At 42.8% G+C, this 68516-nt stretch overlaps 2 protein-coding genes across 2 annotated transcripts; one reads left to right on the top strand and one right to left on the bottom strand.

The window, feature by feature from the left end:
- Positions 1-9161: 9161 nt before the first annotated feature.
- LOC110491287 (beta-crystallin A1) lies at positions 9162-12016 on the bottom strand. Its single transcript, XM_021564639.2, has 5 exons — positions 11971-12016; positions 10916-11107; positions 10531-10672; positions 10048-10190; positions 9162-9795 (listed from the first exon to the last, which is right to left on the bottom strand). Exons 2-5 carry the CDS (start codon positions 11080-11082, stop codon positions 9648-9650), a joined length of 600 nt encoding a protein of 199 aa, XP_021420314.2. The 5' UTR covers positions 11083-11107; positions 11971-12016; the 3' UTR covers positions 9162-9647.
- Positions 12017-16391: 4375 nt separating this feature from the next.
- LOC110491276 (protein unc-119 homolog A) lies at positions 16392-64951 on the top strand. The gene is made up of 5 exons (XM_021564629.2): positions 16392-16744; positions 54989-55102; positions 55236-55335; positions 55561-55733; positions 63543-64951. The coding sequence occupies exons 1-5, from the start codon at positions 16621-16623 to the stop codon at positions 63653-63655; spliced, it is 624 nt and encodes a 207-aa protein (XP_021420304.1). The 5' UTR covers positions 16392-16620; the 3' UTR covers positions 63656-64951.
- Positions 64952-68516: the final 3565 nt, after the last annotated feature.

Below are 68516 nucleotides of genomic sequence, written 5' to 3'. Positions count from 1 at the left end.
ATCCGCATACATAGACACACTGGCTTTACTCAAAGTGGCATGCCGTTAGTAAAGATTTTAAAAAGTAAGGGGCCTAAAGAGCTGCCCTGGGAATTCGTGACTCTACCTAGATTATGTTGGAGAGACTTCCATTAAAGAACACCCTCTGTGTTCTGTTAGACATGAAACTCTTCATCCACAACATAGCAGGGGGTGTAAAGCCATAACACATTTTCCAGCAGCAGACTATGATCGATAATGTCAAAAGCCTCACTGAAGTGTAACAAAAAAGCCCAAACAATCTTTTTATCAATTTCTCTTAGCCAATTGTTGAATGTCCTTCTCTATGAGCATGCTGAAAGTTTGTCAATTTGTTTACTGTAAAATAGCATTGTATCTGGTCAAACACAATTTTTCCAAAAGTTTACTATGGGTTGGCAACAGGCTGATTGGTCGGCTATTTGAGCCAGTAAAGGGGGCGTTACTATTCTTAGGTAGCGGAATTATTTTTGCTTCCCTCCAGACCTGAGGGCACACTTTCTAGTAGCCTTAAATTAGCGATATGGCAAATAGGAGTGGCAATATCATCCTCTATTATCCTCAATCATTTTCAATTCAAATGATCAGTCCACGGTGGCTTGTCTTTGTTGATAGACAACAAAAACAAATTCACCTCTTCCACACTCACTTTACGGAATTGCGCCTTCATCACCACACTGTCCGTGTGCAGTTTGTCGGTGATATGTACACAGAGGAACTTAAAACGTTCCACCTTCTCCACTGCTGTCCCATCGATGTGGATATGGGGGTGCACCCATTGCTGTTTCCTGAAGTCGGAATTGATTGATTGATTATGTCCGTAATCACACCAGCCAGCTGGTCTGCGCATGCTCTGAGGACATGGCTAGGGATGCCATCTTGGCTGGCAGCCTTGTGAGGGTTAACCCGTTATTTTTTTTACTCATGTTGGCCATGGAGAAGGAGAGCCCACAGTCTTTTGCAGCGGGTCACGTCAGTGGCACTGTATTGCCCTCAAAGTGCGCAAAGAAGTTGTTTAATTTGTCTGGGAGCGAGACTTCGGTGTCCGTGTGGCTGGTTTTCTTTTTGTAATCCGTGGTTGTTTGTAGACCCTGCCACATACGTCTCCTGCCACATACGTCTACACTTTGTCTCTATACTGACATTTTGCTTGTTTGATTGCCTTACAGAGGGAATAAATACACTGTTTGCATTGGGCCATGTATCCAGTCGCCTTGCCATGATTAAATGCGGTGGTAGGTGCTTTTAGTTTTCTGCTAATATTTCATCAATCCACAGTTTCTGGTTAGGGAAGGTTTTAATAGTCACAGTGGGTACAACAGCTCCTGTACACTTCCTTATCAACTCACTCACCGATACAGCGTATACGTCATATGTTATTCTCTGAGGCTACCCGGAACATATCCGAGTTCATGTGACCCAGTTCACGTGATCAAAGAAATCTTGAAGAGTGGAATCCGATTGGTCAAACCAGAGTGGAATCCGATTGGTCAAACCATACAAGGACTTCTTGTATGTTGTTACAATTACACCAGGAGTCATTAATCATGAAACATAAACCCCCGCCCTTCTTCTAACCGGAGAGATCCGAAGCCTCACCAGAAGACCGCTCTGGCACCATCTCCTCCGGCGGCGTTGTTTTGGGTCGGCCTCTGGAATCAGTTCAAATGCCCTGGGAGGTGCAGACAAAGGAAATTCCTGGTCATAGTGCTGGTTGTGCTGGTAAGTTGACGTCACTCTAATATTTAATCATTCTTCCCTGCTGTATGTAATAACACTTAAGATTTTCTGGGCTAACAATGTAAAAAACGAAATAGTACATAGTTTACTAGAAGCGAAGCTGCCATCTCTATCGGCACCATCTTGTTACTACATGTACATATTACCTTGACTAACTGGTGCCTCCCACACATTGACTCTGTACCGGTACCCCCTGTATATAGTCTCACTATTGTTATTTTATTGCTGCTCTTTAATAATTTTTTACCTATATTACTTGTTATTTTAAATTTGAACTTTTATTATTGTTTTTTCTTTCAGAAATTTTTTTTGTATTATTTGTAGTTAATTGTTACATAATAGATATATTTTTTAAACTGCATTGTTGATTAGGGTTTGTAAGTAAGGATTTCACTGTAAGGTTGTATTCGGCGCATGTAACAAATACAATTTGTTTTGATTTGAAGGTTCACCTTCCAACAGGACAACGACCCTAAGCACACAGTCAAGACAACTCAGGAGTGGCTTCGGGACAAGTCTCTGAATGTCCTTGAGTGGCCCAGCCAGAGCCCATACTTGAACCCGATCAAACATCTCTGGACAGAAACTCTCCAAATACAGGTGTATTTGTACAAAGGTCCAACCAAAAAATTTTGGGGGGTAAGTGCCTTGCTCAAGGGCACAGTGGCAGGCAATGGCAACCCCCCGGTTGCCAGCTCACTTCTGCCAGATCACTTCTGCCAGGTGTTTCTCGTCAGACCTGAGATTCAAACTGACAACCATCCGGTTTATGGCTCGCCTCTCTAATCGCTAGGCTACCTGCCATTTGGGCCATTTGTTAGAGTAAGAATACAAAATGTTGTCCACACGTTAGATAACATGTCTTGATCTTGGTTAGAACTATTGCACACTCACACGGTTTCAGAAAAGGGTTGATCGACTTTGATATATGCATAAAATCTGGTTTATTCTCAATACTAACATATGAAATTGTTTTAAAATGGTCATACCATGGATCATGTAGCTATCTGATTTAGAATTTTAGGACCCCTTTTGGTATTAAAAAATATATATATCTAAAAATGATTTGATAATATATTGAATTTTTCCTTTACTACTATAGCCCATAGAAACGCATTGAATAACACATTAATAAATGTGACCGACCGGCTCGATTCGGTCTTACATAGCAAAATTTGAAATGAGGTTTTTTACATTGGATAAAAGTAGAGACTCAGAGCTAGAGCTATATCATACACGACAGTTGAGGAACAATTGGAAAGTATTTATGCTTTGAAAGTTTATAAACATATAATCTCACTTTTGAGAAAATGTCCCTTGAATATTTTGGTACTTACTGGAGAGCTCTTCTTTGTCTACACCCATTCAGCATTGTTCACACCCTCTTAAGCTTTAGCCCCACTCGTCTATTTAAGGATTCACATGTGAGGTTTATACTGCGAGTGTGTTCGTAAATTTAATCTAGAGTGCCAGAATGTTCTCTGGGCCGTTCGTAAACTCATAGCATTGTCAGATTGTCCTTTTCTAAATTCGGAATGTTCAGAGCACACACTGGACTCTCTGGCCGAGGAGTAGGGTTGAACCGAGCGCTCTGACCTAACAACAGCAGTCAAGCCCCAAGCTAACTGGCTAGCTTGCTAGCTACTTCAAGACACAAATAAGAGAACATCTCACTCTGACAATTTTACTCGCCCTAGCAGAGCTGATTAGGCTGTTTTATGTTATCCAGAGCATTGGTGACTGAAACTGTGCTGCTGGCAACAATTTAATTACACTTTTTTGCCAACGTTTACTGACACCGGCCATATTCAATGGGTGTCGAGTGGTCATAAATTCGTCAGATATTCTGCGCTCTGGCACACTCAGATGAGAGTGATCTGAAATCAAAGTAGATAGCCAGAGCGAATTTACCAGCTACGTCCATTGACAGTTGTCGCAGTGACATCATAAACATTGTATTGAAATAGTTACTTGCATATTGGGGTATTTTGTTTAGACATGTAGCTAGCTAAACAATGAACCCTAATCCCAACTCATAAGGTTACTACCCTGCATAAATCTGTAGGTAGCTAACCAACCAGGTTCAATGTTAGCTAGCTAGCTAAATGTACAGTTTACCTTGAAATGAATACAACTTTCTGACGAAATTAGAAATGTGTAATATCTGAAAATGTAGCTAGCTAGACTATCTTACCCATACACATTGATGGAGGCTTCTCCCTCTCTGTCAAGGATGCCATGGTTGCCTATGGTTTTAAGATTGAATGCGGAGACAGGTGTTTTATACAACAACCTTCTGTGTGTTCTCTGACCAGCTCATGTTATGGACAGAAATGCGCTACATGGCAGACCAATCCAAACTCATCTCTCGGCATGTCCAGCCCACTCATTATCTCAGCCAATCATGGCTAGTGGGAAACCCCTCCTGTCTTGCCGTCTTTTTCTGTGGCTAAACCAACTAGGCTTGTAATCTGGGTTGGCGCCGTTGGGTTGTGCCGTGGCGGAGATCTTTGTGGGCTATACTCGGCCTTGTCTCAGGATGGTAAGTTGGTGGTTGAAGATACTGTATCCCTGGTGTGGGGCTGTGCTTTGGCAAAGTGGGTGGGGTAATATCCTTCCTGTTTGGCCCTGTCTGGGGTATCATCGGATGGGGCCACAGTGTCTCCTGACCCCTCCTGTCTCAGCCTCTAGTATTTATGCTGCAGTGGTTTATGTGTCGGGGGGCTAGGGTCAGTTTGTTTTATCTGGAGTACTTCTCCTGTCTTATCCGGTGTCCTGTGTGCATTTAAGTATGCTCTCTCTAATTATCTCTTTCTTTCTCTCTCTCGGAGGACCTGAGCACTAGGACCATGCCTCAGGACTACCTGGCATGATGACTCCTTGCTGTCCCCAGTCCACCTGGCGTGCTGCTGCTCCAGTTTCAACTGTTCTGCCTGTGATTATTACTATTTGACCATGCTGGTCATTTATGAACATTTGAACATCTTGGCCATGTTCTGTTATAATCTCCACCCGTCACAGCCAGAAGAGGACTGGCCACCCCTCATAGCCTGGGTCCTCTCTAGGTTTCTTCCTAGGTTTTGGCCTTTCTAGGGAGTTTTTCCTAGCCACCGTGCTTCTACACCTGCATTGCTTGCTGTATTGGGTTTTAGGCTGGGTTTCTGTACAGCACTTTGAGATATCAGCTGATGTAAGAAGGGCTATATAAATACATTTGATTTGATTTAATTTAACAATTGTATTCACATTTAAATATGGCATACAATGAGTTATTAAGGCACATGAAAGTTCACATGTTCCAGAAGGCATTTCTGCCCCCAAAAATATTTTAATAAAAAAATAAAAGTTAGGTTCAAATATGAACTAGTGACTCGCGACATATGCCTAGTTGCCTGAACCGAGTCACTAATGGGAAAAAAAGACAGTCAAAAAAGAATAATAAGGAATAAGGTCTTGAAGTGTCTCTCCTATATCTAGGAGATATACAGTGGCTTGCGAAAGTATTCACCCCCTTGACATTTTTCCTATTTTGTTGCAACCTGGAATTAAAATGGATTTTTGGGGAGTTTGTATCATTTGATTTACACAACATGCCAACCACAAGAAATAAGACAAATAAACAGAACTTGAGTGTGCATAACTATTCACCACACTAAAGTCAATACTTTGTAGAGCCACCTTTTGCAGCAATTACAGCTGCAAGTCTCTTGAGGTACGTCTCTATAAGCTTGGCACATCTAGCCACTGGATTTTTTCCATTCTTCAAGGCAAAACTGCTCCAGCTCCTTCAAGTTGGATGGGTTCCGCTGGTGTACAGCAATCTTTAAGTCATACCACAGATTCTCAGTTGGATTGAGGTCTGGGCTTTGACTAGGCCATTCCAAGACATTTAAATGTTTCCCCTTTAAAGCACTATATTGTTGCTTAACAGTGTGCTTAGGGTCATTGTCCTGCTGGAAGGTGAATCTCTGTCCCAGTCTCAAATCTCTGGAAGACTGAAACAGGTTTCCCTCAATAGGCTTAAATCTGAAACAGGTTTCCCTCAATGTTTGGGGAGTCTTCCCCATGCCTTTTGGTGAACACCAAACGTGTTTGCTTATTTTTTTCTTTAAGCAATGACTTTTTTTCTGGCCACTCTTCCATAAAGCCTAGCTATGTGGGGTGTACAGCTTAAAGTGGTACTATGGACAGGTAATCTTATCTCCGCTGTGGAGCTTTGCAGCTCATTCAGGGTTATCTTTGGTCTTTTTTTGCCTCTCTTACTAATGCCCTCCTTGCCTAGACCGTGAGTTTTGGTGGGCAGGCCTCTCTTGGCAGGTTTGTTGTGGTGCCATATTCTTCCCATTTTTTAGTAACACCAACAGGTGTTCTGGCACTATGGCCTTCCGGAAGACATTGTCTCCGACTGTGGCATGCAAATCCCCTCACGGGTATGGAAAGCCTTCATGGGGAAGCTGGGGGTCACGGTCAGCCTCACTTCTCGGTACCAGCCTCAGTCTAACGGGCAGGTGGAGAGGATGGTCCAGGATCTGCGGAGGTTCCTGCAGGGGGAGTGGGCCAGGACCGGCAGGGGGAGTGGGCCCGATTCCTTCCCTGGGCGGAGTACGCTCATAATTAATTCCATCACTCCTCCACCGAGCTGACTACCTTGTAGTGTGTTTTGGGTTTTCAGCCAGCCCTTGCTCCCTGGACCCTGAGCCAGACTGAATCTCCTGCGGTGGATGAGTGGTTCAGGCGTGCAGAAGAGGATTGGAACAATGCCCAGGTGAGGCTCCAGTACGCTGTCTGCTGCCAGTAGGAGCAGGTGGATCGCCACCGCAATGAGGCCCCTGTGTTCCACCTTGGTGATCTCGTCTGGCTCTCTTCCAGGATTGTCCAACTCTGCCTACCCTGTAAGAAGCCCCCAGTTTGTGGGGGCCCAGCCAGGTAACATAGATTACAGCTCCCCACCAACTACTGGATCTCACCCACTTTTCATGTTCATTTCCGTCCTCAGGCCGGTGGTTCCTGGTCCACTGGCTGAATCCGTCCCCCACGATGCCCCGTCTATGCTGTCAGATCCCTCCTGGACTCCCGATGTTGTGGGGCTGGTTCCTGTAACTGGTGGACTTGGAGGGTTACGGTCCAGAACAGCGGTGTTGGGTTCTGGTGGACTACATTCTACAGTATATCACAAAAGTGAGTACTCACTACTTTACATTGGAGCAAAGTGTCATTTCTTTAGTGTTGTCACATGAAAATATATACTAAAATATTTACAAAAATCTGAGGGGTGTACTCACTTTTGTGATTTACTGTATATCCGAAAATCATCTGAGATTTCCACCTTCGCCTTCCACCTTCCACCTTCGACCGTCCTCGCCCTCGGGGCCGTCGTCCTGGCCAGTGTCGTCTTGCGGCTAGAGCCACGGTTAGGGGCTAGGGGGATGGGGGGCTACTGTCCCGCTCCGGTGCTCAATGTCACTGGTTTACTAACCACCGGTCCTGGCAACCCATCATGAGGCACATCTGGACTTCATCACTACTCTGATTATTCCCCCTTTATCTAGCACTCCCTAGCATCACTCTTCAGGCAGTGTTGTTTGTGTGTTCATGTCCAGGTGCTCTCTTGTTATTATTAAACTCACTACCTCCTTCCTGACTCTGAGCGTCATCGTTACACATAGTGGTAATTAGAAACAAAATCTGTATCACCAACTCGAAAACCAATAGCTTTGTGAAACATAGCCTTCATCTCCAAAGCCAAAAAATGTCCAACAAAGTTGAATAAGTGGCTTTTGATTCAGATTCACCAACCCAATATCCACAGTGTAAAACAGTTTGCTCACTCTTTTGATCGAGGAGTTTTCCCCGATTTCTCTTAACCTTTGTACAATGTATGGTTCTTCCTTGAGATCACACACAATTGTTTCAGCTACCCCTTGGACAGTGGTGTAAAACCAAAAGCTTTCAGAACCCTGGCCAAGACGTGTTTCAGTCTTGTTGTAAAAAGTCATTGTGCGATGTCCTCAAAGTACTGTAGCGCTCAAAATAATAAGCTTCTAGTTGGCTAGGATGGCCACCTTACACCCTATGCCTGATTTATTTAGCTTGATCGCATTGATATGTTCCAGAATAAGAGCCAACATTGCCTTGATAATCTTTACAAAGGTGGTGGTGAGACAACTGTCCGCGTTGTTTTGTAGGTCTGTTAGATTCAAAGGTCCTATTTCTGAAGCAATCTGATCGAGCCAGTGGTAGTTCATTCACAGAAAATAATCCAGAGTTGCATGTTTTTGGTAAAGGTATGAGTCAGGATAGCCGATCTCTGCGTTGTCATCCAAGGCCTCACAACACCAGTCACTAGATCCACGGTCTTGGAGGTCACATTGTGGATCATCTTGAGACATACTCCTCAATTGCTGGAAGCAACTCATGTCGATTGGTTGTCTTCCCTCTTTTTAACCTGTTGTTCTGGTAGATAGGTGCAGGGGCGTAAGTGCTACCACCCACAGTCACACTCTAATTGATCTTCAACATCCGACGGGATTAACTCTGATCTGACAGCCTCAACCCTTCAATACATTTCTATTCTATTAGGAATATATTTTGACTGAGACACACAAAACACACTTGAGGTAAAATCTACCTTATGTCTTACAAAATTCCTTGCCTTCATTTCATTGAGTAAAATGTAAGCATAGGTTGTGAAGGCATGAAAACACCACCAATACGACCATCTGAACATTTCCACTCATGCACCAACATGTCTGGATGTATTTGAAGAATTTGTGTAAAATTAGGCATTGGTTTCTTGGGCAATGACACAATCTTTGCGTCTTCATTATCCGGATGGACCCTCTTGGTGGCCTTAGTAGACTAGACCCCTTGATAGATTTCTCGGGTGTTTTAATCTACATGGTGGGTACTTGACCAAGCCCCATAGCTGTTTGACTGGATATATAAAATAACCCTATGTTCTGTGACGTATATATAGCCAAAATGGATAAAAAAAACAAAAAGATCAGAGCGTGTTCGGATCAAAGTAATCATATCATGGCGACCCCACAGTTATAACATTTTATAACCAAATTGTATTACCTCCTTCCACGCCCCCCTCATAAATCCTTCGGCTCCACACCTTTCAATCAAGACACTATGCAGTACAATATTCCCAAGCCAAGCCTCATCTGTATCCCCCCTCTCCCCAATATTTGTGTGTGTGTGTGTGTGTGTGTGTGTGTGTGTGTGTGTGTGTGTGTGTGTGTGTGTGTGTGTGTGTGTGTGTGTGTGTGTGTGTGTGTGTGTGTGTGTGTGTGTGTGTGTGTGTGTGTGTGTGTGTCTGTGTGTGTGTGTGTGTGCGTGCGTGCGAGGGAGGGACAGGACGAACGCAGTGTGAGTTACATGCCAGTCATTGTCTTGTCTCTCGCTTTCTTTTGCTCAATCTCTTTATTCATCAATCTCATACAATGTTTACCATGACAACCACAGTGACAGGCAATAGTGATGATGATGGTGAAAAAGAAGCTGATGATGATGTGGATGAAGAAAAGCAAAAGGTCCTGAGGTGTTTTCATAGTTCTGCGACCAGCCTCTGGGAGGAGTCGCGGATGTATTCTTCCATGGTACTGTTTTTCTCAGCTGTGTTATTCCCTCTATCTTTCTTTCAATTTGTTTTTTTTCTGTTTTTTTCTTTTGTGCCATGAACATGTAACGTCGTCAGTAAGCACCTGAGGACCGGCCCAGAATCCTGCCTTGACTAGCCTGATTAGTGGAACTGGGAGGGGCAAGGGAGAGGAGGTGTAGGAGAGGGGAGAGAAGAGTGGGAAGAGGAGTAGGAAGTAGAACAAGAAGAAGAAGAAGAAGAAGGAGTGGAGGAGTAGAAGAGAAGGGATGAAGGTGGTTCCTGCTTAGTGCTGAATCCTCCTGATGGACTGGATCTGAGGGGTCTGGGCATGGGAGCCAAACTCACGGTAACACTTGTACTCTCCTCCGTGGCAGTCACACTCCATGATGTACTGGTGGCCACGGTAGCCGGGGAACTGGTAGCACACGAAGCTACAGGGAGAGACGAGAGCAGGCCAATCAGATACACTGTTACTGTGAGGTGAGTCTGTGCTAGAAATGTACTAGCAGTAGTAGCACGAGTTGTAGAAGCAGTCATTATTAGTAGTAGAGATTGGTCTGGGTCGGTAGTGTACAAGTAGTAGTAGAGTAGTAGTAGTCGGCGGCAATTGTGTACAGAAGTAGCAGTGGTAGTATATTTAGTATGAAGTGGCAGTGTCCCTGTCATGGCATTAGTATACTTACGCTCCGCTCTGGATGTGCATGGATCCAACCTCATTGTTGAACCAGCCCATGGCCTGCAGGGAGGGGTAGTCATCACACATCTCAAACTGGCGGCCAATCATGTTCTCCTTCTCATAGATGGTTATGCGGGACTCCTTGTGGCTCTGATAGAGATGGAGAGAAGGATATAGATAGAGAAAAGAGGGATGGTGAGAGCGATGAGCGATAGAGAGATGATGGGATGAAAAGAGAGAGAAGATTTTAACACAGTTACATTCTTATAGTATTTCATATATTGTTATTGATAATTGAATGTATCATAAGGTTATACAATGTTATGCAGTGTAAATATAATCTGGTAACATTGGCATGGTAATATGATGGGATGTTATGTTCATTATGTAGTAAAGTAGAAATATTGAAGTGTGATTTAATGTATTGTAGATACTGTTGATAATGTTGCCATGATAATGTGATGATCTGTGATAATGTGGAGTGACTCACAGCGGAGCAGATGGGTCTGAAGGAGATCATCCTCTCGATGCGGTAGGAGTTGCTGCCACTGTAGGCCTCGAAACGGGGGTAGTCTCCCTTCTCCAGGACAAACTGCTGGCCACTGAAACTGGAGTGCTCATAACCCACCCAACTAGAGGGAGGGAGAGAAAGGGAGATGGAAAGAGGGAGATAGTGATGGAGGGAGATGGAATGAGAGAGAGGGTGATGTAGGGAGACAAAGGAAGGTAGGGAGAGGGAGGTAAAGAGAAAAGAGTGAGATTGAAATCAAGGAAAGAAAGACAGTGATGGATGGAGAGAGAATTGAAGGAAGAGATGAATAAGGAGAGAGAGTGATTAGTTAGTGCCCACTGTAAAGGGTTTTGGGACTACTTACGCTCCACACTCAACCTTCAGGGATCGGATGTTCTCCATGCCACACTCCATGATGTTTTGGCAGCATGCGGTGAACTCCATACGTTTTCCCTGGAAGTACTCCTGGTCGTACACTGTGATCTTCCATGGGCCCATGGGCATGGTATTCATAGGTTTGGTCAGAGCCATTATGTCCTTCTGTCTCAGTGCTGACCTGGAGAGAGAGAGGAGGGAGGGAGACGAGGAGGTGAGTTAAAACAAATAAACATCATCATCCATACTTACATTCTTCTCTAAGCATGTCTCTGCACATAGACATTCATCACTGTATAAAAACATAGAAGCTCTCACGGAAATAGTCTGATATACATATAAATAATTCAGTTAATTATTGACAAAACATATTTTTAGGACGTCTACACCAAGAAATCCCACCCTGTCTTGAAGCTCGCATAGCCTCTGGTCCACTGACCTGTAGCTACAGAACAACACAGTTCATTGAATCATGAGGTAAAGCCTTAGACAGATGCCTGACCAGCCCTATTAAATAAACAGAGTGATCTATGCATAATGACCAGTCATTCATACCTCTCCACTGAAACTCCCTGTCATCAGAGCCTCAATGGTTGTCAGACTATTTTATACCACGATCCACCTAAACTGAAGCCTTTCAAATAGTAATATTGTAATCCTCCAAATAAAACAAAACAAAATGTATCTTGATACTAACAAGTCTTCAGTGAGAACTCCCAGTCACCACCTACCACTGGTTCCAGACACATCATTTGGGAACACTACCCTGTAGTCCCGTTCTAACTGCCCCGCGAAGCTCTATCACACAGACAAACAGAAGTCTATGGGCCGGCTTCCGGGACATAGATCAAGCCTGAAGCCTAGCGTCCAGTACTAAAAAACATGGTCAACGGAGAATCTCCGATAAAACAGCTTTATAGTTCATTCATTCATGTTTTTTTTTAAAAGCTATGTGTCAAAGCCCATCAGATCAGACCTATCCAAACAGATAGGACTAAATTAAGTATGTTAGATAAACATGGAGCTATGTGCTAGCAGACCTACCTAAAACGTAAGCTGTGTGTGTCACAGGGTTCCACTGAGCGGTCTGCCAGAGAGGTGTGTGTGTGGGTATATATACATCCCGGGGCCTGGGGCTAGGGGGTCAGCCACACCCGATTCACTGTCAGCACTTTGCTTTGGGATCCATTGTTACTGAGCCTGAACCTGCCTGAGATGGGGTTAACACACATACATATGCATACATGGCCGTATGCAGGCGCACACACAGAAATAATTAAGGCAGGTCTTTATACCTTAAGAGTGTACATATATGGATTAATTGTGTATTCAGTAAATGGACATGCACACACACACACACACATTTGCTCACAGAGACACACTTACAGACACATACAGTCACACCACTGTAGATACAGGTGGGGGAGGGGGGGCAACTCAATATTAGGAAGATGTTGCTAATGTTTGGTATACTCAGTGTATAAAAAAAATATGATTATGATATATGATATAGTTTGGGTCCTGGATGCTGATTGATTGAAACAGCATTTCAGCTGTGTATATATCAGACAATAAAACATGGGTATGAAACAAATAATACTTGTTTACTGTTCTATTGATGTTGGTAACCAATTTATAATAGCAAAAGTATTTGCGTCGGACAGCCCTTAGCCTTGGTATATTGGCCATTATAAACTGGGTGGTTCGAGGCCTGAATGCTCATTGGCTGACAGCCGTGGTATATCAGACCGTATACCACGGGTATGACAAAACATTTATTTTTACTGCTCTAATTACATTGGTAACCAGTTTATAATAGCAATAAAGCACCTTGGGGGTTTGTGGAATATGGCCAATATACCACAGATAAGGGCTGTATCCAGGCACTTCGCGTTGCGTCGTGCGTAAGAACAGTCCTTAGCCGTGGTATATGGGCCATATACCACACCCCCTCGGGCCTTATTGCTTAAGTAACTAACTCTTTATTATGATAACAGTGTAATATAACTTTACTTACTATGCATTTTTATCTCAGTGTAACAGTGTTGGTCAAAAATACACTTTATCGGTAATTTGTGAATGACATAACTGATCAGTATTTTGGTAATAGTAGAAGGACATTTGTTAGGATGAGGGGGCAGTGGTACAATGCCAGGGGGGTAATGAGGGAGCAATATAACCCTGGTCTCTGCCATGGAGGATAAAGGTTGGGTAGATCTATGCACTGGTAAAGTCTGGTACAGTTTACTGGTACTGGCTGGTTATTTCTGATCTAGTGAGAATGGACCATGATTTAATAACATATCAGATGTGGGGGTGGTATAAAAGAGAGAGAAAAAGAAGAGCTCTTGTTGCCATGGATACAGAGAGAAAAAGAAGAGCTCTTGTTACCATGGATACACAGAGAAAAAGAAGAGCTCTTGTTAACATGGATACAGAGAGAAAAAGAAGAGCTCTTGTTGCCATGGATACAGAGAGAAAAATAAGAGCTATTGTTGCCATGGACACAGAGAAAAAGAAGAGCTCTTGTTGCCTTGGATACAGAGAAAAAGAAGAGCTCTTGTTGCCATGGATACAGAGAGAAAAATAAGAGCTATTGTTGCCATGGATACAGAGAGAAAAAGAAGAGCTCTTCTTGCCATGGATACAGAGAGAAAAATAGCTTTGTTCTTCTCTGGAGAATGTTGACATTTTTGGATGAGATTCAGAAGAGTTGTTTGTCAATGTTACTCACTGTTCACATAGGCATTGTTCATTTGTTTGTGTTCTAAAGTAGTGCATAGTTAAGTATGTAGCAAATTATTTACAGTAGCATCAACATTTCAGTCGTATTCAAGATTCTTCCTAGATGTATTTTGTTTGTGTCTATATGCTTGTGTATGTACCCTCTCTGTCCTAAGTAAATGCACGGATGTGCTGAAAGCAGTGACAAATTGTGTCTTGGACTAGTTTCTAGAAAGCATGCATTTACCAATATGCTGGAGGCAGAGCAATTTTCCATCTCCTTTTTACAATCAATCTAAATGAACATGAATTGTGGAACTGTCATTATTTCCATGTACAGTACGGTGTACATCCACACTTAAGGCAAAGCAGGCACGCTCTGTCTGGTACAATGGGAGATCAGACAAGACAGAGCTATAGTAAAATGCCTATTCTAAATCTCTATGGCTCTATGCCTCTCTCCCCTGTATGTCATTGTGCTGCTAAAGCAAACAAGCAGAGATGGGACAAAACAGTATAGCGAGAGACTGGTGGGACTGTAGAATGCTTAACATCTAACAGAGGCTACAGCATCCATCCATCCACTCCTCTCACCAAACAATGAACTCGTTGGGAACAGCTTACTGAGGTCAGCAAATTGCCCAGACTTCTGTGTGTGTGTGTGTGTGTGTGTGTGTGTGTGTGTCTGTGTGTGTGTGTGTGTGTGTGTGTGTGTGTGTGTTTCACAGTGAATGTTGGTCTATGCATATGTTTTGGATGTTTCGGGGGTGCAGCGGCTTTGTTGCTAGTATGTGTATAAAGCATATCAATGTGTGTGTGTGCGCGTGTGTGTGTCTCTGTGTGAGTGTGTGTGTGCGTCCGTGTGACACCCTTAGCATGTATTCCTCTGTGTGTGTGTCGGTGAGTGTTTCTGCTGATGTTAGCAGCCCAGAAGTGACAAAGAGACAAGCACTGTCAGCAAGCCTATGGGAGGAGCTCTCTGTGACCATATATACTCTACCGTATACAGACATCAGCCATTCAACACACACGCAGGCGGCACAGACACACACACGCCTTAGACCTGTGCTAAGAAACACAACCACCTTATCAGATGAAAATGTACACAGGTTGCTGTTTGTTTAGGATGAACAGATTCTTCTCTTGCTGCAAACATTTTTGGGGGGTGAAAAAGCTCAACATAATCCACAAAGAAAAGACTGCTAATAATTCTCCACAATCATAGAGTCCGCCCTTTTCTTTTACAGTGTTCTCTTTCCGTTATTGCACCTTTTATGAAAATGTATTCTAGTAAACAAACTCAGCAATGTATTTTTTACAAATGGACTTCAGGAAAAATGTGAAAATGCTCATTTTCAGCCTTGATGACAAAGCAAACCATGACAAACCCATCCTGAAATGTCCACTGTGACTGGCTCTGCAGTAGAGGCAGCTGGCCTGTAGGATGCAGCATTTCCTCATGGATGAGTGAGAACTTGTGGAACAACTGTGACATTCCAGAATGTCTTGGATATTCACTGGAAATCTCATGGACTAGACTCTATGTAATTGGCCATACTGGCAAAGGCCTGTCCATTATCCATTAGGTACCATATGGTACATTTTAATAACCATACACCTACCTTCTCACCGATCTGAAAGAACAGGCCAGCCAGATGAATGCAAGCCTTTTGCAAACCTTTGGCATTTGCTTTATTGCAGAGGCAAGGAGAGAAGGCCACTTAATTAATACGCAACCTATGACCATATAGGAAATAACCTCAAATGATGTATAGACTGCTGTCTAGTCCAGTGACACTACACAGTCTGGTCAGTACAGGGTAGGGTACTAATAGGCTGTGGTATCCAATGAAATGCTAGTCTCGGAAAGTCAAACCCACTCTCCACAGGTTTTCAAGGGTACAGTATATTCAACCTAACTTCCATTTCCCCTGAAAATGGAAGTGGGAACTCCGTTTAGGCATCTTTTTACGCCTGCTAACTGCTACCTAGGCAAGCTGGAATATTGGTACATTGTGTGAGGTAACCAGTACGTCTAGAGAGACAAATGAAATACTACTAAGGCATTCAGTGTTGTGGTTCTGACCTATTACTCAATTGCACTTCCTAATGCGCCTGCTGCAAATAATGAAAGAATCTCGAGAAATGTAGGATATATAGGTTTATAGGCCTACCCCACATGATTAATGTATCTGTTTGGTCCTCTGACAAACCAATAGGCCTAATTGACTTCTCTTGATGGAAATCAGCAGGCAGTATCCTTTAAGCTGACATGGCAAAACATTTTTGGATTGACATCCAAATGGACCATACATAATTGAGAGATAGGGGTAGCGCCCAAAAGGGATCAAACAATATATCAGATCTCTAAATCCTTGCATTGTTTTTAAATGCAACGTGTTAGTGGAGAAGCTGCAGTTTGGGCATTTGGATCTCAACCAGTGCCACTTCCCTTTTTCCAATTACGACGAACAGGCACAACGCTCACTTTGCCTTGCAATCTTTACGAGGCAGCTGCAAGCCCGCAGACGACCCCACCAGAGACTGTTTCCGCCATACAGTGCGCTGTAGGTGGATTTGTTCGATGTTAGGAGGAGAGAGAGCAACTCTATAGCAGTATCATCTCCTGCAGACGGCAGACTTCAACTCAGAAATAAGAAGGGCTTTGAATTAAGCACCAAGGAGCTACAGACAGCAGCTGTGCAGGCTTTGGAGAGGGAGGGAGGGAGGGAGGGAGGGAGGATGACTGTTTTGTATCTTACAGGCATGGGCTAGGAGAAGTGGGAGGAGGGACAGAGAATTAGCTATTCTTGCACCAGCAGAAGCAACAGCCGGGACCGTTGAGCGCTAAGAAGTCCACCGGTAATAATCCTGGCAGTTGCTGTGTCAGAAGAGATACCGGAGGAAGCAGCAGTAACAACATCAACGTTCACTGCGAGCCCGAGCGCAAACCAGAACCCAACAGCAACAATGAAAGTCAAAAAAGGCTGCAACTCAATGGATGTGGGGGTACCGGCGACCACGGAAGAGGAACTGCTCGGGAACATGGCGATCACTCCCGAGGACGTATTGGGCTTGCAGAAGATCACCGAGAGTAAGTTCGATAGTCCATACGCCACACTAGGCTTACCGATTGACTGGCTGCTTTTGGTAGCCTAGTAATAAGACACACATAAAACCCCATTCATTCAGTGAATGAAGTGTGAAGCGGCCTAAGCAAAGTGTTGCAAAGAGGGTGTTTCTTTTATTAGACAGTTTCCTTCCCTTCCACGCTGTTCATGCATTCATTGCAACAATGTAAGCACGTTCCATCTTCTCTGGTTAATCAATAGATTGTCAACAGCTGATGTTTACTGGAAACTGCCCAGCTAGCACAGTGAATTTGGGCCGATTCGGGATGAGAGTCAGACTCGGCCGAAGTCATTAACCCGAGTCTGGGCCGCCTTCAGCAGTATTACTTATGTCTACGATGTGGGGATTGAGCTCGGGCCGATTCAGGTGTGAGTTATCTGTCCCAAATGTATTACTTGGGGCTCGGGCAGATTGGGGCTACTCTCTGGCAGATGATTACAGGGGCTGCTTTATATAATTAACATTTCATTATTTGTTTTTCCATATTTTCTCAATGTTTCTGTGAACAAAAAATACATGTAACATTTAAATGAAATTCTTTAAGAGGCCTGTGTAATATTTTAGTATTTTGATACTTTGTGCAAGGCAATTGATAAGCATTAAAAACTTTATTGAGTGGCGCAGTGGTCTAAGACACTGCATTGCAGTGCAAACTGCGTTGCTACAAATACTGGTTCGAGACTTGTGCCGGCTGTGACCGGGAGACCAATGAGACCACCCGCAATTGGCCCAGCATCGTCTGAGTTAGTGGAGTGTTTGGCTGGCCGGGATGTCCTTGTCCCGTCACGCTGTAGTGACTCCTGTGGAAAAGGTTAGGGTTTCTGAATACTTTTCGAATGCATCGTGGAGAGAGAGAGAGTGGTTTAGCAGCTATATCTATCCATCTCTGATGCCCTAACCCCACTAACCTCCAGGAAGTTAGGTAACAGGTGGCCTGTAGGGCCCTTGACTATTTTAAGTAATACCTTCTTACACAACAGGTGATGTCCCAAATGGCACCCTGTTCCTTATATATGTAGGGAATAGGGTGCCATTTGATGCCCATCCAAACACCCCTCCATCCCCTCACACGTAGCCTATAAACTGCTGGTTGTTGTTTAACTTAATCAAATCAAATTACATTTATTTATAACGTCAGCTGATATCTCAAAGTGCTATACAGAAACCCAGCCTAAAACCCCAAACAGCAAGCAATGCAGGTGTAGAAGCACGGTGTTTATGAAAAACTCCCTAGAAAGGCCAGAACCTAGGAAGAAACCTAGAGAGGAACCAGGCTATGAGGGGTGGCTAGTCCTTTTCTGGCTGTGCCGGGTGGAGATTATAACAGAACATGTCCAAGATGTTCAAATGTTCATAGAGGACCAGCAGGGTCAAATAATAATAATAATCACAGTGGTTGTCGAGGGTGCAACAGGTCAGCACCTCGGGAGTAAATGTCAGTTGGCCGGTCATTCAGAGACATCTTCTCTTCTCTCTGCTCCTGCTGTCTCTAGAGAGTTGAAAACAGCAGGTCTGCGACAGGTAGCACATCAGGGTTCCATAGCCGCAGGCAGAACAGTTGAAACTGGAGCAGCTTCTGTTCTGGATAGCATTCTGACCTCCAGCCAGCCACTTATAAATTAGGATTCTTCCTCTGCACAACAGGGATGAGAGTTCCTCATGGAACCTTTTTTATCCAGAACTTCAGAACATTTTTTTAACATCTTCTCTATTTTAACTTTATTTAACTCAGTTAAGAACAAATTCTTATATTCAATGACAGCCTAGGAACAGTGGGTTAACTGCCTGTTCAGGGGCAGAACGACCTTGTCAGCTCGGGATTTGAACATACAACCTTTAGGTTCCTAGTCCAACACTCTAACCACTAGGCTACCCTGCCGCCCCAATTTCTTTCTATGAAAGAAAATGGTTATTTGTTAGGTGAAAAGGTTCTACCTGGTCAGAGAACCCTTTCTTATACAGTGCTACTGCCATAGAAACAGAACAAGAGTAGTGTTGAACAATGTCCAGCTGGGAATACCCTAATGAGCCCAACTCCCAGGCCGGGACAAGCTCCAACTCGGGGGGTGTCGGGACGAGAGGGGAGTCATGCTTGGATGGCTGCAGCATCTTGAAAAATCTCTCCATGGTTACAGCAGCCTATCTCTCTGTGGCCTAACAGGAACACACACACACAGACAGTCCTCTCTGTGTCAGTCAGGAGGAAGAGTCTGTCTCTCTCTGTCCATTTGTCCGCCTGGCTGTCTGTCTGCCTGCCTCGTTGGCTTGCTAGCTGGCTCATTCGCTGTCTGCCTGTCTGCTGGCCTTGTGTCCTCTGTCCCCTGAAGAACAAAGGGATCTCACTCTTTCAGAGGCTGGCACCATTTCTTCCAGTCAGAGAGAAAGAGGGAGACCGACAGAGAGAGAGAAGGACGCCTTACAGTGAGTGTTTGTGTGTGAGTTTATTGAGTTCTGACAGAGCACACAATGGACAAGAAAGGAGTCTGACAGTCAGTGACTTTCATTTAGTTCTGTGACGACCCTCCCACTCTGTCTGCCGAATTCTTTCTCTTTGCTCTTGTTTTCCTTATTAGGATGTCGGTGGGCGGAGCTGGGAGGGTCGTCAGCGAAATGGGACACACCCGGGATAAATACACCTTTTCCCCATTCATTGAGGAGACTCTCTCCATGCAGACACACTGTCGGATTTTGGTTGTGGCATTTTTGTGGCCTTTTCGATTGTTTGCTTTGGCACCTTTCAACACCTCTCATTATCACATCTATGTATGCAACCACTCACTTACACTACTGATTACTGACTACACACCCCATTAATTGTATTTAGGTTACCTCAGTTAATAAATATATTTTGTTATTCCATATCTCCACAGTCTCCCTTTTTGTTACGGACTTCGAGCTGGTTCGTGACAGTTCACTGTTCTTGTCCTTTAAAGACATGCTGCGGGACTTTAGCAAATTGGGCTAAACTACGTTAGTATGTTTTAAACATCCCGCTTTAGGCTGGATATGTCAATGTGTAGTTCATACATGCATCATCTATGAGCAGAATTACTGTTTTACCTTAACAAGTCATGAAATTCCTAATTTGAAAGCGACTGTTTTTTGGTAACTGTGTGGCGCAATTTTCCCATTCAGGGAATCTACACACATTTTGGTGACGTACTGCAAGCTTGGCCCATGTGGGCCAGCCTGCTGGCGATTTGAGTTCCAGCCCCTTGCTATTATCTTCAACATGTCAACCAAATAAGGTTTACAAGCGGTGATTTACGAACTGATGTATTTTATAACATAACTGTTTGCTAGTCGATAACTGTTTGCTAGTATAGCCAGAGCGCTATATATATATATATATATATATATATATACACACACACACACACACACAAAATAAATGGCTCTGTAGTAGCTAATGCAAATATTCTACTGATAAAGCTACAGGATTAGCAGTACCCATTCATAACTTCAGTAATTTCTTTTAATTACTTGCAATTTACATAACATTTAAAAAAACAAAAGTATATTAGTAGCTTGCGTCCTATATTGATAATCAATTCATAAAATGTGTTGCTCATCATCAGACTAGCCGAGGGAAAGAACATGATCTACGGATAAAGGTGCTCCCCTGGGCCAGGCTCGAGTTGCACAGGCGCGACGTTCAGCAGAGGGGCTGGAATAGATGGTCCAAGTCTAGGGCCGAGGAGAGACAGGAGCAGATGGTGACGCAATAGGATAAGAATTTCGCTCAGCATAGCAAAATGTCAAAAGATAATGTTGCAACCACAAGGTTTCTTTATCGAATACCCGAGCCGACAAGGTAAAGATCTGTCATTCTGCCCAAGAGCAAGGCAATTAAACCCCACAAAAACTGCTCCCGGGAGCCGATGATGTTGATTAAGGCAGCCCCCTGCACCTCTCTGATTAAGAGGGGATGGGTTAGAAGACACATTTTGATTGAATGCATTCAGTTGTGCAACTGACTAGGTACAGTGCATTCGGAAAGTATTCAGTCCCCTTCACTATTTCCACATTTTGGTACAGTACAGCCTTATTCTAAAATGGATTTTAAAAAATCCTCAGGAATCTACACACAATACACCACAATGACAAAGAGAAAACAGGTTTTTAGAAAAAATGTGAAATGTATTACAAATAAAAAAAACACATCTTATTCACATAACTATTCAGACCCTTTGCTATGAGACTCGAAAAAGAGCTCAGGTCCATCCTGTTTCCATTGATCGTCCTTGAGATGTTTCTACAACTTGATTGGAGTCCACCTGTGGTAAATTCAATTGATTGGACATGATTTGGAAAGGCACACACCTGTCTATATAAAGTCCCACAGTTAACAGTGCATGTCAGAGTGAAAACCAAGCCATGAGGTTGAAGGAATTGTCCGTAGAGCTCCGAGACAGGATTGTGTCGAGGCACAGATCCAAAAAATGTCTAACATTGAAGTTTCCCAAGAACACAGTGGCCTCCATCATTCTTAAATGGAAGAAGTTTGGAACCACCCATAATCTTCCAAGATCTGGCTGCCCAGCTAAACTGAGCAATCAGGGGAGAAGGAACTTGGTTAGGGAGGTGACCAAGAACCCGATGGTCAGTCTGACAGAGCTCCAGAGTTCCTCTGTGGCGATGGGAGAACCTTCCAGAAGGACAACCATCTCTGCAGCACTCCACCGATCAGGCCTTTTTCAGTAGAGTGGCCAGACGAAAGCCTCTCCTCAGTAAAAGGCACATGACAGCCCGCTTGGAGTTTTCAAAAAGGCACCTAAAGGACTCTGACCATGAGAAACAAGATTCTTTGGTCTGATGAAACCAAGATTGAACTTTTTGACCTGAATGCCATGCGTCATGTCTGGAAGAAACCTTCCATCATCAGTGAAGCATGGTGGTGGCAGCATCATGCTGTGGGGATGTTTTTCAGCAGCAGGTACTGGGCTCCAGAGTGCTCAGGACGTCAGACTGGGGCGAAGGTTCACCTTCCAACAGGACAACGACCCTAAGCACACCAACGACCCTAAGCACACAGCCAAGACAACGCAGGAGTGGTTTAGGGACAAGTCTCTGAATGTCATTGAGTGACCCAGCCAGAGCCCAGACTTGAACCTGATCAAAAATCTCTGGAGAGATCTGGCTTCGATCTGGCTCTGATGCCACGGTGCCAGGACCGGCTGATAACCTAGTACACACTGAAAAGGAGATAGGTTAGTGGAGGAGTGGTGGAGGGAGTTTTGGGCCATCTCTGCCCAGGGGATGAAAGCCGACCACTCCCCTGCCGGTCCTGGCAATAGGACCTCAGAAACCTACCCACATCCTGGTTACCTCTATCCACCTGCCCGTTACTCTCGGGGTGAAAACCTGAAGTGAGGCTGATCGAGACCCCCAGGAGTTCCATAAACGCCCTCCAGACCCTCGACGTGAACTGGGGACCCCACTCAGAAACTATATCCTCAGGCACCCCGTAGTGCCGGAAGAGGTGGGTGAACAGGGCCTCCAAAGTCTGTGAAGCCATAGGGAGACCGGGCAAAGGAAGGAGACGGAGGAAGATCCGTCACGAAATCGACCGATAGGTGTAACCACGGCCGTTGTGGAACGGGTAGGGGTTGTAATTTCCCAATCGGTGGTGCTGGGGGACGGAACTGACGGACCCGGATCCGGACGTCCGTGGGAGGCCAAAAGGTTATCCAGCCGGATGGAGAGGTCCACCAGCTGGTCAAAGGTAAGGGTGGTTCCCCTGCAGGCTAGCTCCCTACGAATGTCCTCGAGTAGACTACACCTTTAGTGGTCGATCAGGGCCCGCTCATTCCATCCCACGCCGGTGGCCAGAGTTCAAAAGTCCAGAGCGAAGTCTTGTGCGCTCCACATGCCCTGTCTGAGATGATACAAGCGTTCCCCCGCTGCTCTCCCTTCAGTTGGAGGATTAAAAATCGCCCGGAAGCGGCGGGTGAAATTTTAATAGTTGTCCAACGTCGGTCCTTCCCTTCCCCAGATGGCGTTGGCCCATTCCAGTGCTTTACAAGTCAGACAGGAGATGAGGGCGTTCACACTATCGCGTCCCGAAGGAGTCGGGTAAACAGTTGCCAGGTAGAGCTCCAGCTGGAGTAGGAACCCCTGGCACCCAGCAGCCGTTCCATCATATACCCTCGGGAGCGTAAGCCGAATCCCACTGGATCCAGGTGAAGGAGGGGTGGACAGCGGTGTGGGTTGTTGTGGGAGCTGGGGTGATGATGATGGGGTTTCTGGAAAATCCCCTCTCTCCCATCGCTCCATGGTTTGCAGCACGCGATCCATGGCTGTGCCGAGACTTTGCAACATAGTCGCGTGCTGCTGGACACACTCCTCCACAGGTAGTGGAGGGCTGTGTGCACCTGCTGACTCCATTAGTGGTGCGTGTTTCTGTCAATAGTCTCGGTGGGTAAGGCAGCGTCAGGCGCAGGACACAGAGATGAGTAATAATCGTAACTTTACTCAATAAACAATCTTCCATCAAGGAGAACAAAATTCCAGAGCACATAAACGCCGCCCGAACAAGGAGAGGCACCAACTTCGGCGGAAGTCGTGACAGAATACTTATGTAAATGTATATTTTTTTGTATTTTATATACATTTCTAAACAATTATTTTTGCTTTGTCATTATGGGGTATTGTGTGTGTAGATTGATGAGGGGGAAAAAAAACAATTTAATCAATTTTAGAATAAGGCTGTAACGTAACAAAATGTTGAAAAAGTGAAGGGGTCTGGATACTTTCCGAATGCACTGTATCCCCTTTTCCTTTTCGCTGTGTGTTTTCTTAGCGAGGTACGCAATCATATAATATTGAATTTGTTATTTAGTCCACTGTTTTTTTAAATTAAGTTTAAAAAAAACGGAATAGTATTTGTATTTTTTACATAATGTGCTTCTTGCTCGAGGATGGCAACTCCAATACAGAAGTTGTTTGAGACTCAACCAACTCCTCTATTAGAGTTGCCATCCTCAAGCAAGATGGTAAGGGGGATTTCCGAGGCCACAGGAAGGAAAGCCACAGGAAGGTCAGGGTGTGGTGGATGCGTGGCTGGTGGGTCAGCCACGCATCCACCAGGGCATACATGTATCAACTTTCACAGTGAATGCTTTTGTTCAAATGGTTTGTGTGCGTATTAATTGAATATTACCAAATGCATAAGTAAAAAATATTGCACCTATTTAATGTAACCCTTGCGGGTTGGAAATAAATAAGTTAACTTTTGCATCCATAGCATTAAAACACATCTGAAGTGCAAGTGCACTGTTTAGCTCAAATCTGAAGGCTGGTGGGCATTTAGGACGTCTACTGCTGATCACTAAAATATCCTAATGATTATCACACTTCCTCAAGCCAAATATTATGGTGACACTATACCAAAGATGGTTTGGTATGGTTTTGAAACCAAGCTCGAGTTATCAGTATAGCCCTGATAACCAATCCACAGATGGTGTTGAGATCCAGAATGTTCTCCACTTGAACCCAACACCGCTCCTCTGGACCATACCCCTCCCAGTCCACCATGTACTGGAGCCATCCCCAAGACGTCGGAGGTCCAGCAGAGATCTGGCGGCATAGGCCGGACCCCCCTCGATGTCCAGGGGGGACAGCATCATTGGACCAGGAACCACCGGCCTGAGAAGGGAGACATGAAAAGGTGAGATACGATAGTGACTGGGAATCTGTAGCCTATATGTCACCTCGTTCACCCTTCGGATAAACTTGAATGGCCCCACAAACCGGGGGCTCAGCTTTTTGCTGGCCAGGCGGAGTGGGAGATTCCTGGTAGAGAGCCAGACAATCCCCAGGGTGATACATGGGGGGGGGGGGGACTGGTGGTATTCTTCCTGCTCCTTCTGACAGTGGATGGCACGCTGGAGTCTCACGTGAGCATCGCGCCACACTTTTTCTGCACACCTGAACCACTCATCAACCACAGGAGCTTCGGTCTGGCCCGGGGTCCACGGAGCCAGGGCCAGCTGAAAACCCAGAACACACTGGAAGGGGGTCAACCCAGTGGAGGAGTGAGGTAGCAAGTTCTGGGCGTACTCTGCCCATGGAAGGAATCGAGCCCACTCTCCCTGCCGGACCTGACAATAACTCCTCAGGAACCTCCCCCTCCTCCTGGTTCATCCTCTCCACCTGAGGCCTATACCTGGAAGTGAAGCTGACCGTGACCCCAAGCTTCTCCATAAATGCTCTCTATACGCGTGATGTGAATTGAGGCCCATGGTTGGAGACGATGTCCTCCGGATGACCATAATATTGCAAGACCTGTTTGAATAGTGCCTCATCAACCTGGAGAGCAGTAGGGAGACCAGAAAGAGGGATTAAACAGGATTTTGAAAGTCTATCCCCAACCACCAAAATGGTGGTGAAACAGTCAGAGAGGAGATCAGTAACAAAGTCAATGGATAGACGGGACCAGGGATGCTGAGGCACAGAAAGGAGTTTTCCTGCTGGAGAGTTCCGGGGGGATTTGGTTTGGACACATACGGAACAGGAGTTGACGTAGCGAGTGACGTCCTGTGCCAGGGTGGGCTACCAGTACTTCTCGGGGATAGACTGGGTAGTGCAAGAAATACCTGGATGTCCAGCGACGACAGCTGTGTGTGCCCAGGTCAGCAGCCGGTCCCTAATCCCTGTGGGAACGTAGGTGCGCTCGGGAGGACAATTAGTTGGTGCGGACTCCCTCTCCAAAGCCTGGCGAATGTCCACCTTGCTTGGCACAGATTCAGCCTCCTCGCTGTTCAGGTTCCGATGGTCGGTTAGGACAACGAATGGTTCCTTGGCACCCTCCAGCCAGTGTCTCTACTCCTCTACTACTCACCGCCAGGAGCTCTCGATCACCAATGTCGTAATTCCTCTCTGAAGGGGACAGTTTTGTAGAGTAATATGCACACGGATACAATTTCTGTGGATTACCCTGTTGTTGAGACAGAACTGCCCACCTCTGAAGCGTCCACCTCCACCACAAAGGATATCGTGTGATCTGGGTGTTTGAGTAATGGGGCGGAGGTGAAACGTCCCTTGAGGAGATGGAAGGCCTCGGCTGAGGAGAGCGGTGAGACGGGCGGCAACGGAGCGGAAGTTCCTGATGAAACAGCGGTAGAAGTTTGCAAACCCAAAAGACTGTTCTAACCCCTTTATGGTGGTTGGGACTGGCCATGACCTAACCACATCTACCTTCTTGTCATCCATCCTCACTCCCTGCAGGCTGATTTGGTAGCCTAAAAAGGAAACAGCCTTCTGATTAAATTGGCACTTCTCAGCTTTGACGAACAGGTGGTTAGCAAGGAGGCATTCCAGGACTGCTCGAAGGTGAGAGATGTGAACCTCCAGGGTAGCCGAGTATACCAGGATGTCATCAAGATACACAACCACCTGGCATCCGAGGATTTATATTTTATTTTTTTATTTCACCTTTATTTAACCAGGTAGCCTAGTTGAGAACAAGTTCTCATTTGCAACTGCGACCTGGCCAAGATAAAGCAAAGCAGTGTGACATAGACAACAACACAGAGTTACACATGGAATAAACAAACAAGCCAATAGCACAAACAAGTCAATGGCACAGTAGAGAAAGGAAAGTCTATATACAGCGTGTGCAAAAGGCATGAGGAGGTAGGCAATAAATAGGCCATAGGAGCGAATAATTTCAAATTAACAGATTAACACTGGAGTGATAAATGAGCAGCTGATGATGTGCAAGTAGAGATACTGGTGTGCAAAAGAGCAGAAAATTAAATAAAATAAAAACAGTATGGGGATGAGGTAGGTAGATTGGGTGGGCTATTTACAGATGGACTATGTACAGCTGCAGTGATCGGTTAGCTGCTCAGATAGGTGATGTTTAAAGTTGGTGAGGGAAATAAAAGTCTCCAACTTCAGCAATTTTTGCAATTCGTTCCAGTCACTGGCAGCAGATAACTTGAAGGCCAAATGAGGTGTTGGCTTTAGGGATGATCAGTGAGATATACAGTGCCTTGCGAAAGTATTCGGCCCCCTTGAACTTTGCGACCTTTTGCCACATTTCAGGCTTCAAACATAAAGATATAAAACTGTATTTTTTTGTGAAGAATCAACAACAAGTGGGACACAATCATGAAGTGGAACGACATTTATTGGATATTTCAAACTTTTTTAACAAATCAAAAACTGAAAAATTGGGCGTGCAAAATTATTCAGCCCCTTTACTTTCAGTGCAGCAAACTCTCTCCAGAAGTTCAGTGAGGATCTCTGAATGATCCAATGTTGACCTAAATGACTAATGATGATAAATACAATCCACCTGTGTGTAATCAAGTCTCTGTATAAATGCACCTGCACTGTGATAGTCTCAGAGGTCCGTTAAAAGCGCAGAGAGCATCATGAAGAACAAGGAACACACCAGGCAGGTCCGAGATACTGTTGTGAAGAAGTTTAAAGCCGGATTTGGATACAAAAAGATTTCCCAAGCTTTAAACATCCCAAGGAGCGCTGTGCAAGCGATAATATTGAAATGGAAGGAGTATCAGACCACTGCAAATCTACCAAGACCTGGCCGTCCCTCTAAACTTTCAGCTCATACAAGGAGAAGACTGATCAAAGATGCAGCCAAGAGGCCCATGATCACTCTGGATGAACTGCAGAGATCTACAGCTGAGGTGGGAGACTCTGTCCATAGGACAACAATCAGTCGTATATTGCACAAATCTGGCCTTTATGGAAGAGTGGCAAGAAGAAAGCCATTTCTTAAAGATATCCATAAAAAGTGTTGTTTAAAGTTTGCCAAAAGCCACCTGGGAGACACACCAAACATGTGGAAGAAGGTGCTCTGGTCAGATGAAACCAAAATTGAACTTTTTGGCAACAATGCAAAACGTTATGTTTGGCGTAAAAGCAACACAGCTGAACACACCATCCCCACTGTCAAACATGGTGGTGGCAGCATCATGGTTTGGGCCTGCTTTCCTTCAGCAGGGACAGGGAAGATGGTTAAAATTGATGGGAAGATGGATGGAGCCAAATACAGGACCATTCTGGAAGAAAACCTGATGGAGTCTGCAAAAGACCTGAGACTGGGACGGAGATTTGTCTTCCCACAAGACAATGATCCAAAACATAAAGCAAAATCTACAATGGAATGGTTCAAAAATAAACATATCCAGGTGTTAGAATGGCCAAGTCAAAGTCCAGACCTGAATCCAATCGAGAATCTGTGGAAAGAACTGAAAACTGCTGTTCACAAATGCTCTCCATCCAACCTCACTGAGCTCGAGCTGTTTTGCAAGGAGGAATGGGAAAAAATTTCAGTCTCTCGATGTGCAAAACTGATAGAGACATACCCCAAGCGACTTACAGCTGTAATCGCAGCAAAAGGTGGCGCTACAAAGTATTAACTTAAGGGGGCTGAATAATTTTGCACGCTCAATTTTTCAGTTTTTGATTTGTTAAAATTTTTTGAAATATCCAATAAATGTCGTTCCACTTCATGATTGTGTCCCACTTGTTGTTGATTCTTCACAAAAAAATACAGTTTTATATCTTTATGTTTGAAGCCTGAAATGTGGCAAAATGTCGCAAAGTTCAAGGGGGCCGAATACTTTCGCAAGGCACTGTACCTGCTGGAACGTGTGCTACGGGTGGGTGTTGTTATCGTGACCAGTGAACTGAGATAAGGTGGAGCTTTACCTAGCATAGACTTATAGATGACCTGGAGCCAGTGGGTCTGGCAACGAATATGTAGCGAGGGCCAGCCGACTAGAGTATACAGGTCGCAGTGGTGGATGGTATAAGGTGATTTGGTAACAAAACGGATGGCACTGTGATAGACTGCATCCAGTTTGCTGAGTAGAGTGTTGGAAGCTATTTTGTAGATGACATCGCCGAATTCGAGGATCGGTAGGATAGTCAGTTTTACTAGGGTAAGTTTAGCGGCATGAGTGAAGGAGGCTTTGTTGTGAAATAGAAAGCCGATTCTAGATTTGATTTTGGATTGGAGATGTTAAATATGAGTCTGCAAGGAGAGTTTACAGTCTAACCAGACACCTATGTATTTATAGTTGTCCACATATTCTAGGTCGGAACCGTCCAGGGTGGTGATGCTAGTCGGGCGGGCGGGTGCGGCCAGCGAACGGTTGAAAAGCATGCATTTTGTTTTACTAGCGTTTAAGAGCAGTTGGAGGCCACGGAAGGAGTGTTGTATGGCATTGAAGCTGGTTTGGAGGTTAGTTAGCACAGGGTCCAAGGAAGGGCCAGAAGTATACAGAATGGTGTCGTCTGCGTATCGGTGGATCAGGGAATCGCCCACAGCAAGAGCGACATCATTGATATATACAGAGTAAAGAGTCGGCCCGAGAATTGAACCCCGCGGTACCCCCATAGAGACCGCCAGAGGTCCGGACAACATGCCCTCCGATTTGACACACTGAACTCTGTCTGCAAAGTAGTTGGTGAACCAGGCGAGGCAGTCGTCAGAAAAACCAAAGCTATTGAGTCTGCCGATAAGAATACGGTGATTGACAGAGTCGAAAGCCTTGGCCAGGTCGATGAAGATGGCTGCACAGTACTGTCTTTTATCGATGGCGGTTATGATATCGTTTAGTACCTTGAGCGTGGCTGAGGTGCACCTGTGACCAGCTCGGAGGCCGGATTGCACAGCGGAGAAGGTACGGTGGGATTCGAAATGGTCAGTGATCTGTTTATTAACTTGGCTTTTGAAGACTTTAGATAGACAGGGCAGGATGGATATAGGTCTGTAACAGTTTGGGTCTAGGGTGTCCCTGAACACCTCGTTAACGAATGCCTGGAACACTGACAGAGCGTTGGCTAAGCCAAATGGCATCACCAAGTACATGTAGTGGCCAGACATTGTGCTAAACGCAATCTTCCATTCATCCCCCTCCAGGATGCTGATGCAATTGTATGCACTCTGTGGGTCTAGTTTAGTAAAGAACCGGGCACCACGGAGCTGTTCGATGGCTGCCGGGACTAATGGGAGAGGGTAACGGTACTTTGTGGTGATTTAATTGAATCCTCTAATCAATGCAGGGATGTAACCCTCCATCCTTCTTGGCCACTAAGTAGAAACCAGCCGACACAGGAGAAGTGGACGTGCAGTTGAAACATTGTTGGAGCGTCTCTTGGATGTAATCTTTCATGGCCTGGGTATCAGCCGCCAATAGAGGGTAGATGCGGAGTGTATCTTGCGACCTGGTGCACTGGTGATGAAGTGGATGTTCTCCTGATGAATGGACTCCACAGTGAGTGTGATGGTTCCGGATCCTAGTGGCCGATTATCGAGGCTTTGAACCGGGAAAGGAGAGTAGAGTGGGTATGTGATGATGTTATGAGAGGCAAGGGTCTAGTCAATAAAGTTCCCCGTGGCACTGTAATCCACCAATGCTGTAGTTGACTTTCCCTCATGTACTGTGTCTAGTGTGATGGACAAAAAAAAAGAGTTTAGCAGAAAGTGATGAAGATGAAATACTCACTCCTGCACCAGGAGGTGGAAGATCACTTGACCATCCCTCTGCTTGTGGATCCGGGATTAGGATGTGCCGGATACCGCTGGAGCTGGTGCCTTCCTTGACCACAGTACAGACAGAGCCCCAGCTGTCTCCATCTGCATCTCTCCATCGCGGGGAGACATGTGACCCCTACCTCCATGGGTTCAGGCTCTGATCCAGAGTTTTCACTGAGGGAGGGAAAGAAGCAATGCGTGTACCGACACTCCTGAAGTAGGTTATCCAGACGGATGGCCAACACAATGAATGCGTCTAGGAAGAGGTTGGCGTCGCGACAGGCCAGTCCTGTCTGGACCTCCTCATGCAGACCTCTTCTGAATAGCGTACGAAGCATCCGCTGGATGCTGCTCCTGTCTGGAAGGTGAGCGTGCCATAATTGAAGTAGGCGCTCACCTCTCTCTCTGCCCTCCGGGGAATGATCGAAGATGAAATTGAACAGAGTCTTGAACCCCTCATATAAATCTAGCACCTCCTTTCCTCTCTCCCAGATGGCCGTAGCCCATTCCAATGCTCGCCCGGTCAGCAGAGAAATAACTGTGGCAACATTAGACCTCTCGGTGGTGGGGGACTCATGTGGTGCGTAAAGTATAGGGAGCACTGAAGCAGGAAGCCATGGCATTTAGATGGGGTGCTATCATATTTAGCGGGGAGGGACAAATGGGCATCGCTGACCTGAGTGGGTTGCTGAATGGGCTGTTGTGCTGGCTCTCTGGGTCAACTGGTTGTAGAATATTCTCCGCTAGTTGACGACAACGACTCCCGGGTGTGTTCAAGATGTTGCACATTGTGAAGAACCTCTTCCATAGCCATCCCTTGTTGTGCCAACGGGTCATAGTGTTGACATAGAAAGTATCCCTGCTCATCGACCGTCTGGGAGATATTCTGTTTTCTTGCTACTTCCATTGTTTGAGTCAGTGTTCTGTAACGAAGAAGCTGAGAGTCGAGAAGCAGGTGAAAGGTTTAATAAAACAATAAACATGGAACGAGACAACATAACAGCACGCAAAAACACAGGAATAATACTGACTGGGGAAAGAACCTAGGGGTGTGCCAGATATAGGGGAGGTAATAAGTGAGGTAATGGAGTCCAGGTGTGCCTCATGATGACGTACAAGTGTGCGTAATGATTGATGTTAGGTGTGCGTAATGATGGATACCAGGACCGGTGGTTAGTATACTGGGGACGAGCAGAGAATACGTGACACTAAGAAAATTGAGGAGAGAGCAAACCCCAGTTTAATTAGGTCTGTAATCAACAGCCTAACTGTTAAATGTGCCTGGCTTTATAAATCCTCCACATACAGTACCAGTCAAAAGTTTGGACACACCTACTCATTCAAGGGTTTTTCTTTATTTGACTATTTTCTACATTGTAGAATAATAGTGAAGACATCAAAACTATGAAATAACACATATGGAATCATGTAGTAACCAAATCAAAATATATTTTAGATTCTTCAAAGTAGCCGACCTTTGCCTTGATGACAGCTTTGCACACTCTTGGCATTCTCTCAACCAGCTTCACCTGGAATGCTTTTCCAACAGTCTTGAATGACTTCCCACATACAGTTGAAGTCAGAAGATGACATACACCTTAGCCAAATACATATAAACACAGTTTTTCACAATTCCTGACATTTAATCCTCATAAAAATGCCCTGTCTTAGGTCAGGTAGGATCACCACTTTATATTTAGAATGTGAAATGTCAGAATTATAGTAGAGATAATTATTTATTTCAGCTTGTATTTCTTTCATCACATTCCCAGTGGGTCAGAAGTTTACATACACTCAATTAGTATTTGGCAGCATTACCTTTAAATTGTTTATCTTGGGTCAAACAATTTGTGTAGCCTTCCAGAAGCTTCCCACAATAAGTTGGGTGAATTTTGGGCCATTCCTCCTGACAGAGCTGGTGTAACTGAGTAAGGTTTGTAGGCCTCATTGCTCGCACACGCTTTTTCAGCTCTGCCCACACATTTTCTATGGGATTGAGGTCAGGGCTTTGTGATGGCCACTCCAATACCTTGATTTTGTTGTCCTTAAGCCATTTTGCCACAACTTTGAAAGTGTGCTTGGGGTCATTGTCCATTTGGAAGACACATTTGCGATCAAGCTTTAACTTCCTGACTGACGTCTTGAGATGTTGCTTCAATATAGCCACATACTTTTCCTGCCTCATGATGCCTTCTATTTTGTGAAGTGCACCAGTCCCTCCTGCAGCAAAGCACCCACCCACAACATGATGCTGCCACCCCGTGCTTCACGGTTGGGATGGTGTTCTTCTGCTTGCAAGCCTCCCCCTTTCCCTCCAAACATAACTATGGTCATTAAGGCCAAACAGTTCTATTTTTGATTCATCAGACCAGAGGACATTTCTCCAAAAACGATTAACTTTGTCCCAATGTGCAGTAGCGGTTTTGGAGCAGTGGCTTCTTCCTTGCTGAGCGGCCTTTCAGGATATGTCAATATAGGACTTGCTCTACGGTGGACATAGATACTTTTGTACCTGTTTCCTCCAGCATCTTCACAAGGTCCTTTGCTGTTGTTCTGGGATTGATTTGCACTTTTCGCACCAAAGTACGTTCATCTCTAGGAGACAGAACTCGTCTCCTTCCTGAGCGGTATGACGGCTGCATGGTCCCATGGTGTTTATACTTGCGTACTATTGTTTGTACAGATGAACATGGTACCTTCGGGCATTTGTAAGTTGCTCCCAAGGATGAACCAGACTTGTGGAGGTCGACAATTATTTTTCTGAGGTCTTGGCTGATTTCTTTGATTTTCCCATGATGTCAAGCAAAGAGGCACTGAGTTTGAACGTAGGCCTTGAAATACATCCACAGGTACACTTCCAATTGAATCAAATGATGTCAATTAGCCTATCAGAAGGTTCTAAAGTCTATGTATAATGTTCTGACATTTTCCAAGCTGTTTAAAGGCACAGTCAACTTAGTGTATGTAAACTTCTGACCCACTGGAATTGTGATACAGTGAATTATAAATGAAATAATCTGTCTGTAAAGAATTGTTGGAAAAATTACTTGTGTCATGCACAAAGTAGATGTCCTAACTGACTTGCGAGAACTATAGTTTGTTGACAAGAAATTTGTGGAGTGGTTGAAAAACGACCTAAGTGTATGTACATTTCCAACTTCAGCTGTATGCTGAGCACTTGTTGGCTGCTTTTCCTTCATATTGCGATCCAACTCATCCCAAACCATCTCAATTGGGTTGAGGTCGGATGAGGGTGGAGTCCTCGTTATCTGATGCAGTACTCCATCACTCTCCTTCTTGGTCAATAGCCCTAGCACAGCCTGAAGGTGTGTTGGGTCACTGTCCTGTTGAAAAACAGAATGCTGTGGTAACCATGTTGGTTAAGTGTGCCTTGAATTCTAAATACATCACAGACAGTATTACCAGCAAAGCACCCCCACACCATCACACCTCCTCCTCTATACTTCACTGTGGGAACTACACGTGGAGAGCATCCGCTCACCTGCTCTGCGTCTCACAAAGACACACCGGTTGGAACCAAAAATCTTACATTTGGACTCATCAGACCAAAAGACAGATTTTGGTCTCATGTCCATTGCTCGTGTTTCTTTGCCCAAGCAAGTCTCCTCTTTTTATTGGTGTCCTTTAGTAGTGGGTTCTTTACAGAAATTCGACCATGAAGGCCTGATTCCCTCAGTCTTCTCTGAACAGTTCATGTTGAAATGTGTCTGTTACTTGAACTCTGTGAAGCATTTATTTGGGCTGCAATCTGAGGCTGGTAACTTTAAACATCTTATTCTCTGCAGCAGAGGTAACTCTGGGACTTCCTTTCCTGTAGCGGTCCTCATAAAAGCCAGTTTCATCATAGTTCTTGATAGTTTTTGCCGACTGCACTTGAAGAAACGTTCAAAGTTCTTGAAATTTTCCGTATTGACTGACCATCACGTCTTAAAGTAATGATGGACTGTCGTTTCTCTTTGCTTATTTGAGCTGTTCTTGCCATAATATGGACTTTGTCTTTTACCAAATAGGGCTATTTTCTGTGTACCACCCCTACCTTGTCACAAGTGATCATGAACTAGAATGTATTGGCCTGAACGTTACACTGTCTCCCCAAATGTCTTTTACCCTTATTGGAATGTATAGGCCACCTTCAACCAAAAGTGTGTTTTTTGATCAGTTTAATAACAGGGAATAGGGAATGCGATTTTGGGAAAGAGGTCATCTTAATGGAAGATTTTAATATTAAATATTAAGACAGGTCTTGTAGGAAAACCCTCAAATGGATCACTAATACATTTGACCTTACACATAAAGGATCATCCTGGGTGACTTGTTGCTCTAAAACACAGATTGATTTGGTGTTCAGTAATAAACCAGAGAGAGTGACTAAATCATTCAATATGGTTACTGGGCTATCTGATCATTATCTGACACTTATAGCCAGAAAGCTGTCCAAGAGCAGGTTTAACCTCTCTACTGTTAGAAAGCCGGATCAACTAAGAATACCTAAGAGTGAATTAAACTATTTTGAAAACGCAATTAAGGGAATTAACTGGAATGATCTCTTGTCCTATACAGAGGTGGAAGCTGATAGTCAGGTTTTTCTATCCACAATCCAGACAATAAATGGTTTCCTAAAGAAAATCAAAACCCCGACCTGGCCAAAAGAGCACTCTTCCTTGGCTGAACGGAGAAATCTGGAAATTGATGAAAGAACGAGATTATGCTCTAAAAATAGCCCTAAAAGCTCTCATCCAGAGTATGAGAAATAAGGTGATGAAAGAAATCAGACAGGCCAAAGCAAACGTTTTTATTAACATAATTGGTGAAGCAAAGGGAAATTCTAAACTGATCTGGGAGAATCTAAAAAGTTAACAGGGAAAGACCATAGTAACACTGCAAAAATACTAGAAATCATGGTGAATAACAATCTAACACAGGATGCAGTCGAAATAGCAATAACCTTCAATTCCTACTTTATTGACTCTGTCAGGGTACTGACACAGAACCCCTCCACTGGTTTCTTGGGCTCAGTGCTAGTGAATGACGCTCAACCTGTCTTCATCATAAGGGAGGTTTATGAGTCAAAGGTGAACAAGGTGATTAACTCACTAAAGAACTCTAAAGCCAAAGATGTGTTTGGGCTGGACTCTACCTTTCTTAAAAACTACAAAGAGACACTTATTGGCCCCATTACTAAGGTCACCAACACATCTATTGGTCTCGGGGTGTTTCCAAGGGTGACCCTGCTGACGTGAGTAACTACAGGCCCATTAGTATACTACTACCTGTGGTGTCAAAGGTTGTTAAAGTGTGTAGCAGAACAACTGATTGCCCACCTCAACAACAGCCCCTTCACATTACACTCCATGCAGTTTGGCTTCAGAGCGAAACAATCACCTTTCTCTGTGAGACCTTCCCATGTCTAGAATACACTGCCATCAGACACACATAACTGCACCACAGATCACACTTTCACAAAATGCATGGCTAAAGGTCAATCAGATTTGTGAACATAATCCCTAGCTGTGTATTGCCGCTTTCCATGTTGTCTGTTGTCTGTAGCTTGTGAGGTGTGCTTTTATGAATTTTGTCTTGCTGCTTTTTGTTCTATTTTGCTCTGTCTGTATGTGACTTCTTGCTTGTTCTATGTTGCTCTGTCTGTATGCTACGTCTTGCTTGTCCTATGTTGTTCTGTCTGTATGCTATGTCTTGCTTGTCCTATGTTGCTCTGTCTGTATGCTTTGTCTTGCTTGTCCTATGTTGCTCTGCATGTGTTCACTGTTCAATGATTGTCTATAGTGTAATTGTTTTTAATAACCTGCCCAGGGACTTCGGTTGAAAATTAGCCGGCTGGCTAAAACCGGCACTTTTACTGAAACGTTGATTAATGTGCACTGTCCCTGTAAAAATAAAATAAACTCAAACTCAAACAACTGATTGGCTCAAATGCATTAAGAAGGAAAGAAATTCCACAAATTAACTTTAAACAAGGCAATTGAAATGCATTCCAGGTGACTACCTTATGAAGCTGGTTGAGAGAATGCCAAGTGTGCAAAGCTGTCAGCAAGTCAAAGGGTGGATACTTTGAAGAATCTCAAATATAATATATATTTATTATATTAACACTTTATTTAACCAGGCAAGTCAGTTAAGAACAAATTAGTATTTTCATTGACGGCCTTCCCTGGCCAAACCCTCCTCTAACCTGGACGACGCAGGACCAATTGTGCGCCGCCCTATGCAGCAACTCCCGATCACGGCCGGTTGTGATACAGCCTGGGATCGAACCAGGGTCTGTAGTGACTTGTCTAGCGCTAAGATGCAGTGCCTTAGACCGCTGCGCCCCTCACGAGTTACTCATTCGCCCTACCCTCTGTAGCGCCTTGCAGTCAGATGCCAAGCAGTTAACATACCAAGTCAAGATGCTCTCAATGGTGCAGCTGTAGAACTTTCTGTGATGTGGACAACCCGCTCCACAATAGTTCCGTCGATGTGAAGGGGGACTTGCTCGGCCCTCCGTTTCCTGTAGGCCACGATCAGCTCCATTGTCTTCTTGACATTGAGGCAGAAATTGTTGTCATGGCACCACACTGCCAGATCTCTGACCTCCTCCCTATAGGCTGTGTCAGCGCCCTCTGTGATCAGGCCTAGGTCATCAGCGAACTTAATGATAGTGTTGGAGTCTTGCGTAGCCACCAATCGTGGGTGAACAGAGAGTACAGGAGGGGGGGAATAAGCATGCACCACTGAGGGGCGCCGTGTTGCGGTCATCTTGGTGGATGTGTTGTCTACCCTCACCACCTGGGGCGGCCCATCAGAAAGTCAGGATCCAGTTGCAGAGGGAGGTATTCAATCCCAGTGTCCTTAGCTTAGTGATAAGCTTGGAGGGCACGATGGTGTTAAACGCTGAGCTGTAGTCGATGAACAGCATTCTCACAAAATAATTCTAATTTTACAGTAAACAAGCACAGCACTTACACAAATAACTGATGATTGGCTGAGAGAAATTGACACAAACAAGGAGGTGATTCCACCTCGGGAGGAATCGCCAGTGGCAGTAGGGGAGCATGCCAGGCGTGGTCAAGCCACTGTTACGTGTTCAGCCCGCACACAAGCTTACACAGCCGGAGCACCGTGCCGAGACAGACCATAGATCAAGAACATCTTTTCATTTATTTGGGCATGGTCTTGAACCCGAACCCGGCTTGTTAGCCTTCGTCGTTTTGGTTGCGTTAGCCATCTTAGCCAGTTAGCCAGGCTAAACAGGCCTAAGAATAAATAACAGATTCAGCAGGAAACTCACAAAACCAGAAGGATGAGCACACTCTCTTTAAGTGGGACAGTTAAGTTGCAGTAAAGGCTGATAGATTTCACCTTTACATGTTTATTTTGTGTGAAATTGTTCTGCTCAGCTCGAGTTGAATAGCGGAAGAATTTAAGGAATTTATCTGTGCCTCGGTTATCACCTGTGGAAGGCGGGGCTTCCGGTGAGGCACAGTGTTCATTGGCCTTGTCAGGTGTGTTTAAAATGTTATTCAGTAGAGGGCGCTAGCACAAACTCCCCAAAGCTGTGTTGTACCTAGTTGACCGACTGAAATGGAACTGAACAAACACTCCCAATAACAACCTTTGCTTTAGACTCAGGTGTCAAGTCTCTAAGATGCTGGCCAAATGAATACACTCTGCCTTTGTTCTGTGGGGGTTCTCTCTCTCTGTCCCCTGCTTCCATCTGTCTGCCTGCCAGCCTGCTTGTCCGTCCATCTGTCTGTGTAGTGTTGCGGTAGAATGAAGTGACCCATCCTCTGATTGGAGATGACTACATGGTCACACCATGACAACATCATGGATCACCTAGCCCTGGGGAGTTAGTGTTCAGAGGCAGGGCTGAACATATACTACATGCCACTGTTACGAACATGTCAAAATAGTAATTCCCTGTTGCGAACGTGCCTGTTACGAACGTGTCAAAATAGTAATTCCCTGTTACGAACGTGTCAAAATAGTAATTCCCTGTTACGAACGTGTCAAAATAGTAATTCCCTGTTATGAAGATTGTATTTTGGCAGCAGACCACCATACTGTACCTTCCTTCCCTCCCTCGTCACTCAGATCTTTCCAACCCTGCCTACCTACCTCACCTGCTCCCTCCCTCTACTAACCATACTGTGTCCCCTCTGGTCCTAAACCTTCTCCCCTACCCCCTCTCTTGCTCCCCCCCACTCTCCAGTGAGTGATAAAATGGATATGCTTCCTTGCGAGTCACTAAACCGGATTAGTCCCGTTGAGCTGTGTTGAAGCGCAGTGGCTTCCTGCTCGTCCCTGATTGGCTGTTCAAACAGACCTGAGTGGTCACTCTGGCTGCACACGTATTCTTTTATAATCCTGTTTTATTCTCCTCTCCTTTGATGGCTAGAGAGTGACACGTAACATGGTCATCATGATCCTCATGGTAATCTATTGAGTGTTAAGGAAAAGACAGGCTATTCTCCATTCAAACTAAGCTTAATGTGATGTTAGTTTTGAGAAATACAACTTTGTTATATGTCAAGCTCAAAACTGTAACCTACATTTGAAAAGAGAACACTACAATCTTCACTCCCCACAACTCCAGTTCAAACCCCCACTGTTTCCTTTGAGGCATGCTAGATGTATTTAGCCTTCAGACAGTGTATGTCTGTTTTATTATACCCATATACAACTAAAAGCCAAACTCTGTAGTTACAGTGACACAGACTCTGCTCTGCCATTCATTTCACAACTCTGTTTTATGTAATCCCTACTGTATGTATTTACAGCCACATCCTGATTCGCATCCTGATTGGCTCAGTGGAGAAAGAACACTGTCCGGGACAACTGTGAGGATGTCAGGGTGATGATGTCAGTTGTCATGATGATGTCATCATCATCATCATCATACTTTACATCTCTAGGTGGGGGGGTTTGGATAGAGAGGTGAGGTGGCCAGTGTGAGCAAGTGATTCGAGGGCAGGGAACAGACACTTAGGTTTCCATGGTAACGCTGCTGCCAGTTTCCAGTGATTAGAAGGCCACCCATCACTGTGAGAGTCAGTTGGCTTCCTTTGGTACAGAACCTGTCTTCTCTGCTATGTTCTGCTCTCTTGCTTTTTTTCGGTTCCCATCCGCTCCTCCCTTGTGCTCTGTTTTCTCTCTCTCACTCTCTTTCTCAATGTTTTCTATTCTCTAAACACACACACACCCTACTAATCCCCAGGAGGCTAATCTGAGATCGAGGATTAGTGTCTAAATAAAGGCACCGTCGTCCCTCAGCTTTCTGTCCCCATATTCCACCGTCACATGACATCACCCACATGACCCAGGCATCCCACTGCTTGCCTCTGAAGCTAAACATGGTTGGTCCTGATCCAGATATTGGTAAAAGGGATGTTGGAGGGCCAGTAGGAGGCACGTTAAAACAGGTGTCCTGACTCTCTGTGTTCATGGTAAGAGTAGGGGTGTTAACCCTGGTGTCCTGGCTAAATTCCCAATCTGATCCCCCCCCAATCTGACCCAGCTCCTCAGTAAAAGGCACAAGACAGCCCGCTTGGAGTTTGCCAAAAGGCAACTAAAGGGCTCTCAGACCTTGAGAAACAAGATTCTCTGGTCTGATGAAACCAAGATTGAACTCTTTGGCCTGAATGCCAAGTGTCACATCTGGAGGAAACCTGGCACCATCCCTACAGTGAAGCATGGTGGTGGCAGCATCATCATCATGCTGTGGGGATGTTTTTCAGTGGCAAGGACTGGGTGACTAGTCAGGATCAAGGGAAAGATGAACGGGGCAAAGTACATAGACATCCTTGATGAAAACATGTTCCTGAGCGCTCAGGACCTCCGATTGGAACGAAGGTTCACCTTCCAACAGGACAATGACCCAAAGCACACATTCAAGACAACGCAGGAGTGGCTTCGGGACAAGTCTCTGAATGTCCTTGAGCGGCCCAGCCGGAGGCCGGACTTGAACCTGATCAAAAATCTCTGGAGAGACCTGAAAATAGCTGTGCAGCGACGCTCCCCATCCAACCTGACAGAGTTTGAGAGGATCTGCAGAGAAGAATAGGAGAAACTCCCCAAATGGGGAGGCGGGGTAGCCTAGTGGTTAGTACTAGTAACCGGAAGGTTGCAAGTTCAAACCCCCGAGCTGACAAGGTACAAATCTGTTTTTGAATTTGTTTTTAACTGACTTGCCTAGTGAAATAAAGGTAAAATAAAATAAAAAAATACAGGTGTGCCAAACTTGTAGCGTCATACCCAAGAACACTCAAGGCTGTAATCGCTGTCAAAGGTGCTTCAACAAAGTACTGAGTACTAAATCTGAGTCCTTATGTAAATGTGATATCTGTTTTTAATTTTTAATACATTTTCAAATATTTCTAAAAACCTGTTTTTGCTTTGTCATTATGGGGTATTGTTGATGAGAAATTAACAATTTAATCATTTTTAGAATAATCCTGTAACATAACAAAATGTGGTAAAAGTCTCATGTTTTTTTTCAAGTAGGATAGCAACCTACACAAGAAATAACTGAACCATTCATACTGAAAAAATATATATTTATAAATGCAACATGTGTTGGTCCATGTTTCATGAGCTGAATAAAAGATCCCAGAAATTTTCAAAAAGGTGAGAATTTCTCCTTTGCCAAGATAATCCATCCATCTGACAGGTGTGGCATGTCAAGAAGCTGATTTAACAGCATGATCATTAGACAGGTGCACCTTGTGCCGGGGACAATAAACGGCCACTCTAAAATGTGCCACAGATGTCTCAAGTTAAGGGAGCATGCAATTGGCATGCTGACTGCAGGAATGTCCACCAGAGCTGTTGCCAGAGAATGTAATGTTAATTTCTCTACCATAAGCCAAAAGAATGAATCGCATGACCGATTGGTTTACAAAACAAGAATTGCAATTGTAACCTAAACCCCACCACCCCCAATGTTGTTTTAGAGAATTTGGAAGTATGTCAAACAGCCTCACAACCATGTGTACCCGCGCAAGCCCAGGACCTCCACATCCGGCTTCTTTACCTGCGGGATGGTCTAAGACGAGCCACCCAGAAAGCTGATGAAACTGTGGGTTTGCACTACTGAAGAACTTCTGAAAAAACTGTCAGAAACAGTCTCTGGGAAGTTCATCAGCGTGCTCGTCGTCCTCACCTGGGTCTTGACCTCACTGCAGTTTGGCGACGTAACCAACTTCTTCAGTGGGCTAATGCTCACATTCCATGGCCACTGGCACAGTGGAGAATTTTTGTTCAGTGTAGATGTCCCCTTGATACATACAGTCTACAACTCAATGGTGAGGGCATGAATGGCAACAACACGGCAACAATACCAGGACACAGTGCTTTTCGTTCCCACTTGACAAGCACTACTGTCTGGCAATGGAATGGGAAGGTCCTAGCCAATATCAGGGTGACCTTCACAGTAAGCACACGCATACAACACATGAAGCAATAGTAGACCTATCAGCAATACTTAAATATATATATTGTTTGTTTTTTTACCCCATTTTCATGGCATCCAATTGGTAGTTACAGTCTTGTCTCATCGCTGCAACTCCCTAACAGACTCGGGAGAGGCGAAGGTCAAGAGCCGTTTGTCCTCCAAAACACAACACAACCAAGCTGCTTCTTGAAACAATGCCCACTTAACCTGGAAGCCAGCCGCACCAATGTCTCAGAGGAAACACCGCACACCTGGCAACCGTGTCAGCCCGCCACAGGAGTCGCTAGTGCGTGACAGGACAATGACATACCTGCCGGCCAAAACCTCCCCTATCCCAGATGACACTGGGCCAATTGTGCACCACCCCATTGGTCTCCAAGTCGCAGCCGGCTGTGACAGAGCCTGGAATTGAACCCAGGTTCTCTAGTGGCACAGTTAGTACTGTAATTCAGTGTCTTAGACCACAGCACCACTCAGGAGGCCAAGCAATATTTTTAACAAAAAATAAACTATCGTTAGTTTTATAACTGAAAATGTACAATTATTTGTGTAAGACTAGCATTGAAATACAACTCTGGCTTAAAAACAGAAGTCTAAACTCTCGCGGTACAGTAGTTGCATGGTAAGAAACGGAAAGAAAAAAAAAACAGCTCAATCAAAACCATCTAACCAAAAGCAGAGCACTTTCGACATACTCCACTCCTTTCTACACGCCCAGTACTTTCCTTTCGACACACACTCGCCCATACTTTGACCCCTTGACTTTTTCCACATTATGCTACATTAATCTTATTAAAAAATGAGAAACAATACCCCATAATGACAAAGTAAATAAAGTTTTTTTTTTACATTTTCAGAAATACGTTATTTACATATGTATTCAAACCATTTGCTATGACACACAAAATTGGACTCAGGTACATCCTGTTTCCATTGATCATCCTTGAGATGTTTCTACAACTTTATTGGAGTCCATCTGTGGTAAATCCAATTGATTGGACATGATTTGGAAAGGTACACACCTGTATATATAAGGTCCCACAGTTGACAGGTTAATTTGAGATTCTTCAAAGTAGCCACCCTTTGCCTTGATGACAGCTTTGCACACTCTTGGCATTCTCACAACCAGCATCATGAGGTTGTCACCTGGAATGTATTTCAACTAACAGGTGTGCCTTGTTAAATTGTGGATGTGTTTGAGCCAATCAGTTGTGTTGTGACAAGGTACGGGTGGTATACAGAAGATAGGCCTATTTGGTAAAAGACCAAGTCCATATGTGACCAAATGCCTTGATTCAGTCTTATGTAGCAAAAATCGAAATTGTGTTTTTTACATTGGATAACAGGCACAGAGCAACAAGTTGGCATATCATCCACAGCATTTGAGGAACAATGGGAAAGTAATTCTGCTTTGGAAGTTGATAAACTTGTAACCTCACTTTTTTTGGTATCTACAGGAGAGCTCTTTGTCTACACCCATTCAGCATCGTTCACACCCTCTTAAGCTTTAGCCCCCACCCGAACTCTAACCATTTTACTCGCCCTAGCAGAGATGGTTAGGCTGTTTTCATGTTATCCAGAGCATTGGTGACTGTAACTGTGCTGCTTACAACAATTTATTACACTTTTTTGCCAACGTTTACTGACACCGGCCATGGATGTTGAGCGTTCGTAAATTCATCAGATATTCTGAGCTTTGGCACACTCAGAAATCGGAGTAGATGGCCAGACTGAATTTACAAACCAACCCGAAATGGTTACTTGCACAGTGGAGTCTTTTGTTAAGACATTTAGCTAGCTAACTAGGTAAACAATGAAACGTAATCTCAACTCATGACGTTACTACCCTGCTTGAATCTGCAGGTAGCTAACCTACCAGGTTCAATGTCAGCTAGCTAACATTAGGTTATAACTAGCAATGCAAATGGCTCTGAGATACAAATAATAAGATCACACACGTAACGTTAGCTAGTGAGCCAGCCAGCTAATGTTCGCTAGCTAACAGTACACTAACTTGAAATTAAACCACTTTCAAAAATAGAAATGTGTAATGTCTGAAAATGGAGCTAGCTAATCTTACCTGTATTCATCATGGATGGACACGTCTCCTGTCACAGATGCTATGGTTGCACTTAGTTTGAAGATGTAATCTGGAGACAGGTGTTTTTGCTATCATACTCTAATTCCACTGATTTCAAAACTTGATCCTCCAGAAAGTGGAGAGCAACACCTATGCAGTTTTACGACACAATACATTAACACAAAAATAAGTGTTAGACAGGATTACCTACACATACTGACCAGCTCAAATAGTCAGAACCGTGCAATATAGTAGACAAATCCAAACTCCTCTCTCAGCATGTCCAGCCCACTCATTATCTCAGACAATCATGGCTAGTAGAAAGGTTCCTTTCTTTTTCTGTGGCTAAACCAACTAGGCTCATAATTTAACAATTTTATTTGTATTTACAGATTACATAAGTTTAAGGCACATGAAAGATAACATGTTCGAGAAGGAATTTCTGCCAATTAACGCATTTTGATCAAAAAAAGTTTACATTGAAACGGCTCTCCTGACAAACGCCTAGTTTCTTGAAATGGGCCACATATTATGGCATGACCAGCTCAAATAAGCAAAGAGAAATGACAGACCATCATTACTTTAAGACATGAAGGTCCGTCAATCCGGAAAATGTCAAGAACTTTGAAAGTTTCTTCAAGTGCATTCACAAAAATCACCAAGTGCTATGATGAAACTGGCCCTCATGAAGACCACCACAGGAAAGGAAGTTCATTAGAGTTCCCAGCCTCAGAAATCAGCATTTATCTGCACCTCAGATTGCACATTAAAGAGTTCAAGAAACAGACACATCTCAACATCTACTGTTCAGAGGAGACTGTGTGAATCAGGCCTTCATCATAGAATTGCTATAAAGAAACCACTACTAAAGGACACCAATGAAAAGAAGACTTGCTTGGGCCAAAAGACATGAGCAATGGACATTAGACCGGTGGAAATCTGGTTTTTGGTCTGAGTTTGAGATTTTTGGTTCCAACCGCCGTGTCTTTGTAAGACGCAGAATAGGTGAATGATGATCTCCGCATGTGTGGCTCCCACCGTGAAGCTTGGAGGAGGAGGGGTGATGTTGCTTTGCTGGTGACACTATCTGTGATATATTTAGAATTCAAGGCAACATAACCAGCATGAATACCACAACATTCGCTCTTGTCTTGGTAAGCAACTTCACTGTATATTTGGCCATTGTATAATACAAACAGTATGCATGTATTGGAATATATCTATTCTGGTTTCCTTTTTACTCTGTCATGTAGGTTAGTATTGTGGCGTATCTAAAATGTTGTTATTCTATCCTCAGTTTCCTCCTATCACAGCCATTAAACTCTGTTACTGTTTTAAAGTCACCATTGGCCTCAAGGTGAAATCTGAGTGGTTTCCTTCCTCTTTGCACCCTAACAGAGAAAGAAAGCATGTCAAAAGACACACACACACACACACACACAAAACCACTCACCAAATAAAACATCTAGCACAGACAAACATGCAAGCAAAAACAGGAAACTGACAAAAGGACAAACCGCTACAATAAGTCCAAAACTTACAAAGACCGTGACGCCATCGTGACGCCATCGTGCCCAAACACACTACCCCAAACAATTTCCCCCAAACAATTTCCCCCAAACAATTTCCCCCAAACAATTTCCCCCAAACAATTTCCCCCAAACAATTTCCCCCAAACAATTTCCCACAAAGCAGGTGGGAGATAGGACTTCCTAAATATGATCCCCAATTAGAGGCAATGATTACCAGCTGCCTCTAATTGGGAACCATACAAAACCACCAACATAGAAATACACATTCTAGAATGCCGCCTAGTCACACCCTAACCTAAACCACTATAGAGAATCCAAGGGCTCTCTATGGTCAGGGTGAGACACTTGTAAAATTCCAGATGATGATGTCATGGCTTTAGAATCTACTGATAGGCTAATTGACCTCATTTCAGTCAATTGCGAGAGGTAGCCTGGTAGTTAGAGCATTGAACTAGGAAGCGAAAGGTTGCAAGATCAAATCCCCGAGCTGACAAGGTAAAAACCTGTTTTTCTGCCACTGAACAAGGCAGTTAACCCACTGTTCCTAGGCCGTCAATGAAAATAAGAATTTGTTCTCAACTGACTTGCCTAGTTAAATAAATAAATAAAAATAGAGGTGTGGATGTATTTCAAGGCCTACCTTCAAACTCAGTGCCTCTTTACTTGACATCATGGGAAAATCTAAAGAAATCAGCCAAGACCTCAGAAAAACATTGTAGAACTCCACAAGCCTGGTTCATCCTTGGGAGCAACATCCAAACGCCTGAAGGTACCACGTTCATCTGTACAAGCAATATTATGCAAGTATAAACACCATGGGACCACGCAGCTGTCATACCACTCAGGAAGGAGATGCTTTCTGTCTCCCAGAGATAAATGTACTTTAGTGTGAAAAATGCAAATCAGAACAATAGCAATGGACCTTGTGAAGATGGTAGAGGAAACGGTTACACAAGTATCTATATCCATAGGAAAATTATTCCTATATCGACATATCCTGAAAGGCAGCTCAGCAAGGAAGAAGCCACTGCTCTAAAACCGCCATAAAAAAGCCAGACTACGGTTTGCAACTGCACATGGGGACAAAGATTGTACTTTTTGGAGAAATGTCCTCTGGTCTGATGAGACAAAAATAGAACTGTTTGGCCATGGTGACCATCGTTATGTTTGGAGGGAAAAGGGGGAGGCTTGCAAGCCGAAGAACACCATCCCAACCGTGAAGCACGGGGGTGGCAGCATCACGTTGTGGGTGGGTGCTTTGCTGCAGGAGGGGCTGGTGCATTTCACAAAATAGATGGCTTCATGAGGCAGGATAATGATGTGGCTATATTGAAGCAACATCTCAAGACATCAGTCAGGAAGTTAAAGCTTAGTCGCAAAAGGGTCTTCCATATGGACAATGACAAGCCTACTTCCAAATGTGTGGCAAAATAGCTTAAGGACAACAAAATCAAGGTATTGGATTGGCCATCACAAAGCCCTAACCTCAATCCTATAGAAAATGTGTTGGGAGAACTGAAAAAGTGTGTGCTAGCAAGGAGGCCTACAAACCTGACTCAGTTACACCAGCTCTGTCAACTTATTGTGGGAAGCTTGTGGAAGGCTACATGAAACATTTGACCCAAGTTAAACAATTTAAAGGCAACACTATGAAATACTAATTGAGTGTATGTAAACTTCTGACCCACTGGGAATATGATGAAAGAAATAAAAGCTGAAATAAATAATTCTCTACCATTATTCTGACATTTCACATTCTAAATATAAAGTGGTTATCCCAACTGACCTTAGACAGGGCATTTTTACGAGGATTAAATGTCAGGAATTGTGAAAAACTGAGTTTAAATGTATTTGGCAAAGGTGTATGTAATCTTCTGACTTCAACTGTATAGCCACCCTGCCCTGCCTTTCTAAAATCTTCGAATTCCAAGTTAACAAACAGATCACCGACCATTTTGAATCCCACCGTACCTTCTCCACTATGCAGTCTGGTTTCCGAGCTGGTCATGGGTGCACCTCATTCATGCTCAACGTCCTAAATGATATCATAACCGCCATCGATGAAAGACACTACTGTGCAGCCGTATTCATCGACCTGGTCAAGGCTCTCGACTCAATCACCACATTCTTATCGGCAGACTCAATAGCCTTGGCTTCTCAAATGACTGCCTTACCTGGTTTACCAACTACTTCTCAGATAGAGTTAATTGTGTCAAATCGGAGGGCATGTTGTCTGGACCTCTGGCAGTCTCTATGGGGGTGCCACAGGGTTCAAACTTCGGGCCGACTCTCTTCTTTGTATACATCAATGATGTCGCTCTTGCTGCAGGGGATTCTCTGATCCACCTCTACGCAGACGACACCATTCTGTATACTTCTGGCTCTTCTTTGGACACTGTGCAAACTAACCTCCAGACGAGAGTCAATGCCATACAACACTCCTTCCGTGGCCTCCAACTGCTTTTAATTGCCAGTAAAAAGAACCAAATGCATGCTCTACAACCGATCGCTGCCCCCACCCTCCCGCCTGACTAGCATCACTACTTTGGACAGTTCTGACCTAGAATATGTGGACAACTACAAATACCTAGGTGTCTGGTTTGATTATAAACTCTCCTTCCAGACTCACATTAAACATCTCCAATCCAAAATTAATCTAGAATTGACTTCCTATTTCACAACAAGCCTCATTCAAATCCTCCTTGCTGCCAAACATACCCTCGTAAAACTGACTATCCTATCGATCCTTGACTTCGGCGATGTCATTTACAAAATAGCCCCCAATACTCTACTCAGCAAACTGGATGTAGTCTATCACAGTGCCATCCATTTTGTCACCAAAGCCCCATATACTACCCACCACTGCAACTATATGCTCTCGTTGGCTGGCCCTCACTACATATTCGTCGCCAAACCCACTGGCTCCAGGTCATGTATAAGTCTTTGCTAGTTAACCTGTTAGAGCTCTAGGGGCGCTATTTCATTTTTGGATAAAAAACGTTCCCGTTTTAAGCGCGATATTTTGTCACGAAAAGATGCTCGACTATGCATATTCTTGACAGTTTTGGAAAGAAAACACTCTGAAGTTTCAGAATCTGCAAAGATTTTGTCTGTAAGTGCCCCAGAACTCATTCTACAGGCGAAACCAAGATGATGCATCACCCAGGAATTAGCAGAATTTCTGAAGCTCTGTTTTCCATTCTCTCCTTATATGGCTGTGATTGCGCAACGAATGAGCCTACACTTTCTGTCGTTCGCCCAAGGTCTTAGCAGCATTGTGACGTATTTGTAGGCATATCATTGGAAGATTGACCATAAGAGACTACATTTTCCAAGTGTCCGCCTGGTGTCCTGCGTCGAATTCGGTGCGCAATTGCCAGCTGCTTCTACTTTACCATTTGATTCAGGGGAGAAAGCATGTGTCCAAGAACGATGTATCAATGAAGAGATATGTGAAAAACACCTTGATGATTGATTCTAAACAACGTTTGCCATGTTTTCAGTCGATAATATGGAGTTAATTTGGAAAAAAGTTCGCGTTTTGAGGACTGAATTTTCGGATTTTTTTTGGTAGCCAAATGTGATGTATAAAACGGAGCTATTTCTAATACACAAGGAATCTTTTTGGAAAAACTGAGCATCTGCTATCTAACTGAGAGTATCCTCATTGAAAACATCAGAAGTTCTTCAAAGGTAAATGATTTTATTTGAAGGCTTTTATGTTTTTGTTAATGTTGCGTGCTGGATGCTAACGCTAATGCTAACGCTAAATGCTAACGCGAAATGCTAACGCTAGCTAGCTACTTTTACACAAATTATTGTTTTCCTATGGTTGAGAAGCATATTTTGAAAATCTGAGATGACAGTGTTGTTTACAAAAGGCTAAGCTTGAGAGATGGCATATTTATTTCATTTCATTTGCGATTTTCATAAATAGTTAACGTTGTGTTATGCTAATGAGCTTGCTGATAGATTTACACAATCCTGGATACAGGGGTTTTTTCATAGCTAAACGTGACGCAGAAAACGGAGCGATTTGTCCTAAACAAATAATCTTTCAGGAAAAACTGAACATTTGCTATCTGAGAGTCTCCTCATTGAAAACATCTGAAGTTCTTCAAAGGTAAATGATTTTATTTGAATGCTTTTCTGTTTTTTTGTGTAAATGTTGCCAGCTGAATGCTAATGCTAAATGCTACGTTAGCCATCAATACTGTTACACAAATGCTTGTTTTGCAATGGTTGAGAAGCATATTTTGAAAATCTGAGATGACAGTGTTGTTAACAAAAGGCTAAGCTTGAGAGCTAGCATATTTATTTCATTTAATTTGCGATTTTCATGAATAGTTAACGTTGCGTTATGGTAATGAGCTTGAGTCTGTATTCACGATCCCGGATCCGGGATGGGGAGATCAGAAAGGTTAAAGCCGTGCCTTATCTCATCTCACGGGTCACCATAGTAACACCCACCCGTAGCACGTGCTCCAGCAGGTATATTTAACTGGTCATCCCCAATGCCAACACTTCTTTTGGTTGCCTTTCCTTCCAGTTATCTGCTGCCAATGACTGGAACGAATTGCAAAAATCACTGAAGCTGGAGTCTTATTTCTCCCTCTCTAACTTTAAGCATCAGCTGTCAGAGCAGCTTACCGATCACAATACCTGTTCACAGCCAGTCTGTAAATAGCCCACCCAACTACCTCATCCCCATAGTATTACTTACCCTCTAGCTCTTTTGCACTCCAGTATCTCTACTTGCACATCATCATCTGCACATCTATCACTCCAGTGTGAATGCTAAATTGCAATTATTTTGCCTCTATTGCCTGTTTATTGCCTACCTCCCTACTCTTCTACATTTAACCACACTGAACATTGATTTTTATTTTTTCTTCCCTTTGTATTGTGTTATTGATTGTACATTTGTTTATGTATAACTCTGTGTTGTTGTTTTTGCCGCACTGCTTTGCTTTATCTGGGCCAGGTCGCAGTTGTAAATGAGAACTTGTTATCAACTGGCCTACCTGGTTAACTAAAGGTGAAAAGAATATATATATTTACCAGTTTATCAACTTTCAAAGCTAAATTACTTTCCCATTGTTCCTCAACTGTATTGTGTGATACAATTTTGTAGCTCTGAGTCTCTACTTTTATCCAATGTAAAAACACAATTTCAAATGTCGCTAGATAAGACTGATTTATCACTTGAGTTCAACTAAATGGATTATAACATTCGGTATAACACATTTTCATGTGTACAAGATCTAAAGTACTGGGTTACGATACTGAGAACTTTGTTGTTTGTAAAAGGACGCATTTGGGTGTTTTTGGAGCCCTGGAACTCCAGAATGAGGCTAAGGCAGTCAATTGCTGGTGGGGTAAGTTTCTCAAAAACAGATTGTAAGAAAACTGTCTAACCTTCTATAACATGCCATTTACATCAAAAATACTGATTAATACAAATCGTGGAATTCTCATTTAAGTACCTTACTGATTGATTGTTTTTAATTAAAATTGTGAAAAAGAAAAATAGCTTTTTAGCCAAAAACTATTTCACAAGCAAGAATTTTGCTAGAACATTCTGTGAGTGGTGGGGAGGGGAAAACTGAAAACTAGCTGTTTTTGGCAGAAAGGCTTCTTATTGGTCTATTAACTAATTTACTGCCTGGTGTGACCAAAACTAAAACAGCTCTTACGCTAAAAGGGCATTATCATCCCTTTCACAGTATTATTCCAACCTCATAGTGTGGAAATGTACAGTGCCTTGCGAAAGTATTCGGCCCCCTTGAACTTTGCGACCTTTTGCCACATTTCAGGCTTCAAACATAAAGATATAAAACTGTATTTTTTTGTGAAGAATCAACAACAAGTGGGACACAATCATGAAGTGGAACAACATTTTTTGGATATTTCAAACTTTTTTAACAAATCAAAAACTGAAAAATTGGGCGTGCAAAATTATTCTGCCCCTTTACTTTCAGTGCAGCATACTCTCTCCAGAAGTTCAGTGAGGATCTCTGAATGATCCAATGTTGACCTAAATGACTAATGATGATAAATACAATCCACCTGTGTGTAATCAAGTCTCCGTATAAATGCACCTGCACTGTGATAGTCTCAGAGGTCCGTTAAAAGCGCAGAGAGCATCATGAAGAACAAGGAACACACCAGGCAGGTCCGAGATACTGTTGTGAAGAAGTTTAAAGCCGGATTTGGATACAAAAAGATTTCCCAAGTTTTAAACATCCCAAGGAGCACTGTGCAACCGGTAATATTGAAATGGAAGGAGTATCAGACCACTGCAAATCTACCAAGACCTGGCCGTCCCTACAAACTTTCAGCTCATACAAGGAGAAGACTGATCAGAGATGCAGCCAAGAGGCCCATGATCACTCTGGATGAACTGCAGAGATCTACAGCTGAGGTGGGAGACTCTGTCCATAGGACAACAATCAGTCGTATATTGCACAAATCTGGCCTTTATGGAAGAGTGGCAAGAAGAAAGCCATTTCTTAAAGATATCCATAAAAAGTGTTGTTTAAAGTTTGCCACAAGCCACCTGGGAGACACACCAAACATGTGGAAGAAGGTGCTCTGGTCAGATGAAACCAAAATTGAACTTTTTGGCAACAATGCAAAATGTTATGTTTGGCGTAAAAGCAACACAGCTGAACACACCATCCCCACTGTCAAACATGGTGGTGGCAGCATCATGGTTTGGGCCTGCTTTTCTTCAGCAGGGACAGGGAAGATGGTTAAAATTGATGGGAAGATGGATGGAGCCAAATACAGGACCATTCTGGAAGAAAACCTGATGGAGTCTGCAAAAGACCTGAGACTGGGACGGAGATTTGTCTTCCAACAAGACAATGATCCAAAACATAAAGCAAAATCTACAATGGAATGGTTCAAAAATAAACATATCCAGGTGTTAGAATGGCCAAGTCAAAGTCCAGACCTGAATCCAATCGAGAATCTGTGGAAAGAACTGAAAACTGCTGTTCACAAATGCTCTCCATCCAACCTCGCTGAGCTCGAGCTGTTTTGCAAGGAGGAATGGGAAAAAATTTCAGTCTCTCGATGTGCAAAACTGATAGAGACATACCCCAAGCGACTTACAGCTGTAATCACAGCAAAAAGTGGCGCTACAAAGTATTAACTTAAGGGGGCTGAATAATTTTGCACGCCCAATTTTTCAGTTTTTGATTTGTTAAAAAAGTTTGAAATATCCAATAAATGTCGTTCCACTTCATGATTGTGTCCCACTTGTTGTTGATTCTTCACAAAAAAATACAGTTTTATATCTTTATGTTTGAAGCCTGAAATGTTGCAAAAGGTCGCAAAGTTCAAGGGGGCCGAATACTTTCGCAAGGCACTGTATATTAAACACAGGAAAATTTTCATTTTTTACTGCACTGAGCCTTTAATTCGTAGACTGTCTGAAATTGGCCTGTAGCAGGCAGCCTGCAATTAGTTTGAAAACCACCTGACAGACAGGACACAATGTGTTTCTTCTGATGGTGTTAAATCACGTTTCCTAGATATTACCAAAGGTGTCCACCAAGGGTCGATTTTGGGCCCCGTACTTTTTATTATCGCTAACCAGGTTTCCATCCAACCTTTTTATGCAAGTATATTACATGTCGGAAACAAAATATGACAGGCCTGATGGAAACAGAAAATTTGTCAGTAAACTTTACGAATGTCGACTAAACAAAATACACTAGACATGGTGGGATCTTTTTGTGTCTGTAAAATTAATTATGCGAGAAATGTCAGTGGAAACGCTTTTATGCGCAAATATTGTTGTGTGCTCCTCCCAGTACGACTCATCGGGAAAGCATGCAGTTTATTAGGCTACAGATAATATAAGTAATGATGAACTTCACAGTGTGGTGAAAGTGCAAGGTGATGAGCTTGATGGTCCTTTCCAATAAAGGAAATCTTATTCTGGTGACATGATAATCGATACTTAGCTACCATTTGACAAATACAAATAATCTTGCTCTTTTGTCCATAAAAATTCATAATAATTGTGCTTTCAAGACAACTGGGAACTCTGGGACAACTGGGGGGAAAAAATAGATCAAATCATAAAGTCAGAGATAATCAGGTCGGTAAGTCGAAGCTCGAGTTCCCCACCTGGAATTCCGAGTTGGATGACCGGTTAGAACAACTTTTCCCAGTTCCGTGTTGACTTGGAGATTTCCAAGTTCCGACTTCCCAGTTGTTTTGAACACAGCATAATCATCATGGGTACTCAACTCTTACCGTACGAGATCCAGAGACTGCTGGTTTTCTTTTCATAATTAATTGCACACACTTGGTGTCCCAGGTCTAAATCAGTCCCTAATTTGAGGGGAACCCATGCGCAATTCAATATTAGAAAGGTGCATTGCTTGCTGTTTGAGAAAGGTGCATTACCTGCATTGCTTGCTGCATTTACCTGCACTGCATTGCTCGCTGTTTGTGGCTGGATTTCTGTACAGCACTTTGAGATATCATCTGATGTACGAAGGGCTATATAAATACATTTGATTTGATGATTTTGATTTGATTTGTACATTTTTTGTGGACTCAGGATAAATATTTGGGTATCTGGATTGATGAAAAGTTATCTTTCAAAAAAGCATACTGATGAATAGTTTTTAAGAAGTTAAGAATTAAAATGGGCCTCCTTTATAGGAATAGGGCATGCCTTTCGTTAAATAGCAGAAAACAAATAATTCAGACAACATTCATTCCGGCTTCAGATTATGGCGATATGGTCTATATGAATGCAGCTGTCACTCTATTTAAGCCATTGGACACAGTTTATCATAATGCACTATCCTTTATTGAGGGTGATAGGGTCCATACACATCACTGAATTCTTTATCAGAAAGTAGGCTGGACCTCTCTTAAAACTTGCAGATCAATGCGCTGCTCTCTTTTTGTTTCTAAAATCCTTACTTCATTATTGAATGACAGACATTTGAGTCACCAGGCCCGATCACAGGCATGGCTAACTTTGGAGATCCCTTCGGTCTCCACAGAGTTAAGTTTAGTTTTTTTGCACCTTACTAGAGGAATGATCTCCAGAACTCTCTAAAGGTGGATGTTTTGGTGCCACTAGGGGCAGTTCAGATGGTTGAGGAATGTGTTTGTTTTTCATGATTAGATTTTGTAAGTTACTTTTCTTACATTTCTTGTAAATATAGTTTTTCTTTACTTTGCTATTGTGAATTTATATGATTGTGTGCCGGGCTCCCTTGTAAAATAAGCTTTGGTCTCAATAGGATGTCCCTGTTTAAATAAGATGTAAATAAAGATAGAATATTGCTTTGGTAATCTCCTGCCTGTGTATTCCTAGTAACCTAACCTATTTACACTGTATGTGTGATCCTCAAGGTTATTGTTATGCACTCAGCATTGGCAACCATTTATTTAAAGACTTTACAGAAACAGAGGATCAGTAGATGAAGACTTCCTTTCTTCTATAAAGAAAGAAAATAAATAGTATATAATTGTGTTTATATTAACATCCTCTCTTTCTCTCCTTTTCCCTCCCTTAACACCCCCTCTCTTTCTCTCCCTCCCTCCCTCCCTCCCTCACCCTCTATCAGACTACTTATGTGGGCCAGGTGAGAATGTGTACAGCATTGACTTCACCAGGTTCAAGATCAGAGACATGGAGACAGGCACAGTGCTGTTCGAAATCACCAAACCTCCTCATACAGGTGAGACACACACACACACAGGGGTCTGATTGGCCTATTATGATGACTGTTACCTTTGTCTGTCTGTCTGTCTGTCTGTCTGTCTGTCTGTCTGTCTGTCTGTCTGTCTGTCTGTCTGTCTGTCTGTGCGTAGATAAAGCAGGAGATAAAAGCGTCATTGATACAAACGCCGGGAGGTTTGTCCGCTACCAGTTCACCCCCGCCTTCCTCCGGCTAAGACAAGTTGGCGCCACGTAAGTCTAACCCATTAACTCACAAAGAGGTCTGTAACCCTAATCCCCATTTTACACAGAAGTCTAACCCTAACCCTCAATGTACACAAAAGTCTAAACCTAACCCTCAATTTACACTGAAGTCTAACTCTAACTCTACAAAGAAGGACACATTTTAATCCCAAGGAAATTGCCTTTCCCCCCCACTCTTTCTGCCTTTATCTCACCATCCTTCCCCTCTCTCAGTGTTGAGTTCACCGTAGGAGACATGCCCATAGAGAACTTCCGGATGATTGAGAGGCACTACTTCAGAGAGAAGCTGCTCAAAAGCTTTGACTTTGAGTTTGGCTTCTGTATGCCCAGTAGCAAGAACACTTGCGAACACATCTATGAGTTCCCCCCTCTGTCTGAGGATATCAGTGAGTACGCCACACACACACACACACCACACACACACACACACACACACACACACACACACACACACACACACACACACACACACACACACAGCAAGAGAGAGAGAGGCCTGGGAAATGTGCTGATGGACAGTAGTTGTGTCCGAATACCCATACTTGGGTATTAATTATTAATATTAATGAAAAATTATGTTTAATAGTATGCAACATTTCCAAAATCGAGCATACTTTAAATGCCTGGATGTCATTAATTTCGGCTTTGACAACAGCTGATCAATTAGATATGGGGATGTGCTACCGAAATCAATGAATAGCAGGAAACAATGCAATTGCACATGACGCATTCTCAGTATGCAAAAATAGAATTATAGTTACAGTATGTACATTTTCAAAAATAGAGTATGGTATAAATGCCAGGATGTTATACTAATTTTGGATCTTCGTCTAGTAGAATTCGATGCCCACTTTTCCACAATACATTGGAAGAGGTGGGCTGCGAGTGATAGGACATAGTTCTCTTCAAGTAGCCAAACAACAAAACTAGACTACTTAATTGGGAAGAAGCCGAATAGCAAAGCTTCTGCACGGGTGTTCAAATGTAGGCTAAGTAGTTTTGTTCTCCTTAACATGATCACAAGTATTGCATCGTAGCCTACTTGAAAACAGAAGTCTATATATGTTTTGTTTTACCCAAAGTGGATTTCTGTTTTCTCATTGAAAAGTGTTTCTGGTTTTCTTCGTCAGAGCTTCAAATAGATTAAATTAAGATTGTTTTGGTCCGTGTTTACACACAATACTTAATACTTAATTTTTACAAATTAATTACAAAAGAAAAGCTGAAATGTCTTGAGTCAGTAAGTAAGTATTCAACCCCTTTGTTATAGCAAGCCTAAATAAGTGCAGGAGTAAAACTGTGCATAACAAGTCACGTAATAAGTTGCATGGACTCACTCTATGTGCAATAATAGTGTTTAACATGATTTTTGAATGACTACCTCATCTCTGTACCCCACACATACAATTATCTGTAAGGTCCCTCAGTCAAGCAGTTAATTTTAAGCACAGATTCAAGCACAAAGACCAGGGAGGTTTCCCAATGCCTCGCAAATAAGGGCACCTATTGGTAGATTTGTAAAAATGAACAAATCTGACATTGAAGTTATTAATTCCACTTTAGATGGTGTATCAATATACCCAGTCACTACAAAGATATAGGTGTCCTTCCTAACTAAGTTGCCGGAGAGGAAGGAAACCGCTCAGGGTTTCCACCATGATGCCAATGGTGACTTGGCTGTGATCCAATACAACACATTACTGAGTATCACTCTCTATATTTTCAAGCATAGTGGTGGCTGCATCATGTTATAATGGGTATGTAATCGTTAAGGACTGGGGAGTTTTTCAGGATAAAAATTATCCTAGAGGAAACCTGGTTTAGTCTGCTTTTCACCACACTGGGAGATGAATTCACCTTTAAGCTGAACAATAACCTAAGGCCAAATCTACACTGGAGTTGCTTACTAAGAAGACAGTGAACGCTCCTGAGTGGCCGTCTTTTGACTTAAATCTTCTTGAAAATCTATGGCAAGACCTGAAAATGGTTGTCTAGCAATGATCAACAACCGATTTGACAGAGCTTGAAGAATTGTTTAAATAATAATGGGAAAATGTTGCACAATCCAGGTGTGGAAACTCTTAGAAATGTACCCAGAAAGACTCTGTAATCACTGCCAAAGGTGCTTCTACAAACTATTGACTCAGGGGTGTGAAAATGCAGAGGGAGTCGAAAAGAGAACACAGAAGGCTGTGTAATCTCCGAATTACATCTTCAAACTAAGGGCAACCATCCGTGACAGAGAGGGAGAAAGATCTGATGATTCTTATGGCATTGCACATGGTCAGTGTGAACCAGAGTGACTTGATACAAAGGGGCCAAGCAAGCTGTACAAACTAAACAGAAATGACACATGATGTCTTATTCAATGAAAGGGGTTGCAGTCTGGCGTGAATCATTCATCCATGTATACGGGTAAGAGTCTAGCTACATTTTCAGATATTAGAAGTTTCTCATTTTGTCAGAAAGTTGTTTTCGTTGCAAGTTAAAACGTACTGTTAGCTAGCTAACATTGAACCTAGTTGGTTGGCTTTAGCTACCTACAGATTCATACTACATAATCTCATGTATGGTGTATAGCTATGACAATTCGTTTCTATTGCTAATGTATGAGGATTATGGTTCATTGTTTAGCTAGCAAGCTAGTAGCATGTCTAAACAAAAGACTCCACTTCGCCAGATGTGAACAATCAAGTTAACCAGGTGTACAGTCGTGGCCAAAAGTTTTGAGAATGACACAAATATTAATTTTCACAAAGTTTGCTGCTTCAGTGTCTTTAGATATTTTTGTCAGATGTTACTATGGAATACTGAAGTATAATTACAAGCATTTCATAAGTGTCAAAGGATTTTATTGACAATTACATGACGTTGATGCAAAGAGTCAATATTTGCAGCGTTGACCCTTCTTTTTCAAGACCTCTGCAATCTGCCTTGGCATCCTGTCAATTAACTTCTGGGCCACATCCTGACTGATGGCAGCCCATTCTTGCATAATCAATGCTTGGAGTTTGTCAGAATTTGTGGGTTTTTGTTTGTCCACCCGCCTCTTGAGGATTGACCACAAGTTCTCAATGGGATTAAGGTCTGGGGAATTTCCTGGCCATGGACCCAAAATATCAATTTTTTGTTCCCCGAGCCACTTAGTTATCACTTTTTCCTTATGGCAAGGTGCTCCATCATGCTGGATAAGGCATTGTTCGTCACCAAACTGTTCCTGGATGGTTGGGAGAAGTTGCTCTCGGAGGATGTGTTGGTACCATTCTTTGTTCCTGGCTGTGTTCTTAGTCAAAATTGTAAGGGAATCCACTTCTCACTGGCTGAGAAGCAACCCCACACATGAATGGTCTCAGGATGCTTTACTGTTGGCATGACACAGGACTGATGGTAGCGCTCACCTTGTCTCCGGACAAGCTTTTTTCCGGATGCCCCAAACAATTGGAAAGGTGATTCATCAGAGAAAATGACTTTACACCAGTCCTCAGCAATCCAACCCCTGTACCTTTTGCAGAATATCAGTCTGTCCCTGATGTTTTTCCTGGAGAGAAGTGGCTTCTTTGCTGCCCTTCTTGACACCAGGCCATCCTCCAAAAGTCTTCGCCTCACTGTGCATGCAGATGCACTCACACCTGCCTGCTGCCATTCCTGAGCAAGCTCTGTACTGGTGGGGCCCCGATCCCAAACCTGAATCAACTTTCTTGCTGGACTTTCTTGGGCGCCCTGATGCCTTCTTCACAACAATTGAACCGCTCTCCTTGAAGTTCTTGATGATCCGATTAATGGTTGATTTAGGTGCAATCTTACTGGCAATAATATTCTTGCATGGAAGCCCTTTTTTGTGCAAAGCAATGATGATGGCACGTGTTTCCTTGCAGGTAACCATGGTTGACAGAGGAAGAAGAACGATTCCAAGCACCAACCTCCTTTTGAAGCTTCCAGTCTGTTATTCAAACTCAATCAGCATGACAGAGTAATCTCCAGCCTTGTCCTCGTCAACACTCACACCTGTGTTAACAAGAGAATCACTGACATGATGTCAGCTGGTCCTTTTGTGGCAGGGCTGAAATGCAGTGGAAATGTTGTTGGGGGATTTAGTTAATTTGCATTGGCAAAGAGGGACTTTGCAATTAATTGCAATTCATCTGAACACTCTTCATAACATTCTGGAGTATATGCAAATTGCCATCATACAAACTGAGGCAGCAGACCTTAGCTAGATGTGGCTGGTGGGTGGTTAAAACATTTCTTTCACATGCCCCATCAATTGAGACAAGTGTGTCTGTGTTCACAAAAATGCATAAACAACATCAGGGGATGACTTTTGGTGTCTGGGAAAAATCTAAGAAACGTACGTTTTTGAGTGTAGTTGCCCTTAATTTAGTGTGCATGCCCTGCGCTGTTGTTTGGTTAGCTGTGTTTCTGTAGCTCAGTAAAGCGCACATCTGATGAGTTTGCAAATCAAGTGGCCACTTTTATTTATTGTAATATCATTTATTTTGTAGTTGTTCACTTTTTAGAGTCGAATATGTTGGGGGAATTCTTTCTGAAGGCACTGTATAACCCTATTCCTATTCTATTCAGAGTTTAGAGAGAAAATCAAATTGGATATTAGCTATTATCCGAGCTATACTGACATATGGAGTTGTTTTAAGATTATTTAGCTATTTGATTTGGAGTTTTAAGATCTTAGGATATGTAGAAAAATGATTTGATAAAATATAGATTTTGGTCTTTACTACTAACATCCTTAGAAACACATTGAATAACACATTCATAAACGGCAAAAAAGGACAGTCAAAAAATACATCATAATAAGCTATTTTTGAAATGTCTGTTCTAAATGTAGGAGATGTAAAAATAAATTTAAAAAAATAATTGTTTTTAACCAGTACCGGTAACCTTCAGATGAGAACACCATCGTGTTCATTAGAGTCCCCCCTTTTCACAGTGGGGTCCCATTAGTTTGTAGCCCAAACGGTTCGGACGCTACCAAACAGAAGTTGGCACATTGAAGGTACTGACTTCAGACGAGTCTCCTGACACTCGTGGGGGCCGTAGAGCAAAACGTTGAACACCATTGTGTTTGTGAGAGTCTCCCCTTGTGTTCCACGCATTAGGGTGCTAGTGTCTGGGAATGAGATTAGGTGTAATGTGACTAACATGACTTCACTTTAGATCATGTTCAGCTTCAGCACAACATGTCACCCATTATTAAGGACATTATTAAGGACATGTTTATATCATATTCGACATAGTGGGTTATGTCACATTTGACATGGGTGATTATGTCACACAGTTATGCCACATTTATGATACTAATACTTATTGTCCACCATAATTTGCAAATAAATTCATTAAAAGTCCTACAATGTGATTTTCTGGATTTTTTTTCTCATTTTGTCTGTCATAGTTGAAGTGTACCTATGATGAAAATTACAGGCCTCTCTCATCTTTTTAAGTGGGAGAACTTGCACAATTGGTGGCTGACTAAATACTTTTTTTGCCCCACTGAATTTTTACCCATCTACCAATAGGTGCCCATGTTTGTGAGGCATTGGAAAACCTCCTTGGTCTTTGTGGTTGAACCTGTGTTTTAAATTCACTGCCCGACTGAGGGACCTTATAGATAATTGTGTGGGGTACAGAGATGAGGTAGTCATTCAAAAAATCTTTAAACTCTTTAAGCTTTAAACTCTATTATTGCACACAGAGTGAGTCAATGCAACTTATTACGTTACTTCTTAAGCACATTTTTCCTCCTGAACTTATTTAGGCTTGCCATAACAAAAGCGTTGAATACTTATTGACACAAGACATTTCAGCTTTTCATTTTTTATTATTTTGTAAGCATGTCTAATAACATAATTCCACTTGGACATTGAGGGTTACTGTGTGTCGGCCATTGGAACAAAATCTAACTTGAATCCATTTTAAATGCAGGCTGTAACACAACAAAACGTGGAAAAAGTAAAGGGGTGTGAATACTTTCTGAAGGCACTGTGTAACTCTATTCCTATTCTATTCAGAGTTTAGAGAGAAAATCTAATTGGATATTAGCTATTATCCAGGCTGGTTAATGAGAAGTCTGTTGAATTTGAAAAAAAAAACACCCTCACTCGGCCCCGCCCCGCCCCACCTTCTCAGCCAGTCAGAATCCGCTAGTCCAATGTGGGCATGGCATACTGCATGCTTTTTATTGAACAGTATGTGCTATATAGTATGTAACGATGAGTAAAAATTATTCAGTTTAAGTATGTAGTACGCTAGTATGGGTATTCGGACACAGCCACAATGTTGTTATGTGGTGATTTTGATCTGTTTGGTAATTAAAAACCCAATAATGTTGTTGGTCCGTAAGATCCGCGAACATTGGGTGAACAAAAACATGAACGCCACACAAGGGTTACAGTTATTTTCAATTGCTAACATGCATTGGTCAAAACTGAAGACACATTGTTAAAACTCTTCACACAGTCAGCGAAACAGAACTGTATGTGGAAAAACGGTTAATCATTTTTCATTGCTTTCACACAAAATACATTCAGTGACCACATTCTCCGAAATCCATGACCTCTTTTCTCATTCATACTCCACCACCTACTAAATTATATATGCAGCACATGTTTTCAAATGCTAACACACTGTTTCCAAAACGGTTAAAAACACATTGAAAACAAAATGATGGCAAATGTTGTGCATTTCTGCAGTAACCAGATTGAAACATAGAAAATCTCAGAAGAATATTTTATCGTTCCAAACACAGCTGATTGCAATTTCATCTGATAGCCTACCCAAGTCTTAGTCTTGTTACCAAACAGACAAAAGAGGACGGCTTCGAAATTATTTAGTTTGGAAACATGGATCAAGGAAGACAGGCAGGCGGTGGGGAAAGAAGAGTGGCAGGGAGAGGGAGAATGTGTGGATTACAAAACGAGAGGAAGACCAAGAGCGGTGGTCTCTGATGAGATAAGGGCCACAATTATTCACCATGTTGTAAACCATGGTCTCTCTTTGAGAGAGGCCGGTTTAAAGGTCCAGCCAAATCTGCAGTGTTCAACGGTTGCATCTATAGTACGAATTTTCCGGCAAACAACTGGTGAGATGTGCATCCTTCAATGATAATTGAACTACATACTACATACAGTACAATACAGTATGTTCACATTTTTGTTCAGTATGTTCACCCCCGCTAAACATCAGTCTCAACATCAACAGTGAAGAGGTGACTCCAGAATGCTGGCCTTCTAGTCAGAGTTAAAAATTTAAAAAAGCCATATATCAGACTGGCCAATAAAAAGAAAAGATTAAATGGGCAAAATAACACAGAGACTGGACAGAGGAATTCTGCCTCTTCACTGTTGACATTGAGACTGGTGTTTAGCGGGTTCTATTTAATGAAGCTGCAAGTTGAGGACTTGCGAGGCGTCTGTTTCTCAAACTAGACACTCTCACGTATTTGTCCTCTCGTTCCGTTGTGCACCAGGGCTTCCCATTCCTCTTTCCATTCTGGTTAGAGCCATTTTGCGCTGTTCTGTGAAGGGAGTAGTACACGGCGTTGTACCAGATCTTCAGTTTCTTGGCAATTTCTCACATGGAATAGCCTTCATTTCTCAGAACAAGAATATACTGACGAGTTTCAGAAGAAAGTTCTTTGTTTCTAGCCATTTTGAGCCTGTAATTGAAGCCTCAGATACTCAACTAGTTATTTGAATGGACAATTCTTTTTTAATTTTCTTTCAAAATCAAGGACATTTCTAAGTAACCCCAAACTTTTGAACGGTAGTTTACTTTAGTTCAGTCAATATAGTGAAAAGGTGTTATTCTTATTCTATAATGAAATACTGATGTATGTGAAAAATAATTCACACTTCAAGGAGAAAATCATTTACATAATGCTCCCTGTTGTTAGTGTTTTTTAGGTCAGTGTGTTATGAGTGACAATGTATGCTTTCTGAGTGAGAATTGTTACCGGTGTTATGGTCGAACGAGCTTATTTTGAGAAATGGACAGTATGAAGTGTTTTGGTGGTTTGAGTGAGTTTTGGAGGTGAGATTAATTGTTCGGCCAAGATGCGTGTTGTGAATGCAGACTGTGTGAACAGTTTTGAAAAAGTGGCTTCAGTATTGACCAATGCTTGTTAGCAATTGAAAAAAATGAATATATATAATGTGTTGTGTCTCTGTTGCTCCCTGCAGTGCGAGAGATGATCCTGCACCCATACAAGACACAGTCCGACAGTTTCTACTTTGTGGACAACAAGTTGGTGATGCACAACAAGGCAGACTACTCCTACAGTGGCGGCCCATAGAGGATGGAGGACCAACCAGGCTCTTGCAGACAGACAGACAGACAGACAGACAGACAGAGGGACCATGTTACTCAGTCTTAACAACCTACTGATCCCATGCTCTTATCCTCCCTCTCAGCCCTATGGAAAGCTACAGAAACACCACTGAACAGACCCAACTCGAACCCAGTTGCTGTGTGTGTGTGTGTGTGTGTGTGTGTGTGTGTGTGTGTGTGTGTGTGTGTGTGTGTGTGTGTGTGTGTGTGTGTGGCTTGTCTGGGAACACATGCACCAACACACATAAACACACACAAAGTGACAGAGGTGATAACACCAGCAAGTTTCTGTATAGGACCAGTAGAGGCTAGAGAAGAAACGTGTGTGTATATATAAAATGTCTCTGTATATTTATTCTGTGGGTGTGTGTATGATTGTGTGTACAAGTCTGTATGTTTGTTATGACTGTGTGTGTGCGCGCATGCACGTATGTGTCTGTCAGTGTGTACAACATGTGAGTCTAAAACTTAAATGAGTTGACTGATTTTGAAAAGTGTTTTAGTTATACTCTTCGTCCATCACTATAACTCAGTTTTACTGCATAATATCATATGACTGGTAAATATACATAGACTTAACATCACATATCATAGTAAATATACATGTACATTTCACTTTATATTTTATGTTTATCAACAATAGGGAATTTTTATGGAACTTTATGGACAGAGGACTTTCCAAATAGAGTTAAAACTAGTTCATTTGGTACAGTGCCTTTAGAAAATATTCACAACCCTTGACCTTTTCCACATTTTATTGTGTTACAGCCTAAATTTTAAATTGATTAAATTGAGATTTTGTGTCACACACAATACCCCATAATGTCAAAGTGGAATTATGTTGTTAGATATTTTTTACAAATGAATAACCCTTTTGTTATGGCAAGCCCAAATATGTTCAGGAGTAAAAAATGTCTTAACAAGTCACATGGACTCTTTGTGCAATAATGTTTAACATGATCTTTTAATGACTACCTCATCTCTGTACCCCACACATACAATTATCTGTAAGGTCCCTCAGTCGAGCAGTGAATTTCAACCACAAAGACCAGGGAGGTTTTCCAATGCCTCGCAAATAAGGGCACCTATTGGTAGATAGATAAAAAAATACAAAAAGCAGATGTTGAATATTCATTTCAGCATGGTGAAGTTATTAATTACACATCAGATGGTGTATTTTTTAACCTTTATTTACTAGGCAAGTCAGTTAAGAACAAATTCTTATTTTCAATGACAGCCTAGGAACAATGGGTAAACTGACTTGTTCAGGTGCTGAATGACAGATTATTATTATTTTTTACCTTGTCAGCTTGGTGATTTGAGCTTGCAACCTTTCAGTTGTTAGTCCAACACTCTAACCACTAGGATACCTGCCATCCTGCCCCATGTATCAATACACCCAGCCACTACAAAGATACAGGCTTCCTTCCTAACTCAGTTGCCGGAGACGATAGAAACGGCTGACCCGGGATTGCCCCATGAGGCCAATGGTGACTTTAAAAAAGTTACAGTTAATGGCTGTGATAGGAGAAAATGGAGGATGGATCAACAACATTGTAGTTACTCCACAATACTAACCTAATTGACAGAGTGAAAAGAAGGACGCCTGTACAGAATATAAATATTCCAAAATATGCATCTTGTTTGCAACAAGGCACTAAAGTAATTCTGCAAAAAATGTGGCAACTCAATTAACTTTTTGTCATGAATACAAAGCATTATGTTTGGGGCAAATTCAATACAACACATTACTGAGTACCACTCTCCATATTTTCAAGCATAGTGGTGGCTGTATCATGTTATGGGTATACTTGTAATCATTAAGGACTGTAGAGTTTTTCAGGGTTAAAAAGAATAGTCAAAATACTAGAGGAAAACCTGGTTCAGTTTGCTTTCCTCCAGACACTGGGAGATGAATTCACCTTTCAGGAGGACAACAACCTAAAACACAAGGCCAAATATACACTAGAGTTGCTTACCAAGACGACATTGAATGTTCCAGAATGGCCTAGTTATATTTTTGACTTAAATCGACTTGAAAATCTATGGCAAGACTTGAAAATGGTTATGTAGTAATGATCATCAACCAACTTGACAGAGCTTGAAGAATTTGTGCAAATATTGTACAATCAAATCAAAATCAAATGTATTTATATAGCCCTTCGTACATCAGCTGATATCTCAAAGTGCTGTACAGAAACCCAGCCTAAAACCCCAAACAGCAAGCAATGCAGGTGTAGAAGCACGAGGTTTGCAGAGCTCTTGGAGACTTAACTAAAAAGATACAGCTGTAATCACTGCCAGGTGATTCTAACATGTATTGACTAAGTGGTGTGAATACTTATGTAAATTAGATAGTTCTGTTTTTCTTTTTCAATAAATTTGCTAACATTTCTAAAAACATGTTTTCCCTTTGTCATTATAGGGTATTGTGTGTAGACGGGTGAGAGAGAAAAATATTGAATCCATTTTGAATTCAGGCTGAAACTCAACAAAATGTGGAATAAGACAAGGGGTATGAAAACTTTCTGAAGTCACTATATAAGATAGCCAATAGATAGTGTATCCATTCAAAACAAAATTATTATATTTACCATACATACAGTACCAGCTAAAACTTTGGACACATCTACTCATTCCAGGGTTTTCCTATATTTTTCCTATTTTCTACATTGGTGAATATTAGCGAAGACATCAAAACTACTAAATAACACATATGTAGTAACTAAGTGTTAAACATATGTAGTAACTAAGTGTTAAACAAATCAAAATGCATTTTATATTTGAGATTGTTCAAAGTAGCCACCCTTTGTCTTGATGACAGCTTTGCATACATTTGGCATTCTCTCAACCAGCTTCATGAGGTAGTGACCTGGAATGCATTTAAATTAACAGGTGTGCATTGTTAAAAGTTAAAAGTTCATTGGTGGAATTTTGTATTGTGTTGTGACAAAGTATGGGTGGTATACAGAACATAGCCCTATTTGGTAAAAGACCAAGTCCATATTATGGAAAGAACAGCTCAAATAAGCAAAGAGAACTGACAGTCCATCATTACTTTAAGACATGAAGGTCAGTCAATGCGGAAAATAACTTTGAAAGTTTATTCAACTACAGTCGCAAAAACAATCAAGTACTATGATGAAATTGGCTCTCATGAGGACCGACACAGGAAAGGAAGACCCAGAGTTACCTCTGCTGCAGAGGACAAGTTCATTAGAGATACCAGCCTCAGAAATTGCAGCCCAAATAAAAGCTTCACAGAGTTCAAGTAACAGATACATCTCAACATCAACTGTTCAGAGGAGACTGTGTGAATCAGGCCTTTATAGTCAAATTGCTGCCAAGAAACCACTACTAAAGGACACCAATAAGAAGAAGAGACTTGCTTGCGCCAAGAAACACGAGCAATGGACATTAGACCGATGGAAATCTGACCTTTGGTCTGATGAATCCAAATTTGAGATTTTTGGTTCCAACCGCCATGTTTTTGTGAGACGCAGAGTAGGTGAACAGATTATCTCCGCATGTGTGGTTCCCACTGTGAAGCATGGAGGAGGAGGTGTGGAGGTGCTATGCTGGTGACACTGCCTGTGATTTATTTAGAATTCAAGGCACACTTAACCAGCATGGCTACCACAGGATTCTGCAGCGATACGCCATCCCATCTGGTTTGCACTTAGTCCCACTATCATTTGTTTTTCAACACAACAATGACCCAACACACCTACAGGCTGTGTAAGGGCTATTTGACCAAGAATGAGAGAGATGGAGTGCTGCATCAGATGACCTGGCCTCCACAATCACCCAACCTCAAAACAAATGAGATGGTTTGGGATGAGTTGGACCGCAGAGTGAAGGAATAGACCCCAACAAGTGCTCAGCATATGTTGGACCTCCTTCAAGACTGTTGGAAAAGCATTTCAGGTGAAGCTGGTTGAGAGAATGCCAAGAGTGTGCAAAGCTGTCATCAAGGCAAAGGGTGGCTACTTTGAAGAACCTAAAATCAATGTTGATTTGTTTAACACTTTTTTGGTTACTACATGATTCCATAAGTTCTTTTTCATAGTTTATGTGTTCACTATTAGTCTACAATGTAGAAAATAGTAAAAATAAAGAAAAACCCTTGAATGAGTAGGTGTGTCCAAACTTTTGACTGGTACTGTATATCAATTATTTTGCACTGTTCCTTAGCAATCATTTAAAGCACAACACCTTAGTTTATCCATTGTCATCATGGGAGAAAAACTAACATTTTATAACGTTACTATACCAGCAGACCTGTCCAGTCAGTCTTTGTTTTCACACAACATTTGTGTTAGGTTCTGTAAATGTTACAACTGTGTTATTGTCAGCACTATGAAATTGGGGCTAGTTCAGGGCTTCAGGGTTTTTCTTTCAGGTAATTTAGAAAATCATTTTGAGAATGTTCAGACGTTTCTTTGTTATGAAACGTATCGCAAAACGATTCATACGTTGCAAATACTGATACAGATACTTTTCTCCTTCTTTCTTTCTCTTTCATTCTTTGCACGTATCATCTGGGTTCCTCTTACTCTCTTGTTTGTCTTTCCCACATCTCTCCATTCCTCCTCTCTCTCTCTCTCTGCCTCTCCCTCCCTCTCACTCTCTCCCACTGTCCCGACACATCCATCTCGGTCTCTCACCTTTCCCTCCTCTCTTTCTATCAGAAACACATTCCAGTGAGTTAAGCAGCATACAGGTGTCATGTTCCCCAGTAAGATCAAATGGATGAACTGGAATGACCATGTTTGTCTAACAAGTTCAACAGATTTTGTGATTCATTTATGATTTAGAAAATGAAC

This window comes from Oncorhynchus mykiss, chromosome 2, assembly GCF_013265735.2.
Source record: "Oncorhynchus mykiss isolate Arlee chromosome 2, USDA_OmykA_1.1, whole genome shotgun sequence".
In the NCBI taxonomy this organism is placed as follows: Eukaryota; Metazoa; Chordata; class Actinopteri; order Salmoniformes; family Salmonidae; genus Oncorhynchus; species Oncorhynchus mykiss.
This window is presented reverse-complemented; position numbering and strand designations above follow the sequence as displayed.

What these genes read in the sequence shown, in the direction of transcription:
- LOC110491276 (XM_021564629.2), top strand. Translation starts at nt 16,621, where the DNA reads ATGAAAGTCAAAAAAGGCTGCAACTCAATGGATGTGGGGGTACCGGCG. An exon ending in CTTGCAGAAGATCACCGAGA is followed by an intron (nt 16,745 to 54,988) that starts GTAAGTTCGATA and finishes ACCCTCTATCAG; the next exon opens with ACTACTTATGTGGGCCAGGT. An exon ending in CTAAGACAAGTTGGCGCCAC is followed by an intron (nt 55,336 to 55,560) that starts GTAAGTCTAACC and finishes CCCCTCTCTCAG; the next exon opens with TGTTGAGTTCACCGTAGGAG.
- LOC110491287 (XM_021564639.2), bottom strand. Translation starts at nt 11,082, where the DNA reads ATGGCTCTGACCAAACCTATGAATACCATGCCCATGGGCCCATGGAAG. An exon ending in CTGAAGGTTGAGTGTGGAGC is followed by an intron (nt 10,673 to 10,915) that starts GTAAGTAGTCCC and finishes CCCTCCCTCTAG; the next exon opens with TTGGGTGGGTTATGAGCACT. An exon ending in TCAGACCCATCTGCTCCGCT is followed by an intron (nt 10,191 to 10,530) that starts GTGAGTCACTCC and finishes CATCTCTATCAG; the next exon opens with AGCCACAAGGAGTCCCGCAT.